General features: G+C 45.6%; 1 protein-coding gene across 3 annotated transcripts; it reads left to right on the top strand.

The window, feature by feature from the left end:
- Nucleotides 1-19,372: 19,372 nt before the first annotated feature.
- LOC115457911 (asialoglycoprotein receptor 1-like) lies at nt 19,373-61,334 on the top strand. Of its 3 annotated transcripts, XM_030187607.1 has the most exons (10): nt 19,373-19,621; nt 30,671-30,751; nt 38,033-38,152; nt 38,242-38,337; nt 41,880-41,951; nt 42,727-42,798; nt 50,033-50,119; nt 54,140-54,285; nt 57,587-57,693; nt 60,946-61,334. In XM_030187607.1, exons 2-10 carry the CDS (start codon nt 30,685-30,687, stop codon nt 61,091-61,093), a joined length of 915 nt encoding a protein of 304 aa, XP_030043467.1. In that variant the 5' UTR covers nt 19,373-19,621; nt 30,671-30,684; the 3' UTR covers nt 61,094-61,334. The 3 variants fall into 3 exon arrangements, with proteins under 3 accessions (XP_030043467.1, XP_030043469.1, XP_030043468.1); XM_030187609.1 differs by lacking the exon at nt 30,671-30,751; XM_030187608.1 differs by lacking the exon at nt 42,727-42,798.
- The last annotated feature ends 5,731 nt before the right edge of the window (nt 61,335-67,065 follow it).

The raw sequence follows: 67,065 nt of genomic DNA, 5'->3' as shown, positions 1-67,065 counted from the left end.
AGATTAGCAAAACAAGTTGCTCCAGCCCTGGTTTTGCTCCGGTTTCATGCAAAGATTTGTTGTTCAGATCACAGCTTCATACTAACCTTTCTCTTGGAGTCAGAAGGATCTGTACAGCCCATCAATACCAGCTGGGAGGAGACAGCAATCGAGGAACACTGGAATCTACAGAATAGGATTTTTTTTTAATTATCCTAAAATAAAAATATCAGAACTACAACTCTGTGAATGCAGTGCAGAAAAACCGGGACTGGATCTGCCTGTTCAGTGCACCTGGAATGAGATATCATACCTACTCCAATCCCCCTCCCTCAAGATTCATCCATGAAAGCTGTGCTGTCTTACTTTTCCAACTGATTTAGGGTTTTGTTTCTCTCACAAGCGTTCCTCTGTGCCAGTGGACCCATGTGTGCATGCATCCTGTGACAGCAAAATAATAAAAAAATAAAAAAACAAAAAAACCCAGCAACACCAAGAGAAGAAATCCCGCCATAAAGCAAAAGATGGAGAGTTTTAAAAATATCCCATCAACAAGGGCAGCGGAACAGAGAAAAACTTTTTAAAGGCACAGCGGGAGGACAGCAGACATTGAGAAATAAAATCAGTTTAGATTTTGCAACGAAGAGCAAATGTTTCTACAGACTGGAGCTCTGTGTGTGTGTGTTGGATTTTTATTTTGGGGGGTTGTTTCCAGAAGAAATCATTGAATTTTGTTTTGGAGGGAGCAGTGGGAGGAGAAATGGTGTGAGGGCTGCTATGGGCTCTGGCCTGGTTTTCTCCCAAACAGGCCGCTAATAACGATGGACAAACAAAATTAAAACCAGAAGGACACAGAGAGAAAAACTAGGAGGAAGGAAGATGCTTGTTTTTTTGAACAAGACAATTTTTTGGTTCTTCTTTTGTTCTGCAACAAAATCTTAACAGTCATACCCAGACAAGGGGGCAAAGGAGGCCATATTTGTTAGAGACTGACCCAGAAATGTACGTGAGATGTAGTGATTTTCTTTTGAGGGTTTCTAAGGTGTTATTTTTAAGCTGTTTGGTTTTAGGGCTTTTTTGGTCTTCAAAAAAAAAGGAGCCAAGCGAACTCATGGAATAAAAATGGCATCAAACTGAATTCCGCCATTTTGGAAAACAGCATTTTCTCATTTGCTCTATCTTCCCCACCAGAGCATTTTAATATCTCCTTGTAAGTGGGAGGGACCGTGTGTTAGTTATGATTTTAAGGGGTTTTTTTTCCTGTTATTTTTCAGTTTTCTTTATAAATTTATTTATTTTCTGGTTCTCTTGTGGCATGGACATCGAAGAGCGTGGCTTTCATGATGGCAAACAGACTAGCGGAAAAAAAAGTTTTATTGACTTCAGTCATTTTATATTTTTTGGCGGGAGGGTGATTAAAAAAAAACACAAAAATATATCTATATCTGTTTTGTGACTATTTTGAGTATACTAAAGTATCACAGTGCAGGTGTCTGTATTGTAAAAACAGAGAAGGACTTTGCAAGGTTCCCCCCCCCCCCCCCCCCTCTATTTCATTTTGTAAATTGAACAAAGGTGGAAGCATCCCTGTAAGGGAACCTGAACCGATTTTTTATAGGGGAGCTTCTGTCTAACTTTGGCAAATTATTCAGTGGTGGTATAAATTCTGGTTTCCTCTCATCCCTCCACCCGCCCCGTCTCTATTTTTTATTTCGTTTGAACCGGTATCGCCAAAATCCAGAAAGCGACATTTTCGCTTTAACCCCTCCGTACTGTGGTCTGCTTCACCGTTTCCCCCAAAGTGCCTAGCAAAAGGGGTGGAATCTCTGTGTCCTTCAGTGCTCATCCAATGCTCTTTTGGGGGAAACGATGACGCGGACTGCGTTGAGTGGGTGTATATATATATATGTATAGAGAGTCCGAAAAGGTAACGGATAGAACCACAGAAGCACATCCGTATATAAAATATGTAGAGTACACGGTTGCAAAGCAAAAGATTTAAAAAAATGGAGAGATTAAAAAAAAAAAATAAAGTCTATAAAGGGTTAATGATTTTACGTTGGAAAATAAAAATTTTAATTATTTACTGAACTGTCTCTTTTTATTTGTGTACTTCGGCCTGGAGCATGACTTTATTGAGGGGGAGAAGAACGGGGAAACAAGTTCGTCCTGCTCCTTTCAGCACAAGCTCAGTCAGATCCAGAGCTGAGATTCACTTGCAGCTACTTGAAATGGTTCTCTCCTGTTTTACATGCCTTCCCAAAATACCTAGCTCAACCATTAAAGCGACAGTCCTCAGGTGGGGGGGCCACACACAAAAGCTTCTTCTAGAACCATGCAATTATGAGCCCTTCATCTAGTAACATAGTAACATAGTAGATGACGGCAGAAAAAGACCTGCATGGTCCATCCAGTCTGCCCAAGACAAACTCATATGTGTATACCTTACCTTGAATTTGTACCTGTCCTTTTCAGGGCACAGACCATATAAGTCTGCCCAGCAGTATTTCCCACCTCCCAACCACCAGTCCCGCCTCCCATCACCGGCTCTGGTACAGACCATATAAGTCTGCCCTCCCCTATCCTAGCCTCCCAACCACCACCCCCTCTTCCCCCCAACTGCTCCGCCACCCAATTTCAGCTAAGCTTCTGAGGATCCATTCCTTCTGCACAGGATTCCTCTATGCATATCCCACGCATGTTTGAATTCCGTTACCGTTTTCATCGCCACCACCTCCCGCGGGAGGGCATTCCAAGCGTCCACCACCCTCTCCGTGAAGAAATACTTCCTGACATCTTTCCTGAGTCTGCCCCCCTTCAATCTCATTTCATGTCCTCTCGTTCTACTGCCTTCCCATCTCCAGAAAAGATTCGTTTGCAGATTAATACCTTTCAAATATTTGAACGTCTGTATCATATCACCCTTGTTCCTCCTTTCCTCCAGGGTGTACATGTTCAGGTCAGCAAGCCTCTCTTCATACGTCTTGGAACGTAAATCCCATACCATCCTCGTAGCTTTTCTTTGCACCGCTTCCATTTTTTTAACATCTGATCATTAGGTGTCACTGTTGGATCACTGAGACCCCCTTTCCCCCTGGTGTGCAGAAGACCTGGCCTGGGAATCAAACCCATGTCCTCTGCATAGGCCACATTTTTAAATGGAATTGGTAGTACCGTTAAGGGTCAATTTTCCAAAATTTCTCAGTGCTTCAATTAGGTACCTAGGGGGTCCCTTTATTACGGTGCACTGAAAAATGGCCTGCGGTAGTGTAGGCGTGGGTTTTGGGCACGCGCGCTGACCCATTTATCAGCGTGCCTGCAAACAAAATGCCTTTTTTAAAAGTTTTGCCGAAAATGGATGTGCGACAAAATACAAAATTGCTGCCATCCATTTTTGGGTCTGAGACCTTACCGCCAGCCACTGACTTAGCGGTAAGGTCTCTCGGTCGTTCACCGTGCGGTAATCGCCTATGGGCGTTAAGTCGGAGTTACCGCCCGATTTTCGCTGCGTGGCAGAAAAGAAGATATATCTTCTGGCGCGCATAAAAAAATGAAATTACCACACGGGCCAATGAGGTAGCCAGGTGGTATCTCTGAATCGGCGCATGTTGGGTACGCATAGGTGCGGGAACCTACCTATTGAACTAAAATTTTTCCTAAATCAAGGAACGTAGAGGCCTTTTTTTTACTAAACTGCGTTAAGCAGCCGTTGCAGTGTTATCAGTGTGATAGTACTTATTTTACTGTACTATTAATTGATTACTCGCCTCACCCCCAAAAAATCTTGAGGTGAGTTACTGCACTAAAACGAAGGCCTTTGCATTAAAAATGCTGCGTTAACTGCTTAACCTGGGTCAGGTCTGGCCATAAATAGGTGTGGGAGGAGATGTGGCTACTGTGGGCTAGATGTCCCAACTGCCAATAACATAGCCAAACTATTTTATTATTTATTTATTTGCATTTAGCTCACACCTTTTTCAGTAGTAGCTCAAGGTGAGTTTCATTCAGGTACTCTGGATATTTCTCTGTCCCAGGAGGGCTCACAATCTAAGTTTGTACCTGAGGCAATGGAGGGTTAAGTGACTTGCCCAAGATCACAAGGAGCAGCAGTGGGATTTGAACCAGCTACCTCTGCATGTCAAGACTGATGCTGTAACCACTAGGCCACTCCTCCACTCCAGAATCTTGCTATTCTTTGGGGTTCTACATGGAATGTCGCTACTCTTTGAGATTCTGCATGGAATCTTGTCACTCTTTAAGATTCCAGAATCGTATTTATTTAGATTTTGCTCACACCTTTTCCAGTAGTAGCTCAAGGTGAGTTATATTCAGGTAGGCTGGATAGTTCTCTGTCCCAGGAGGGCTCACAATCTAAGTTTGTACCTGAGGCAATGGAGGGTTAAGTGACTTGCCCAAGATCACAAGGAGCAGCGGTAGGATTTGAACTGTGCTCTAACCACTAGGCCACTCCTGCCACCTCAAGATGTAGCTGTAAATGCAGTTGCACTACTGGTGGTTCGGTAGTGCCTGTCAGAGGATCTATGGCAGTACCGGTTCCTGATCATCCCCCTGCATTTTCCAATCTCCCCAGCCTCTGATCCCCCTCCACAAAACCTTGTAGCTTCCAATCCCCCCCCCCCCCCAGCTAATGGAGTCACCCCTGGATCTGGACCCCGACCCCCCCACTAAATGAACAGCCGTGTCCCCATGAAAACACCCACCCTTCTGACATCAAACTCATCCTTACAAAAAACTGCAGGGGGAATGCTGACCCCTTCCCCCCCAACAGTTACTGCAGAGCCACTGCAGTTAAAGTAGGTTAATTATGGCTCTTAACCCATGTTAAGTGTAAAATGTTAATTCTCTTTGGTAAACATGTCCCTCACTTTGTTAAGATGAGAGAATCAGAAATGAAAATTAAAAGCTATTTTGGGCAAAATATTGATGTGTTATTGCATTTTGTCAATTGTTAAATTCTATCTAAACGAATATGAATTAAAAAGGTAAAAAAATATTTTACATTAAAATTTCTCTTTATACTTTCCCATTAACTTTAAGAAACTCAGCTGAATTCAGAAATATTTCTTACCAGGTTAAGTATTATTCTGTAGGTCTCTATAGTAAGGGTTTTAAAAGCAAGTATAGAGTATTATTTTTATGGAATCAGGGTTTCATTCATACATGCCATCCAGATAATTTTATAAAGAAATATTTTCTGTCTTTTAATTTTATTTGGTTGCGCTCCAAAGAGCTTCTCTTACCAGCTACAGAGGTAAAAGATTCTCTAAAAGAGCATTTAAAAGCATTTAAGAGCATTTAAAAATGTACCTTTTCTATTTCTGGAATGGCTATGCTATGCTTTTATTCATTTGTGCACATATGAGCTCACAGAAACTGTTTTGGTATCCACTTGGATACCATACATAATTTTATCTTGTATAATACTTTGTTTACTTGCAGATTAAGTCCACTCCTGAATCCAACAAGACAGATTCGACATACGGCCTCTTCAAACTTTGTCTTTTGTCTGTTTGTGTGTGTGTGTTTTTTTTGGGACCCATCAGATACATTCAGTATAAGTGACCATTTCTGATTTTTTTTAAATTTTGTGGATAGTACAATCAGTATGTAGAAGTAGTTTCTCTCCTGAAGTGAGCAGACTGGATGGACCGTGCAGGTCTTTTTCTGCCGTCATCTACTATGTTACTATGAATATCTTATCCCCCTGTTTACAAACCCATGCTAGTGGCTGCCAAATGGCAATGCAGACACAGCCCATTCAAAGCACATTGGCAACCACTACTGCGGCTTTGTAAACGGTGGGGGGGGGGGGGGGGGTACTGTTTTCTCATTTCAGTCTTTCACTTTATCTGAAACTCATCTCCTTTCTTTCATTTCTTTTCTTCTTTCTTGAGATGTGATGAAGCTTTAGCTGGAATCCAACATTACAGCTCTGCTTGCAGATCCTCTGTACCTACTATCCTGACTATAAAAATTTAGGGACTCTTTTACTAAACCGACACTAGTGATTTCCACGTGGGAAATGCGATGCGGCCCATTGAATGGGCTGCGGTGCATTCGCTATGCTGGGAATCGCTAGCATGGTTTAGTAAAAGAGGCCCTTAAAAGAGAATCTGGAGAACGTTGCCGGAGAACGTGGTGAAGGCGGTTAGCTTGGCAGAGTTTAAAAAGGGGTTGGACGGTTTCCTAAAGGGCAAGTCCATAAACCGCTACTAAATGGACTTGGGAAAAAATCCACAATTCCGGGAATAACATGTATAGAATGTTTGTACGTTTGGGAAGCTTGCCAGGTGCCCTTGGCCTGGATTGGCCGCTGTCGTGGACAGGATGCTGGGCTCGATGGACCCTTGGTCTTTTCCCAGTGTGACATTACTTATGTCCTCTACTTGGCTCACTTTTATTACATAAGAGCCAACCTCATTAGTGATGTCACAATGGCTTGATTGTATAGAATGTTTGTACGTTTGGGAAGCTCACCAGGTGCCCTTGGCCTGGATTGGCCGCTGTCGTGGACAGGATGCAGGGCTCGATGGACCCTTGGTCTTTTCCCGGTGTGGCATTACTTATGTACTTATATTACGTATGATTTCTGAAAATAAATATATCTTTATACTGTAATCTAGCTTGTCCCAAAATAAAACAATAATTAGATATCCCTATCTTTTTTTCTAGTTTTTGCCCCATTTTTTTATTTTCCCTTCCTAACATGGGCTGCAGTACAATCAGAATTTCTTAGCTGTGGTTATTGCAGCTGTACAAACTTACATAAACTATATCACCAGCAGCACACAGCAGCAAGGTTTCCAAAACATCAAGCAGATATTCCAACTTCTAGAGTAAGCACAAACTATAACAGAACTTCCTTATTTTTTTTTTTTTACTTCCACCAGAAACAGCTCAAATTAAAAATTTTTTTTTTTTTTTTGGGGGGGGGGGGGGGGTTAAATTTTTTTTATTTTTAAAGGAAATGGGTAATTTCACTTCTATTCCTATTAATGTCATTTCCCCTTTTAAGGTGTAAGGGAGTTCCGTTTCTAATCAGACTATTACAATCTCTAGTATAAGGGTAAATATAAAACTTACATTTAAATAAATAGATACTCACCAGCACTATCAGATCAATTACAATTTCTTCAAAATAGCTGTCTTTAAGCTGTTCAGCACGCAGAACTGAAATTAAAACGCAATTTTAGTGTATACAACATCTGAATAACACAGGAAGTTTTGCAGCTTTAAATTTTTCACTAAAAACTATTCAAACTTCTATCAAGCTGTCTCTTAGCTGACCTGCTGCCCTTTAGCCACCAGTTCCCTTCCCCAGAACAGGAAGTAATGTCAGAGGGAGCAGGGAGCCGGTGGAGCCGACAGCTGCGTGGCTGCTCCCTGCACCCCCTTGCAGCATGCATCCAGGGCGGACCGCCCCCATCGCCCCGCCCTTGGTACAACACCACTGGCATATGCCTTCCCCAACTGCATGCAATTTCTCTCACACGTATTCATAGTAAAAAAATCCTGAAAACCAGACTGGCTGGAGGTCCCCAAGGATAGGTTTGGAAATGATGGCCATAGGTGAACTTTCAGCCTTGCCCCTACACCCTCACAGCTCAAGCCACATCAACTTCTCCCATTTTACACTCAGGAAATCTTTGAATTCTGTATGTTATTTATGCTGTGCTACAGGATTTTGTTGGTTTGGCTTTGTTCTCCGTTATATGGCGGAGCTCTTGTTGGTAAAAAGCATTTAACCAAAACATTTTCTCCTGTTTTATTTATTTATTTCTAGTATTTATACCCCACATTATCCCAAACAAGTTTGGGTTCAATGTGGCTTACATCAAACTTTAAAGCAGAAGTACAATAAGGATTAGATACCGAATACAGTTCAAGCTTCTCCTACTCACCTACAAATGCACTCGATCTGCAGCCCCTCCTTACCTCTCTACCCTCATCTCCCCTTACGTCCCTACCCGTAACCTCCGCTCTCAAGACAAATCCCTCCTTTCAGTACCCTTCTCCACCACCGGCAACTCTAGGCTTCGCCCATTCTGCCTCGCCTCACCCCATGCTTGGAACAAACTCCCTGAGCCCATACGCCGGGCCCCCTTCCTACCCATCTTCAAATCATTGCTCAACGCCCACCTCTTCAATGTCGCCTTCGGCACCTAATCACTACATCTCTTCTCAGGAAATCTCATCTACCCCAACTTGACATTTCGTCCTTTAGATTGTAAGCTCTTCTGAGCAGGGACCGTCCTTATTCGTTAATTTGTACAGCGCTGCGTAACCCTAGTAGCGCTCTAGAAATGTTAAGTAGTAGTAGTAGATTAAATAAAAGTAAAAGACAGTATAGAATCTGTACAGCATCCTGGCGCCTAACTTTGGGTGATCTGTTGAAAATTGCTCCCATTAGGGTAAAGCATTTGATATACCAGGGGCGTATCTGGACTCTGGCAGTAGGGGGGGCCAGGGCCAGAGGGAGGGGGCACATTTTAGCCCCCCCCCCGGCACCACCGCCCCCCCCCCCCGTGCCATTGCCAGAGCCCCCCCTGCCACCAACGACTCTCTCCACCTCCTCTCCCGCCGCCAACCCTCCCCCGCTGACATCAGACTCCGAATCAACAGCGTACAGCATGGCCACGGACGGAGGAGGACGACGAACAAGAACTTTGAAGACCTCGGCGGCTGGCAGGGGTTGGGGTCCCCCGCCAGCTGAAGAATTATTTTTAAAAGCAGGCAGAAGCAGACCTCGGCTGCCGGGGGTTGGGGTCCTGTGATATACTACCTTTCTGTAGTACAACTAAAGCAGTTTGCATATTACATACAGGTTCTTTCTTTGTTCCCTCTCCTCACCGCCTCCTACCTACCTGTTTTGGCCTCTGTTTCCTTTCATCTCCCGGACCTGGGGCACTCAGTGTGCCTGTCCTACTGCCATGCCACAGTACCAAATCCCAGGGATCTGATTCTTTTATTTTTCAATCATACTGCCATGCACAGGACTTCCATGTTCCCTCTGTCACATGGCTGCTGCTGTGTGACCTCATTTCCTTCCCTGAAAATTCTGAAAACCTTATTATACAGGATGGGGCATAGGGGGCGCTGATGCAGACAGCAACAACCGCGGGCTATGCTGCGGGGCTCCTGTGGGCTGAACATGGGTTGTCTGCGCCGAGCAATGCTTAGAAGAATTGTGCACGGGTGTTAGCTTGCGTGGGAAGACACAACACAGATTGTATTAAAATATATGCCAGTGAGCTAATTAAGGTATTCTGTGCAATGCAGAGAGCATGCTGCCCACTTCTGACACATGCACAAAGTGAGAGGTTTTCTGCCAGAGTCCGGGGTACAGTTAGGGTGGCCAACTACATCCAGATTCACCAGGCAGGGATGATCCAGTCCTGGCCTTACCCCAATGCATGTAGGGACTTGTGGTTCTGATTTCCCCCACTGAAGAGTCCTTTAACAAAAGGCGCGCTAGCGTTTTTAGCGCACGCTAAAAATAAGCATGCGCTAAATGCTAGAGATGGCCAGATATTCTTATGAGTGTCTCCTGTCCACAGAAGCGGAGGAGTGGCCTAGTGGTTAGAGCACCGGTCTTGCAATCCAGAGGTGGCCGGTTCAAATCCTGCTGCTGCTCCTTGTGCTCTTGGGCAAGTCACTTAACCCTCCGTTGCCTCAAGTACAAACTCAGATTGTGAGTCCTCCAGGGACAGGGAAATACTCAGTGTACCTGGAAAAAGGTGTGAGCAAAATCTAAATAAGTGCTAGATTTAGTTGACTTACCACCTAGAAACAGATCCAGCTCCTCCCAATCTTATCTAAATCTATACTACCCAGATTGTATTGGCCTCAAATACACATCTACATATGCAGCCAACTTTCCTTTCTTGGGAACTCAACTGTGGAATGCTTTACCCAAATTAGTAAAATCAACTCAGAACTATCTAAAGTTTAGAAAATGATTAAAGTCCATCCTATTCAAAAAAGTTTATTCTCTAGATGCAACACAATCAGATCAATTTCTTTGGTTTCAAATAATTCAGAGACACTTAAACCTTAGATCATCCCCTATCCTGATGTTTAAAATGCCAATCTTTGTTTAATATTTTACTGTTTGTACTGTTTAAATATACTATTTCTTCTGTAGTCCTGCTACAGCTTATGTAAGCCACATTGACCCTACAACTAGTGGGAAAACGTGGGATATAAATGCATTAAATAAATAAATAAAATAAACAAACCTAGTGGAGGAGTGGTCTAGTAACATAGTAGATAACAGCAGAAAAAGACCTGCACGGTCCATCCAGTCTGCCCAACAAGATAAACTCATATGTGCTACTTTTTGTGTATACCCTACTTTGATTTGTACCTGTCCTCTTCAGGACACAGACCGTGTAAGTCTGCCCAGCACTATCCCCGCCTCCCAACCACCAGCCCCTCCTCCCACCACCAGCTCTGGCACAGACCGTATAAGTCTGCCCAGCACTATCCCTGCCTCCCAACCACCAGCCCCGCCTCCCAACCACTGGCTCTGGCATAGACCATGTAAGTCTGCCCAGCACTATCCCTGCCTCCCAGCCACCAGCCCCGCCTCCCACCACCGGCTCTGGCACTGACCGTATAACTCTGCCCAGCACTGTCCCCGCCTCCCGCCACCGGCTGTGCCACCCAATCTCGGCTAAGCTCCTTAGGATCTATTCCTTCTGAACAGGATTCCTTTATGTTTATCCCACACGTGCTTGAATTCTTGCTATCCAGAGGTGGAGGATTCAAATCCCACTACTGCTCCTTGTGATCTTGGACAAGTCAATTAACCCTCCATTGCCTCAGGTACAAACGTTGTAGGGGGTCTTTTATTAAAGATTAGCTCAAATAAAATGGGACCTGCTATAGATAACTCAAGCTAACCTTTAGTAAAAGACCCCTTTAGGGCCCTGTTTACAAAGGTGGGTTAGCATTTTATAGGCACCTATAAGGGCCTGGGTCCCCGTAGATTTGGTCCTGGACCCCCCCTGCCGACGACCCTCTCGACACCCCTCCTGCCTCCAACCCTCCCCCACCGCTGCCGTCGGCTACCTTTGCTGGCGGGGGACCCCATCCCCCGCCAGCCGAGGTCCTCTTCTTCCGGAGCAAGGCTTCATTCTGTTTCTGTGAGTCTGACGTCGCAAGGCTTCGTTCTGTTTCTGCGAGTCTGACATCCTGCACGTACAACATGCAGGATGTCAGACTCACAGAAACAGAACGAAGTCTTGCGCCAGAAGAAGAGGACCTCGGCTGGCGGGGGTTGGGGTCCCCCACCAGCAAAGGTACCCAAAGGCAGCGGCGGGGGAGGGTTGGTGGCGGCGGGAAGGGGGGGTTGAAAGGGTTGGTACGGGGGGGGGGGGGTCAAAGTTGTTGTTGTTGGTGGCGGGGTCCAAAATGGCGGGGGGATCGGCGGCGCCGGGAGGGGGGGCTAAAATGTGCCCCTCACCTCGGGCTCTGGACCGCCCTCCCGCCGAAGTCTGGCTACGCCCCTGGCTTGTACATGGTTAACGTGTGTTAAAGGTGCTAACACGGCTCAGTAAACAGGGCCCTTAGATTGTGACCCCTCCAGGGACAGGGAAATACCCAGTGTACCTGAACGTAACTCACCTTGAGCTACTACTGAAAAAGGTGTGAGCAAAATCTAAATCCATAAATAAATAAAGATTCTGGAATCTTAAAGAGTGACAAGATTCCATGCAGAATCTCAAAGAGTAGTGACATTCCATGTAGAACCCAAAGAATAGCAAGACTCTGGAGTGGAGGAGTGGCCTAGTGGTTAGAGCACCGATCTTGACATCCAGAGGTGGCCGATACAAATCCCACTGCTGCTCCTTGTGATCTTGGGCAAGTCACTTAACCCTCCATTGCCTCAGGTAGTTAGATTGTGAGCCCTCCAGGAACAGGGAAATACCCAGTGTACCTGAACGTAACTCACCTTGAAAAAGGTGTAAAATCCAAAATAAATATAGTGAAAGCACACATTGGCTTCTGTTCTTCCATGCCTATAAAAGAGTCTCTCGAAAAATTTGAGCAAGGTTAATATTTAGGCACACAAAAGCAAGAGCCAGTGTGTACTGATGCTTTTATTGTTGTTTGGACATGCACACCAAATCACGTTATTTATGGTAAAACCCCAAATGTAATGTGGCATTTGTAGTCCCTGATTCTACCCATTGCAATCAGTACTGCCTGCCCCATAATGCAATCAGGATCAGATGGCCTGAAATCCTGGACTGGCCTAAAATCTCCCTCTTGGAACTGGGTAGCTTGGCAGTTCTCTGTGCTCCCCGTCTCCAGGAGAGCAGCCAGAGGTAAGAGATCTGTTTTCTATCTGTCCTCCTTCCAGCATAAGTTACTCAGTTATAGGGAAAAATTACTAATTAACAGCTCCTCTTGTTCCCAGACCCAACCATCCCTGCCAGTCAATGATTCATCAGTGAGTAGCAACAGAGACAGAGAATTTGAAGATGGGGCCATGGCTGGTAGCCTTGCTTGTGGCCATCTCCCCGGTCCTTGGAGCAGTGCAAAGGGGTTGCTTCTCCTTCCCTGAATCCCAAGGACAGGGAGTTAACGACAGAATGGAAAAACCATGCGCTATATTTTACCCCTTACCCAACGTCCTCTGTCCCCCAGCTAACCTCACCGCAGGAAGGACAGCGTTGGTGCTTCGCAACTCCCAGGATCGCACTTTCCAATCAGTGGAGGTAAGCAACTGCCAGCTTCAGACATAGCGTGGGGCTTGAGCAGGGAGGGAGTGCGTTTGACCCCATCATCAAGGCCTCTTTGCTGGATCACAGTTCTACTTCTAACGCCTGTCTATTGAGTTAGCAAGCACCCATGGGTGGGAAACAGAGAAAGTTATTTTGGGCTGCTGCTAGTGGATCCGTCATGGAAGAGGGGAAAGGGAAGAGGCAGATTATATCTCTGTGTGTGTACGTTTGCATGTTTGTGTATGGCGTATCTCTTCATATCTATGGAATCTGTCACCATCTTGAAGTTGCGGGAAATTGAATATGTGAGCAAAGGATTCACTGCCACAAGCTGTGTTGCAGAGTTTTACCTTTTTGAAACGTTGATGTTTGATTGTTACAGACAGGCCAGTATTAAAAGGAGGCCAAATGCCTGATCTAGATGCCTGTGGTTTAGGCTAAAGATAGGTGCGTAGGATATAGGATTGCGGGTCTCATAATAGCAGGAGGCTGGAGCTCAGTACTGGATTTCAGTGCTGAACTCCTGTCTCTGAGCGACCAAAATGATAAAGAGGAAAGAAACTCTTCTCGTATGACGAAAGGCTAAAGAGGTCAGGGCTCTTCAGCTTGGAAAAGAGACGGATGAGGGGAGATATGATTGAGGTCTACAAAATCCTGAGTGGTGTAGAACGAGTAGAAGTAAATCGAATTTTTACTCATTCCAAAAGTACAAAGACTAAGAGACACTCGAGGAAGTTACATGGAAATACTTTTAAAACAAATAGGAGGAAATATTTTTTAATTCAACGAATAGTTAAGCTCTGGAACTCTTTGCCAGAGGATGTGGTAGCAGCGGTTAGGGTATCTGGGTTTAAAAAAGGTTTGGACAAGTTCCTGGAGGAAAAGTTCATAGTCTTCTATTGAGACAGACATGGGAAGCAACTGCTTGCCCTGGGATTTGTAGTATGGAATGTTGCTACTGTGAGATTCTGAATGGAATCTTGTCACTCTTTAGGATTTCAGAATCTTGATATTTTTTAGGGTTCTACATGGAATGTTGCTAGTCTTTGAGATTCTGCATGGAATCTTGTCACTTTAGGATTCCAGAATTTGCTATTCTTTGGGTTCTACATGGACTGGTGCTACTGTGAGATTCTGAATGGAATCTTGTCACTCTTTAGGATTTCAGAATCTTGCTATTTGTTGGGTTTCTACATGGAATGTTGCTGCTCTTTGAGATTCTGCATGGAATCTTGTCACTCTTTAGGATTCCAGAATCTTGCTATTCTTTGGGGTTCTACATGGAATGCTGCCATGATTTGGGTTTCTGCCAGGTACTTGTGACCTGGCTTGGCCACTGTTTGGAAAACAGGATACTGGGCTAGATGGACCATTGGACTGACCCAGTATGGCTACTCTTATATTCTTATGTATGCCCCTGGGTCACCCTTATTTTGGCTCCTAAGCTTAGATGCTCAGCCCATTACATTTCCAAAGGGGAAAACTGGAGCCTAAGCATTTTCAAAACTGACTTCTTAGAGGACATTAGAAAGAGACCAAATTGACCCGTCCAGTCTGCCATTCTTCAGGGTCTTAGAAAATGTAATTTATTTATTTAAAAGATTTATATTCCACACAATCTCACAGTTCTGGGCAGGTTACAAACATAACATACATAATTAAAACATGATTAAAGCAAACAATTAAACAGACATCATAATGTTACTCTTTCCTGACCTCCATCCTTCACCCTTTCTCTCTCTCTTTTCCATAGGTGGCACCAGGCTGTAACCTTGTCCTCTTCCACCCAAGCGCTGAAATGCAGCACCTACCAGCTGGGATGCATCCACTGGGCGAAGGCCCTCCCACCACATCCCGTGCTGGCTTTTATCTTAGTGGATTCCGCTGCGTGTGTGACAGAGTGACAGTGTGACAGTGTTTGGCAAGATGAAGACTCCTCTGCGCCTGTGCCATCCACAAGCCTTTCCGTTTTCACCAGGAAAGAAAAATGGACATCGGCCGTCAACGTCTTCCAAAGGCAGGGTCATCACCGTGTCCAAGAGAGGAAGTGGGCTTCGGATGGAAAAATGGCTGGAGGGGGGGGGGGGGGGGGGGGAGGAAGGGTGACGAATTTGCCAGGGTTTTGAAATTCTTGATTTAAAAAAATGTTATTGAATTTCTGGGAAACCTCCTATTTAGATATGAGATGAATCACTCATTGGCCTTTCTGTGATGCTGGAACCACAGTCATCAAACCCACGTTTTAGAAATATATTTGCAATCTTGTCCTTATAATAATGTATATTTGGTCTTCTTTGCTGTCTTAAATGTATCATCTTTGATCCCTGTTAAACATGCCTTCACTTTCCCTGTATTATCTTTAATAGGTCGGCATTTCACTTGGATGCCTCCTCGGCACTGTAGCTCACGTTCCTTCATCTTCACTTAAATTTGAACCACTGAGCAGCTCTGAAACTACTTAAGACAAGAACGTGCTGGGTGGAAGTCACTACCAGTGAGAGGAGATGATGGTATTGGGACCGATGATTACGTTCCTCCATATTTCACCCTGTACAACCACAGGACTCACACGGTCCTTGAGATGGCGCTGTCCCGCCAATCAGGTTTTCGGAATATCTGCTGTGAATCTTCATGGAATAGGTTTGCATGTGCTGCCTCCGCTGCATGCAGACTTCTTTCACGCATGCTCATAGTGAAAATCCTGAAACCCCCACTGGCACCTCACCCTGTACTATCCATTGAGGGCCGAAGCAGTCCGTGGGTGGAGCTTGGGCAGAGCTGGCACTTAACCAGTTAACGGTGACATTCAGACTGTTAACTGGTTAAGTAAGTGGATAAACCTCCTTACCATTAATGAATAAGCATAACCGCTTCAATCTCTATGTTGAATATGGTCTCTCCATAGTCGATGACCTAAAGTATGATACAACCCAATTTCTTACTCAGGAACTTTCATGTATTACCATAATTTATTCTTCCTTAACATGTATATGCACATGATATATATCTATACCATGATCTGTTCACGTATGTTATGTTACATGTATGTTACCTTGTATGTATGCAACTTAACACATTACCATTTGTAATTCTGTTACCCGGAAATGGCAACCGCCATTACGGCAAATGTAAGCCACTATGGCAAATGTAAACCACATTGAGCCTGCAAATTGGTGGGAAAATGTGGGATAGAAATGCTCCAAATAAATAAAATAAATAAATAAATAAATAAATAAATAAGATAACGCTATTTCATCTAGCATACTAAGGGCAGAGTAGTGAGGACAGTCCGCCCCTGGTGCAGGCGGCAAGGGGGTGCGCGGAGCAGACGTTTGGCTGTAAGCTCTGCCGGTTCCCCCTGCCCTGAAACAGGAAGTTGATGTCAAAGGGGGCAGGGGACCGGCAGAGCCGACAGCCGCATGCCTGCTCCCCACGCTCCCTTGCTTCCTGTGCATTTGTATCACATAAGTACGTAGGTAGGCATCTCTATCATATCATGTAGAAACTCACATGAACATATAAACATACCACATACATGGACACATACAGAGAATCTTTATTAAAATTCTTATATACCACTTATACCAGGGTTCTTAACTTTTTGGGGGTGTCACACCTCCTTCCTAAACCACACGTCCACTCGTGACTACTGACAACTACATATGTCACTGTTGCCCATTAACAGGGCTGCCTGCTAACATGCCACTAAAATTCCAGTCATACATAGTTAAGCTACCAATAACCAGGGCTTTTTTTGCGGGGGTACTTGGGGGTACTGAGTACCGGCACCTTTTCCATTGTCTGCTAAAATTGATCCAAGGACCCCAAGTTTTAATGAAAGAGCTCAGGCTCTACACACCAATTCTGCCTTGTCATAGGTTCTGTGACTGGTTGCAGGGGGCCTGGCTTTGTCTTATTTATCTACTAGTAAAAGAAGCCCATTTCAGAGCAAATGAAATGGGCGCTAGCAAGGTTTTCGTCGCCAACACCCCCCTCCCTCCCTGGCCAACCCCTTCGTTGTTCTGGCATTGCTCCACCCCCAATGTCATGACGTTAGACGTGAGGGCGGGGCCTGGAGCGATTTTCCACCCCCACCCCCCCGCCTCCCTGCCTCCCTCCCTCCCTGCCAACCCCTTTGTTGTTCTGCCATTGCTCCGCCCTCGAGGGCGGGGCCCGGAGCGATTTCCCACCCCCCCTGCCTCCCTGCCTCCCTCCCTGCCAACCCCTTCGTTGTTCTGCCATTGCTCCGCCCTCGAGGGCGGGCCCCGGAGCGATTTTGGTGGCTTCACCACCACGAACCTTCGAACCTTTTTGAAGGAAGTCAGGGCTTGGCTTCACTGACGTCAGTGTCCTCGGAACGTTGAGGGTGAGTTTTATTATAGTAGATGCTTATATACATGCTCTGTAATTGTGTTCTTTATAATAGTCTCTACCATTTTTCCTGGCACCGATGTCAGGCTCACCGGTCTATAATTTCCAGGATCACCTCTGGAATTCTTTTAAAAAATTGGATGTTACATTGGCCACCCTCCAATCTTCCGGTACCATGCTTGATTTTAAAGATAAATTACATATTACTAACATTAGCTCTGGAAGTTCATTTTTTAATTCTATCAGTACCCCGGGGTGAATACCATCCGGTCCAGGCAATTTGCTACTCCTCAATTTATTTTTACTTTTACTTAAGTACTTTCACCTAGTACTTTGAACAACATTGGTAGGACCCTCCAACACAAGGATTTGGCATGATCTCAGGGCTCTTCCTGGATTGTAGCTATGTAGTCCATCATATAAATAGTTTTAGAAGTTAAAAGCAATATTTAAAACTTTACCCTTGATAGTGTTTGGAGCTAATGGAGTTTAGAGGCTGATCAAGTTTCGGTTTGTGTTTGGCACCGAAACCGGCCCGAAATCCAAATTCAGCCTTGGTTTCCGTTTCGGCCAAAAATCCTGATGTGCTTTCAACTGAAACTGAAACTTTGTGCTGTGTCCAGTTGCTTCCTCCTCCTCCCTCCCCTGAACATGAGGAGCTCCCCCCCCCTCCTGGAATCTTCATGTGCCTTCCCCCACCAATTCATAGGATCCCCAACCCCAGGCCTACCTTACTAATAGTTTAGCAGTGTAATTGGGGCAGGAGCAACCCCCAGTTGCTCCTGTCCACGCTGGCTGTGCTGTCAAAATGGCCACTGGGACCTCCAGCAGCAGTCTCGCCAGACAGCTGCTAAAAGTTGTGACACACATTTTGACAGGGGAGCCAGCGTGCCCCGAATACACTGCTAAACTACCAGTGAGAGTAATGTAGGCCTGGAGGAGCCTATGGGTGGGTGAAGGGGAGACACTTGGGAGGGGGTCTGGTTTTGCTTTTTGGTTTTAGCTGAAACCGAGCAACAAATTTCAGTTGCAAATTTAGTTTCAGCCAAAACTCCAAAAAGCTGTTTTTAGTCGCCCTCTAATGGAATTCCCTTAAGACTGGACTTCTGATCTCATATTTTGATGCTCCCAGTAAGACCAGTGCAGCTGCACTTTCTACAAGCTGTACCTTGAGGACTGAGCTCTCGAGGCCCGAGTTCAATTCGTCAGAAGCATGCGTTGAAGTTCAGGACATGAGTGCATACATAGGAAAATACATGGGGGAGGGAGAAGGATACATAAATAGTGTATGATCTATGTTGGTCAGCTCAAGCTTTTAATTCTCTATTTACTGGGGATGGGACGACTTCCCTATGAAGAAAGACTAAGGAGGCTGGAGCTTTTCAGCTTGGAGACGAGACGGCTGAGGGGAGACATGATAGAGGTATATAAAATATTGAGTGGAGTGGAACAGGTGGATGTGAAGCATCTGTTCATGCTTTCCAAAAATACTAGGACTAGGGGGCATGCGATGAAACTACAGTGTAGTAAATTTAAAACAAATTGGAGAAAATGTTTCTTCACCCAACGCATAATTAAACTCTGGAATTCGTTGCCGGAGAACATGGTGAAGGCGGTTAGCTTAGCAGAGTTTAAAAAGGGGTGATGGTTTCCTAAAGGACAAGTCCATAAACCGCTACTAAATGGACTTGGGGAAAATCCACAATTCCAGGAATAACATGTATAGAATGTCTGTACGTTTGGGAAGCTTGCCAGGTGCCCTTGGCCTGGATTGGCCGCTGTCGTGGACAGGATGCTGGGCTCGATGGACCCTTGGTCTTTTCCCAGTGTGGCATTACTTATGTACTTATATACTTACCTGTCGAACCAACATCTTAGGAAGTCCTAACAGAACAGCATTACAGTAATCTAATGATGATAGCTTAATAGAAATGTCCAGTTACAGCTTTGTTGACAAATAGGCTTTCAACCCTTTAACCATGGCGGCTTCCTATAAGCTGTTTTTGCTACTTACTGAACAGTCATAACAAAAATCAAGGCTGGGAAAGATCCAAATTTCTAAATCTCTCACACTCTCCTGCGAGAAGGCTATCATAACCCCACCCAAACGTTTTGAGCCAAATTCCCAAATCTATCGATCGTCTCTCTTATCCATGTTTACTACCAACCCACTTGCTTTAAACTACCACCTTCCTAGGGCTGTGGGGCTGGCTGGAAACTCCCCTTCAGGTTTTGTTATTTTTTAATTCACGTAATATCTTCTAGGAAGAGGAATGCCAGTGTAAGGAGAAGTGACAAAAATTGTGCTGAATTGTGCAGCTCATTTCCTCCCCACTTCTCTCCTAATCAGCTCTTATTTATCCTTGAGAAAAACTACTAGCCTGGTGTCTTTGCAGCTCCAGAAAGGAGAACGAGGCAAGGTGAGGAAAACTTCATCTGAAGAAGGTCCTGCGTCCAACCTGCACCCCAGAAAATTTGGCCAGTGAGGTCCACAGTGATCCGATAACCAGGGCACAAAGGTAAGCCCTGGAAAGCTGTTTGATCCGACATCTGTAGGATAGTGGGAACAGGACAAATATCTAGAAACTGGGGTTGATAATGAATTAGGAATGAATCGCTGAAGTATTAAGAAACAAGTTCCACAGGAAGGACATACAAATAATTTTTAAATAAATCCTTACGCAGTTACTGTCCCTACTGCTGAGACAAGGTCGGGGGGGGGGGGGGGGGGGGAACAGGGGCAATAACCAGAGACACAGGAACAGCTGAGGGGAGAGAGGGGCAAAAGGGTAAAACCAGAGATATTGGAACTGCTGAAGGGAACAGGGGCAGAAGGGGGAAACACAGGGGCAATAACTAGAGATACGGGAGCTGCTGAGGGGAGAGAGAGAGGGGGCAGGAGGGGAAACAGGGGCAATAACCAGAGACAGAGGAACTGGTGAGAGGAGAGAGACAGAGGGGCAGGAGGAGAAAAACAGATGTAATAACCAGAGATAGAGGAACTGCTGAGATGAGAGGGAGGGATAGGAGGGGGAAAGCAGAGGCAAAAACAGAGATACAGGAACTGTTGAGGGGAGAGAGAGAGGCAGGAAGAGAACATGTGGGGCAATAACCAGAGATAGAGGAACTGCTGAGGGGGGGGGGGGGGGGGAGAGAGAGAGAGAGAGGGGGGGAGGAGAAAACAGAGGCAAAAACTCACAGATAGAGGAACTGCTGAAAAGAGAGAGAGAGGAGCAGGAGGAGAAAAGCAGAGGCAGTAAACAGAAATACAGGAACTGCTGAGGGGAGAGAGAGAGGGGCAGAAGGGGAAAACAGGGGCAATAACCAGAGATACAGGAACAGCCAGAGAGGCAGAAAAGCAGAGCTAATGATTGAAAGAACAACTGTTACCGTTTTAAAAGACAATTTCACAGGACCCCACGGTCGTTCACAAAGGAAAAATATTCAACATTAAGGAATCTTTCAGGTGCTCATCTTCCAATGTGGTATATATCATTCAGTGTAAAAAATGCAACGAAGGCTGCTACATTGGAGAAACAAGTCAGATGCTAAAGAAGAGATTTAATTTACATAGACACCATATGAAAAATGCCAGTACCAATCAGGTTGTCACCTCTGTGGGCAGCACTTTACAAAACCAGAACACTGTACCAGTGATTTTCATGGTAAGAATCCTGAAAGGGAACTTTAAAACAATACAGGAACGTAAGACCTTTGAAGTCAGAATGATTCAATATTTTGACACCCACCAGACAGGACTTAACAAAGATCTGGGTTTTCTAGCCCATTATAAACCATAAAATTGTACTGCTTTGTCACCCTCCTGTCTCCATGCGTATCTCCCTGTCCCTCATCCACCCGACTCTTCCTGTCTCTCACCTATCCACCCCCATCCTCTTAGACTGTCACTGAAATGCTTTGATGTTTCACTTGTATATATACTCCACTAATGATGTCAAGTTATGCCCACTGGTGATATTTTATATATACAGCAAAATCACAATCAAATGATCAATATCCTATCTAAATACTGTATATCACTATTCACTCATAATTATTATATTTTCAGACCTCTGAGGTCTGAAAATATAATAATTATGAGTGAATAGTGATATACAGTATTTAGATAGGATATTGATCACTTATATATACTGTCATCTACCAACATTTGCTTATTTCCGATCTGACGGAGAAGGCCATCTTCGAAAGCTAATCGAGAAATGTATTAAGTTATGTCCAATAACTTTTCCATATTTTATTTTGTTTTAGTTCTATTGATTACCTTTAAAAGACAATTCGAAATCAGAAGATTTTCAGCTATTCCCTGTACTTGGAGTTAAAATATGGGACTCTCTACCTATTGCCATCAGAACAGAAAACAGCTACCTTAGCTTCAGGAAGAGGCTAAAAACCTCTCTCTTCCCAAAGACTGCCTCATCACAATCCATTGACTTCTAACTCCTAGTATCATCCATGATCCTTTCCTATAATGTTTTTGGTCTCGGACATTACACCAATGGTCTCTAATTGTTCTCATACCTCACGCTAACATTATCAGCTTTTGCTCACTTAGAATGTAAACCACACTGAACCCTAGAAAGGGGATATTAGCGGTATGTATACAAGAATTGATTTTTTTTTTTTATTTGTACCCTGCGCTTTCCCACTCATGGCAGGCTCAATGCGGCTTAGGTACTTTTTTGTACCTGGGGCAATGGAGGGTTAAGTGACTTGCCCAGAGTCACAGGGAGCTGCCTGTGCATGAAGTGGGAATCGAACTCAGTTCCTCAGGACCAAAGTCCACCACCAGGCCACTCCTCCTCCACTGTTGCTACTATTTGAGATTCTACATGGAATGTTGCTATTCCACTAACAACATTCCATGTAGAAGTCGGCCCTTGCAGATCACCAGTGTGGCCGCGCAGGCTTCTGCTTCTGTACATAAGTACATAAGTAGTGCCATACTGGGAAAGACCAAAGGTCCATCTAGCCCAGCATCCTGTCACCGACAGTGGCCAATCCAGGTCAAGGGCACCTGGCACGCTCCCCAAACGTAAAAACATTCCAGACAAGTTATACCTAAAAATGCGGAATTTTTCCAAGTCCATGCAGGACGTCAGACTCACAGAAACAGAAGCCTGCGCAGCCTTCTACATGGAACGTTGCTAGTGGACTAGCAACATTCCATGTAGAATCTCCAATAGTAGCAACATTCCATGTAGAATCTCCAATAGTATCTATTTTATTTTTGTTACATTTGTACCCTGCGCTTTCCCACTCATGGCAGGCTCAATGCGGCTTACATGGGGCAATGGAGGGTTAAGTGACTTGCCCAGAGTCACAAGGCGCTGCCTGCGCCTGCAGTGGGAATCAAACCCAGTTCCCCAGGACCAAAGTCCACCACTCTAACCACTAGGCCACTCCTCCACTTGACTTGAATTATAAGGTCTGTTGACTTGGCCATATATTATTTCAAGTTTTGAATTCAGATATTTGAAGAACTGTTTTCTCCGATATATGTTTTGGTGGAAAGCGTTTTCTGCAAGATTCAACAGATCAACCTATGATATATACAAGTTTTTTTTTTGGGGGGGGGGGGGGGGGGGGGGTTGATCTATCAATTTTTAAATATCACCTGTTTCTTATTTCCAATTATTTTGGACTCCTTTTGTTTTCTTGTTTTGACCTACATTTTCCTAACTTGAGCCTTTCACTTGTGAAATCCACATTTACATTTCCAGGACAAAAGGGATTTAAGAAGTGCAGAGCAAAACACACTGAAGCCAGACCCCTCCCTGAAGCCCAAATACTCCATCTTCCTGATATTGGTAATGGGAACAAGCATCCCACTGCCATGTTCCACCGACAGTTCAGAATGACCGGGAAGAAGGAGGAGGGGGCTTCTCTCCACCATCACCCGCCACCCCTGTATCATTTTTCCTTCCTGGCATCAGGGATCAAACAGGAAATAAATACATTTTTGCACTGTCAACATTACAAAGAAATGTGATTAACAGTCACAAGACAGGGCTGTGAGCCATATAACCTATGTGTCCTTCTGCCCTTGCATTAACGCAGGATAAATTCTAGGGATGTTTGTTCATATTAGAAAATTCCTTAACCTACACTTCTCCGGCTGTAAAGGACTAAAATACAAGCTCATACACGCGACCTCCTTCTCCTACATGAGTACGCAGTTGTGGAACGCACTACCAGCCGATCTGAAAACAATCGACGAAATATCCAACTTTCGTAAATCCCTGAAGACTACTACTACTATTTAGCATTTCTATAGCGCTACAAGGCGTACGCAGCGCTGCACAAACATAGAAGAAAGACAGTCCCTGCTCAAAGAGCTATGTAATAAAAGTGAGCCAAGTATAGGACAATCAAGCCATTGTGACATCACTGATGAGGTTGGCTCTTATTGGTGGCCTGAGGCATTATGACATCACAATATCAGCTCTGGTTACAAGAGACTACTACTACTATTTAGCATTTCTATAGCGCTACAAGGCGTACGCAGCGCTGCACAAACATAGAAGAAAGACAGTCCCTGCTCAAAGAGCTATGTAATAAAAGTGAGCCAAGTATAGGACAATCAAGCCATTGTGACATCACTGATGAGGTTGGCTCTTATTGGTGGCCTGAGGCATTATGACATCACAATATCAGCTCTGGTTACAAGAGACTACTACTACTATTTAGCATTTCTATAGCGCTACAAGGCGTACGCAGCGCTGCACAAACATAGAAGAAAGACAGTCCCTGCTCAAAGAGCTATGTAATAAAAGTGAGCCAAGTATAGGACAATCAAGCCATTGTGACATCACTGATGAGGTTGGCTCTTATTGGTGGCCAGAGGCATTATGACATCACAATATCACCTCTGATTACAAGAGACTACTACTACTACTATTTAGCATTTCTTTAGCGCTACAAGGCGTACGCAGCGCTGCACAAACATAGAAGAAAGACAGTCCCTGCTCAAAGAGCTTACAATCTAATAGACAAAAAATAAATAAAGTAAGCAAATCAAATCAATTAATGTGTACAGGAAGGAGGAGAGGAGGGTAGGTGGAGGCGAGTGGTTACAAGTGGTTACGAATCTTGCATGGAATCTTGTCACTCTTTAGGATTCCAGAATCTTGCTATTCTTTGGGGTTCTAGATGGAATGTTGATACTCCTTGAGATTACTATTACTACTACGCATTTTTATAGCGCTACAAGGCGTACGCAGCGCTGCACAAACATAGAAGAAAGACAGTCCCTGCTCAAAGAGCTTACAATCTAATAGACAAAAAATAAAGTAATCAAATCAATTAATGTGTACAGGAAGGAGGAGAGGAGGGTAGGTGGAGGCGAGTGGTTACAAGTGGTTACAAGTCAAAAGCAAAAGAGGTGGGCTTTCAGTCTAGATTTAAAGGTGGCCAAGGATGGGGCAAGACGTAGGGGCTCAGGAAGTTTATTCCAGGCGTAGGGTGCAGCGAGACAGAAGGTGCGAAGTCTGGAGTTGGCAGTAGTGGAGAAGGGAACAGATAAGAAGGATTTATCCATGGAGCGGAGTGCACGGGAAGGGGTGTAGGGAAGGACGAGTGTGGAGAGATACTGGGGAGCAGCAGAGTGAGTACATTTATAGGTTAGTAGAAGAAGTTTGAACAGGATGCGAAAACGGATAGGGAGCCAGTGAAGGGTCTTGAGGAATGGGGTATCTCTTCAATAAAGCCTACAAAGAGGACCCATAGCTTAACTATACCGCCTCACCAATCCACCCCAATCCGAAAGTCATCTTTCTATATCTACTTTCTTAGTACTTCTTTCCATCCTTAATCTCTTTGCAACACCAATTGTATCTGACACCCTGGGATGGCAATGCCATAACAGCAGTGGCGTTCCTAGGGTCGCTGACACCCGAGGCGGATCGCTGATGCGCCCCCCCCCCCCGGGTGCAGCGTGACCCCCCGGCGAAATGACGGACACCCCCCCCCCGGGTGCATCTTTACCAGCTGGAGGGGTGCCGCGTGTCTGTCGGCAACACTCGTTCCCTGCTCCCTCTGCCCTGGAATGGGTTACTTCCTGTTCTGGGACAGAGGGAGCAGGGAACGAGCGTTGCCGACAGACGCGCGGCACCCCTCCAGCAGCGAAACAACGGAACCTTTTCCTGGCAAAAAAACACACCCCCCCGGGTGCATCTTTACCTGCTGGGGGGGGGGGGGGGGTGCTGCGCGCCTGTCGACTTCACTCGTTCCCTGCTCCCTCTGCCCCGGAACAGGAAGTAACCCATTCCGGGGCAGAGGGAGCAGGGAACGAGTGAAGTCGACAGACGCGCGGCACCCCCACAGTGGCGTGCACCCGGGCGGACCGCTCCCCCCCTCGGTACGCCACTGCATAACAGACCTCTGTAAGCCACATTGAGCCTGCAAATAGGTGGGAAAATGTGGGATACAAATGCAATAAATAAAAATAACAGGGAAAATGAAACAAATTTACTTAGAATGTAGACATCAGAATTGAGACGTCAAGGTCAGAAGACCTCGGGTCCAATGGTATCTTAGAAAAGGATCTGCTAACACAGGAGTCCTTTTACTAAGGTGCGCTGAAAAATGGCCCACGGTGTTGTGGAAGCATGTTTTGGGCGTGCGCAGAATCATCATTTAGTGCACCTGTAAAAAAAAAGGCCTTTTTAAAAATTTTTTGCTGAAAATGGATGTGTAGCAAAATAGAAAATTGCCATGCGTCCATTTTGGGTCTGCGACCTTACCGCCAGCCATTGACCTGGTGGTAAAGTCTCACGCGGTAACTGGGCGGTAATGACCTACGTGCGTCAAATGCCACTCGGTGTGTGGATTTTGACGCGCGCCAGAAAATAAAAAATCTTTTTCCGATCCGCGTGCCCATCTTTCGACACAAATTGGGAGATGGGCATCCTTCTCTCAGGGTCGCCCAAATCGGCATAATTGAAAGCCGATTTTGGGCGTCCCCAACTGCTTCCCATCGCGGGGACGACCAAAGTTCCCGGGGGCGTGTCAGAGGCGTAACGAAGGCAGGACTGGGGCGGGACTAACAGATGAGCGTCCTCGAGCGATAATGGAAAAAAGAAGGGCGTCCCTGACGAGCACTTGGCCGACTTTACTTGGTCCATTTTTTCTTACGACCAAGCCTCAAAAAGGTGCCCGAACTGACCAGATGACCACTGGAGGGAATCGGGGATGACCTCCCCTGACTCCCCCAAGTGGTGACTAACCCCCTCCCACCCTGAAAAAAAACAACTTTAAAAACTTTTTTTGTGAGCTTCAAATGTCATACTCAGGTCCATCGCAGCAGTATGCAGGTCCCTGGGAAGGGAGGTATATGCGTGTCAATGGAGGCATAGCGAAGGCGTTGACGTCCTTCTTTCAAACATTTTGGACGTCCTGAACTTCCCCCCACCACCACCACAGGGACAGCCAAATTTCAAGGGAGTGGAGTAGAGTGGAGTGGCCTAGCCTAGTGGTTAGAGCACTGGTCTTGCAGAGGTGGCCAGTTTAAATCCCACTGCTGCTACTTACTGTATGATCCAAAATCCAAATGCCCTTCTCACAAAAACACCCACATTTTGGACATCTTCAACTGCCGTTGCAGAGACAAAGGAATAGCGAAGGACGTCCTTCACCCATACTCTAAAAAAACAAAAGACGTCCCAGACAAGCACTTGGACATTTTCACCTGGACTTGTACTTTTTTAAGGTTGTAGATGGCAATTTATCTAAGGTTGTAGACAGCTATTATACACGCCGCTTGCCTGCATGTATGAAGCCATCTTTGGCATGCGCAGAGCAGCCACGCATAATGCTTGGCAGCTCTGCGCTGGCTTCCCCTCCTTAGGAAGGAAATCGTGTGCAAATGAGCTAACAGTGAGCAGCTCATTTGCATGCGATTTCCTTCATGCATGCCTGTTCCTTTCTGAATCGTTAAGGGATCGGTAAGGGAAGGGCTTTTTCCATTCAGTTAGTGCATCAGTTAGTCAACTGCAGTGCCCCCTAGGGTGCCCTGGCATGTCAGGGGGACCAGTGCACTACGAATGCTGGCTCCTCCCACGACCAAATGCCTTGGATTTGGTTGTTTTTGAGATGGGCGTCCTCGGATTCCAATATGGCCGAAAACCAGGGACGACCATCTCTAAGGTCGACCATCTCAACATTTAGGTCTACCATCTCTAAGGTCAACCTAAATGTTGAGATTTGGGCATCCCTGACCGTATTATCGAAATGAAAGATGGACACCCATCTTGTTTCGATAATACGGGTTTCCCTGCCCATTTGCAGGGATGTCCTGCAAGGACGCCCTCAGGAAAACTTGGGTGCCCCGTTCGATTATGCCCCTCCACGCGTGTCTGAAAAATATTTTGTATTTTTCTGGTGAGAATAGCAGATGCGCGCCAAGTGGCATCTGACGCGTGTAGGTCATTACTACTAGGTCTATGGCTGGCGGTAAGGTCTCAGACCCAAAATGGATGCATGGCAATTTTGATTTTGCCACACGTCCATTTTTGGCAAAAATTAAAAAAAGGTCTTTTTTACCGGTGCACTGAAAAATGATTCTGTGTGCGCCCAAATCCCACGCCTACACTACTGCAGGCCATTTTTCAGCACGCCTTTGTAAAAGGACCTCATACATTTTGAAAAATAAATGAATGGTACAGATCCAGCAGTTTCCATGAAGAGGTGTCGGTACTTTACATGTGGAAGTGGTGATTTCACGACTTCCACGTGCAAAGTGTCGACACTTCCCTGTGTAGCTGTCCCATTTTATGAACATACATGTATAATTGCTGCTAGTGAAGAATGAGGCCAAGATTATTATGTGGTTTCATTTTGGAGGCAGAAATCAACTAGATACAATTACGGAAAATGAGTTATTTTATTCCTCATGAAAAGCTTTGGCCGAAACAAGCACGACACAGGTATAAAAGCCGACAGAAACGTTTCCTCATCCACCTGCATCCTCGTGTGAAATAGGGAATACACGTATAGGACCAAGTTCTATAAACAGAGCCAAAAACCTTGACACCGAAAAAAATGGCGTGCTAAACACTATTGTATGAATGGTGCTGAAAGTTAGACACCATTTATAGAATACATTTCAGGCTAGGTTCTATATACGATGCCTGAAAAGTCAGTGCGTATAAGAAATACGCCTACATTTTATAAAATCAGCTTAGAGTTCCATGCGGTGTATAGAATACGCCAAGCGGCTCTCCATGTGACCAAATTTAGTTATGTCCATTTAGGCCACTTTACTTGGCGTGAATCCCGACTCCTAAATTAGGCACAAAGCGGGTGTATGATGTAATAATGCGCATAGATTATAGAAATGCCCGCGCCTCACCCATGGTCATGCCCCCTTTTCAACTATGCGACTTAGTTATAAGTAACATGCATGCATACATTTATTTGCTGCATTTGTATCCCACATTTTCCCACCTCTTTGCAGGCTCAATGTGGCTTACATTATGCCGTAATGGCGAGCGCCATTTCCAGAACGAGAAGTACAGAATATTATTGCAATTAAAGTACAGAAAATAAAGTAAATTAGAAGTAAATATATATACAATTCAATCCAGGTATCTGAGATCAAGGGTAATGTGTAATGTTCAGAAATGACAATGTGATTAAAGTAACCAAATAAAAGAGTTCAATGTTAACATAAAATACAGTACATATAAAATAATATAAAACAATCATCAAACACAATCCTATACGAGTCTCAATAAAATTTCTCTGTTACCACATCCCAATACAAATTTTCTTCATCTATAACTATATCCCGGGATAAACTCACCCATTGATTGTATCCAGAATGCAATCTTGGAAAACGGTGGTGAGGGGTCAATCTGTTGATGGCGACGTGGAGGCAGAAGCAAGTGGGTATCACTCCTGCCTCCTAAGTCTAGAGGTGCATTTGGGAGTTTGGGGGGGGGGGGAGGGAGGAGAGTTAGGGGTTCTGGAGGCAATTGTGGGGGATCACTTGGGCCTCTAGGGTATTTTTCATGGGATTGAAGGGGGGGGGAGCGAGGATCCTTGGGTTGTCTACTTTCTTGATCCAGACTAAAGTGTTGCGGCCTAAGAAGCCTGGTTTTCTCGCAGGTCGCTGCATGAAATCCCTCCTCCTTTGTTTAACGGACGAATTAAAGTTCCACCTGGAGGTCAATCAATCAAGCAGCACTTTGACCTTGTTGATCCAACCCTTCTCCTGGCTCATATGGTTGACTTTGCTATTAGGGATATATTCGATTCTTGTTTTTCCATCTTGTTTTGTAACTGTAGCTACACTGTTAGAACTAATGAAGCAGCCTCTTAGGTCCACTCTCCCCTGTGGAGACTGTTGGGTAACACTGTTGATCTAGTTTCCTTCAACCATTTTCCATCTCATTTGGCTTCTCTCATTTAGAACCTTGGTCTCAGCAGTTCCCTTTTTGCATCCAACATCGAGAATGTCTACTATATAGAAACAGAAAATGATGGCAGATAAAGACCATATCCATTCTATCCATCCGTACCATCTATTATCCATTCCTCTTCCTTAGAGATCCTCTGTACTTATCCTAAGCGGTGGCATAGCTAGGTGGGGCCATGGGGGCCTGCCCCCCCAAAATTTTCTCTGGGCCCCTGGTTGGCTGGTGGGGGTCCCCAACCCCTGCCAGCTGAAGACTTTGTCCAGCACTGGTCTGCGACAGCGCTACCGCTTTGCCTGCCCTGCTCTCTCATCCCCTCACGTCGGGCACGCTCCTTCGGTTTCACTAAAAGGAGCGTGCTGGGCATGAGGAGAAGAGACAGCAGGGCAGGCAATGCGTTGATGCCAGAGACTAGCACTGGATGAAGTCTCCAGCTGGCGGGGGTCGGGGACCCTCGCCAGCCAAGTTCTTTGAGGTGGCGGTACTTCAGCTGGCGGGGGTTGGGGACCAAAATGTGCCCTCTCTTGGGCTCCGGCCCCCCTCCCACCTCGAGGTCTGGCTACGCCCCTGATCCCAAGCTTTCTTGAATGCAGATACAACCTTCATCTCCACCACTGATGCAAGACAAATGAAGATCACAAAGACAAGGTTTCTTTATATCACAGGGTTTTATTTAAAAAGCCCAACATGGCTTCCATGCTCTAGTTTTATTTTTGTTTATGGTGAAAAACAGGAAATAATATATCCTTAATAGCAAGGTCAATCATCTGATACAGGGACCAGAAACTGGTATATTAAATGGTTTAATAAAATAATAAAACAAGTTAAATACCAGAGACATGTTCAGTGTGGCCAAAAAGTGGTCAGAGGCCAGGAGCCAACATGGACATCTTTGGGTTAAGGGGTTGGTGACCTCTGGATCGTTACTGCTTCTTTAGATCAGCCTGAGCTGATTTTCCCCACACTAATCTTTCTTCCCGCATTGGGAGTAAGACTCGCATGAGAAAATCATGAGTAAATCACTGTGCCAAATGATAACGCAGCTCACTGCATCGATCCCTCTACATGCGGAAGGTTGCCCCATGCTCTGTTGTGTTTTGCTTATTGTAAATCCTTCCTGTATGTCTCCTGCAGGGCGGAGACAAAAGATGGTCAAAGACTACCAGGATTTGCAGTGTCTGGAAGTAGCTGATGAAAGCTACAAAAATGAGAAAGGTAGGAGGGGACAGTGAGAAGCCAGGAGATGAAAGGGGGGGGGGGGGGAGAGAGGGAGGAGGTAGGGAGGGGTGAACCATCCCAAACAGTGAGATTTGCTGTCCGGAAGACCAAAGAGTGAGATTTTTCAGACGGTGTATCTAGAGTATAAATCTAGAAATTCTGTAAAATGTACTTCACCTTGAACTTCTGAGAAAGCTATGAGCTAAAATACTATGGCAGTGATGGCGAACCTTTCAGAGAGCGAGTGCCCAAACAGCAACCCAAAATCTAATTATTTATCGCAAAGTGCCAACAGGGCAATTTAACCTCCCTCCCAGTTCCAGGGTCCCCCCCCCCCCCCCCCTTCGAGTTCCAGGCCCCCTCCCTCCAAATTTTAAAAGTCATCTATCTTACCTCGTCGGGGTTAGGGCGGCAGCAGCGGTAAAAAGCATGCAGGCTCAGCTCAGTGCTTAGTTCAGTTTTCCCTTCTCTCTTAGCTCTGGTCCCGCCCTCATTCCCTGTTTCCGCAAAGGCGGGACCAGACCTGAGAGAGAGAGAAGGGAAAACGGAACTAAGCACCGAGCCGAGCCTGCATGCTGCTGGCCCTAACCCCGACGAGGTAAAATAGATGACTTTTAAAATTCGGAGGGAGGGGACCTGGAACTCGAAGGGAGGAGGGAACGAACTTCCGGTGGGTGAACGAACTTCCGGTGGGTCTCTCCTCCGCTCCGACCCAACTTTGAACTGTTAGCGCAATCGCACCAGCAGTTGACAGTGGCAGTACGACTCTGGCTGAGGCGACGGCGCGCGTGCCCTCTCTGGCACGCGTGCCGTAGGTTCACCATCACTGTACTATGAGGTCCTTTACTAAGGTGCGCTGAAAAATGGCCTGTGTTAGTGTAAGCATATGTTTTGGATATGCGCCGATGCATTTTTCAGCACACCTGTAAAAAAAAAATGCCTTTTAAAAAAATTTTAGCCGAAAATGGACGTGGGGCAAAATGAAAATTGGCACACGTCCATTTTGGATCTGAGACCCGTTGACTTAGCGGTAAGGTCTCACGCATTAACCAGGCGGTAGTGGTCTACGCACGTAGAATGCCTGTTACCGCCCAGTTAGCACCATGCGCCGGAAAATAAAAACGATTCTCTGGTGTGCATAGTGGACGCGGGTAAAAAATGAAATTACTGCTTGGGCCACGTGGCAGCTGGGCGGTAATTCCAAATTGACGCAAGTTGGGCGCACGCAGGCACCTATGCGGCTTATATATTATACTAGCCATTAAGCCCGTTAAAACGGACGAGATTTCCGGCTACCCTCCTCGCCGCTGCTCCCTCGCCCCTCCGTGCCGGGCCCCCTGCACTGACCTGACAGGGCCTCTCCCCTTCGTGTGAAAGCGCTGCAAGCAGCAGCAGATCGCTCTGCTGCTGCCTGCAGCGCTTCCACTCGGAGATGAGAGGCCCTGTCAGGTCAGTGCAGGGGGCCCGGTGCGGAGGAGGGCAGGAACGGCGGCGGGGATGGGGGGGGGGAGGGTGCAGGTTGGTGCGCGCGATGTTCGTTTCCAGGCGGCAGCGTCCGACAGTGACTCCGACTCCGTTTCCCTCTCTGTTCCGCCCTCTGATGTCATCACGTCTTGACGCGAGGGCAGGGCAGAGAGGGAAGTCTTTACTGCACATTTGCAGGTGAGTCGGTCACTTGCCGTTTCTATGTTTGATATCTTCTAGCTCATGCCTTTCTTAGAACTTCAAAGTGAGTTGCGTTCAAATACAGCAGGCATTTTTTTTGTCTCCAGAGGACTTTGCTTTGAAAATGAAGAAAATAAAATCATCGTAAAGTGAGATTTGCCTTTCTTTGGTGCCACTAAAAGTAGAGGCGATATGAAGTCATCATTGAAGGATTTTTCCAGTCTGTGCAGTGTGCATAGATTTCATTCCACAGATACTTATAGGTGCAGGAAAAAGGGATGGAGCAGGAGAAGGTAGTGCAGAGTGCCAAAATTCTTCCTACTGGTGGGGCCCAGTGGCGTTCCTAGATCGGCTGCCACCCGGGGTGGATCGCCGCTGCGCACCCCTCCCCGGGTGCAGTGGCGTCCGTCCCCCCAGGGTGCAGCACGACACCCCTCCCCCCGGTGCAATGACACCCCTTCCCCGGTGCATCAAGCCCCCCACCCCCACGAGTGCATTCTTGGATGCTGGAGGGTGCAGAGAGCAGCCACGCGTCTGTCGGCACCACTGACTCCCTGCTCCCTCTGCCCTGGAACAGGAAGTAACCTGTTCCGGAGCAGAGGGAGCTGGGAAACAGCGGAGCCGACAGACGCGCGGCTCCTCTCTGCAACCTCTAGCAGCGTGCACCCGAGGCGGACCGCCCCCACTGCCCCGCCCTTGCTACGCCACTGGTGGGACCACACGGCTTTTCTTCTTGCCTCTCATGAAAGCAGTAATCAGGTTCTGTGCAGTGGCATTGAGGATGTCATGGATTAGAGAAGGGGGCTCACGCAGTGTGAGAGCGAGACAGCCTTTAAATGAGCGTGAGAAAAGAGAACAAGAGAGCCTTCAAATGGATGTGACATAGTCCGAATGAGGGAGAGAAGGGCCTTAGAGAATGTGAGAGGGAGAGATCCTTCAAAAAAGTATGACATACTCTTAATGGGTGAGAATCTCTGGGGTCCTTTTACGAAGGTGCGCTTAAAAAATGGCCTGCAGTAGTGTAGACGCGTGTTTCGGGCGCGGGCAGAATTATTTTTTAGCACACCTACAAAAAAATGCCTTTTAAAAAAATTTTTGACGAACGTGGACGTGCAACAAAATGAAAATTGCCGCGCGTCCATTTTGGGTCTGAGACCTTACCACAAGCCATTGACCTAGCGGTAAGGTCTCACGCAGTAACTGGGCGGTAATGGTCTACGCTCGTCAAATGCCACCTGCCGCGCGTAGCCACGCGTCAGAAAATAAAAAAAAATATTTTTCAGACGCACAAAGCAGACGTGCGCCAAAATTGAAATTACCGCAAGGGCCATGTGGTAACTGGGCGGTAACTCTAATTTGTGGCTTAGTAAAAGGGTCCCTCTGGAAACAGTGAGAGGTCTGGGAGGGAGGGAAACTGAAAAACCAGGAGAGGGACCGAAGGAAATAGCAGTGAAGGATTAGGATAGGGAGGTAGAGGGGGAGCAGTGAGGGGACAGGACAGGGAGAGAGGAACAGAGGTGAGTGAGATCACATTAGGGACTGGAGTAAGCCGTGAGAGTTCAGAAGAGAAAGGGGAGAAGTGAGAGGACTGGACAGAGTGAAAGGTCAGGGGAGCCTCTTTGAGGTTTGTAACCCACTTGGAACTGAAAGATGGTAGTGGGATATGTCTAGATGTAATTTAATGTAATGAGCTGGGAAGAATAAGCAATCACAAGGACGAGATTAAGGAAGAAGAGTTAGAGGGCAGGGGGAGGGATGTGAGGGACAAGGAAATGTGAAGTCAGAAGGACAGAAAGAAACAGTGAGCGGTCAGGAGAAAACAGGAGGTAGAGGGGGAATAGTTGTAGATTGAGGTTGAAAGTGGATGCAATATGGAGGGGGAGAGTCCGTGCAGTAGAACGCTGTTAATGAGCTCTTAAATATAAATGTTAAAAATCAGTGGCAGTAAAAGAGTGTATGAAAAAATCAGTATAAATATAAGTGGGAAAAAAAGAGCCCCATACAGACATTGGCAGCGGCACCCTGTCACAAGAAACCGGTCAAAAGAAACCAGACAAAAAAGTTCCAAACAAAAAAAGTTCCCGACGTAAAAGTCCCTGACAAAATAGACTCCTGACAAAAGGGCCTGGTGAAATAGATTTATTTTTGAATAGGACGAATTTGAAGGGTACAAAGAAGTGGAGGAGCCATAAATTACTGAGAAAGTCCAGGGCTTGTCACTTGAAAAGTCCTGGCACCTGCCTACGGCTTGACTTCACTATCCACACTTGGTATCTAGTGAGAATCATAAATCTGCTTCAGAACATAATCCAGCTTGATGAAGGAGGTTTCCCTGCCCTGTTTTGTGTAGAGTCTATTTTGTCTTGGGGTTTTTGGGGGGAGGGTTTTTTTTTTTGTCATGGTCTGTTTTGGTTTTAGTCTGTTTTGTTGGTTTTTTTTGTCATGGTCTATTATGTTGGGGTGCCCATTGCAGCATCCAAGCTGGGCCACTGATGCTCTGTCTCTCCTTCACCCCTTGTGAGCACCAGAAACAGTAATTCTGCTCGAGTACAGGTGTGTTCACTATTGCTGTGCTTGTGCCCCTTCCATTCTTTCTTCATCTTTTTCTGTGACTCAATAGTTTCTTCCAGTTCCTTTGGACCTTGTACCATATTCACACACTCAGGCCAGGTGAATAGTCTCAACTACTTGCTTTATTATAACTAGAGAGTTGCATGGGGCCAGAAATTTCATCCATCTCCAATGGAATCTAATCCATACCCACCCATATTCACTAAGATCCATTCCATCTCCACCTAACCCCACAATTAATCTTCATCCCCACCTGTACCCACAGGTAATTCCTTCAATACCCCACCCAAACTTTCCTACAGATTCTAGAGTATATAAACATTAGAAACCAATGGGAAATAACATTCATTTCTTAACTGAAAGTAGTTATTTCTTAAGTCCATGCAGAAACTAGTTTCCAAGCCTCAGTCTGGTGTTCTGGCTGCCTCTCTGGGTATTCAAAGCCTCATTCTGGTACTCCAACATCCCGTCTCAGTGCGTTCCAAACCTCACTCTGGAGTTGTCAGAGATTTTGACTACACTCCTGCGGGAAACCCACTGCTTACTTCTATTCTCGTAGGAATCCTACAAATCTGGAATTCATACCTACAGGATTCCTGCAAACCTGGAAGTCATATCTATAGGATTCCCCTAGGTTCCTTGGGATTCCCGTAATCCCCATTCCTGTGCAGCTCTATAATTATAAGTCGCAGCAACAGGAAGAGATGTGTTCTACCCAGGTTCGCCCTCCACTAGAAACTTAGACAACAGCCAGAATGACCTGTCACAGATCTCCTCAGTCAGAAGTTGGACTGAGTTCCATGCCTGAATTTGCCAGTAGTCACACTTATCCCTGTACCTATGGCAAAATACAAAAAAAAAAAAAAAATCTGAGGGAGCAAGAGGGTGCTCTTTATGCTGGACCAGAAGAATGCTGCAAAGAGGGACAGAGGCAAGGAAGAGAGAGGTGGAGAAAATTGAGATGAAAGGAAGGGAAAGGGGATGAATAAAGAAGGGGACACACAGAACTAAGTAAAGGTAAAAAATGGAAAAGATGACCAGAAAACGAGACAGATGAAGACAGACAATAGGAAAGCAGAAAAGAGGTTAAGAAGAGGGGAAAACATTAAAAAGGCAGGAAAAAAAGTAATTGAAATACTTATTAGAAGTAATAATTTGCTTCTTATTAAGAATCATATTACATGACTCTCAAATTAAAGTAAGTCATCCATTAATATTGCAATACCTCGAGGGGCCTTAATATCCTACTAACATAGAAAATTATGGCAGATACAGGCCATAATGGCCCATCCAATCTGTGCAGTAACAATTTGTTTTCTTTCAGAACCCAACACATGCTTTCCCTTCCCTTGTGTCCCTTCCCTAACCTCTGAAGAACCATATCACTGCCTTTAAGGGTTGTAGCTGCTGCACCATACAGGTTAATCCAGCATTTCATTACCAGTATCTCGCCAGTAGGAAATCTCAGAATCAGATTCTCTGGCTGGAGGACTTTGGCAGCCCAGTCATGCATTTTATTTATTGATTTATTGATTAGGATTTATTAACCGCCTTTATTTATTTATTTTTTATTTTATTGTATTTGTATCCCACATTTTCCCACCTATTTGCGGGCTCAGTGTGGCTTACTTATACATCGTAAATAATGGAAATATGATTGGTTACAAATCAGTTATGGATTACATTGTGAGAATTTAAGCGAAGGCAGAGTCAAGGTATCGTTAGGGAATTATGAACAGATTCACCCAAGGCGGTGTACAGTGGGTACATTTTAACATAAAAACTTATAATTTTGCTAACAGCATAACAATAGTAAAATAACCAAGAATAAACATAAATACGATAAATGAGGTGAACTTGAAAACAGTAAATTGAAACCTAACAGCTGAGGGGCCAAGAGCAGATATATGATGGGAACAAAATGCGTGGTACACAGTCAGTTGGGATAATTTGATGGTTAGTTAAACTCAAGGCAAGTTTGTTGTATAGTTAAGCAACAGATGAGGAACTGATGTGGAGCCCAGGAAGGTATAGGGGTGAAGTGAGCCCTCCTCCACCATTAAAAGAACAGGACCTCTTTGGTGTCATTGATGACTGTTTAGGTGGTTTGTGGGTTCTCTACTTCTCTACACCACCTGGCAGCAGCAGAGCAGTCACCAATGACAGACAGTGATATGGAGTCACCATTTAGAATTCTCGGTACGGGAGGTTTTCAAGGTGAGATCAGTCTATTATTATTTATTTGTTGCATTTGTACCCCACATTTTCCCACCTATTTGCAGGCTCAATGTGGCTTACATAGTACCGTCAAAGGCGTTTGCCCAGTCGGTGGTTAACACATACAAGGTTGTGTAGTGATCATATGAGGTATAAGTGGAGGATCAGGATGGATGAAGATTGCGTGTTGTCCTGTGCGGTCATAGTCTTGCTGTGTTGGTAGGTGAAGAGGGTTACGTGAGGTCATTGGGGTAGGCCTTTTTGAACAGCTTGGTTTTTAGTGATTTCCTGAAGTTCAAGTGGTTGTAGATTGGTTTCACAGCTTTTGGGAGCCCATTCTAGGAGAAGGGGGAGTGCAGGTTCCACAGATCAGATGCATGTAGGTCAAAGATTCCTGACAGGTTGCCATATGGTTGACTTGCTGAATTTTCTGTGACCTCTAATTTGTGTCTCCCAGCTGTATTCGGCCTGGAGAGTCTGTGAAATCCATTTTATTGGGCAAATGAAAGAACAGTCAAAAGATGTTGGGGTTCCTGAGTTTTCGGGAACACATGGGCCCATTCTCCAGGTGTGAACACAGAGGAGAGAGGTATTACATTGTCTCCAAAGCCCATATAGGCTCAGTTGGGCTAATAGGCCTCTGACTTCTGTAAGAGGTACAGTAACACCTAAGAGGTACAGTAACACTCCCTCACCTAGGTCACATCTTCCAAATACCTCTATCCTGCCTTCTCAACACATATAATGTTTGTTTTCCATCTCTGGAGAGATTGAGGATCATTGCAGTACTGCTCAGAACTTTTCACTGTTGGACTCTCTTCTCAGGTCTGCCAGCCGGCATCATGACCTTCCCCAGGCCCTCCAGCAACTCCCGGATCTTGTTAGGCCTCTTTGCCCTGTGTGCTCTGAGCATTCTCATCCTGATCATCATTGTTGCTGTGTACAGTAAGTCTTGTTCATGAGGTGGGAGGATGCATGTGTGATGAACTCCAGCTAATGGCTGTACTAAGAACTCTAACCTTCATTTACGATAGATTCCAACACAAAGCAGATGCAGAAAACGCAGCAGGAAGACCTCAGCAACTTCACTCAGTCTGTGAAATCTGAATTTGGAACTCTCGACAGAAAAAGTGAGTGTGGAAAGGTCTTAGAGATGTTCCATCTCATGAGGGTCTTTAAAGTACTATAGACATCAAGCTGGTGTTGGCTGCCTCTAGTGGCTGGATTCCAGAACTGCAAGCAAACAATGAAAGCCCTGTTCAACTGGATCAGGCAAGTGGGGAAGTCTCCCATGGCTCTGACTTCCTACCCAGTTATCTCCTGCTGAATATTGGCCCCTCGGGGCCCAATATTCAAAGCAGGTTATGCGTTTGCTGACAAGTGGTGAATGCATAATTCGCATGCCTATATATATTTTCAGCTCTTGGCTGTTTTTCTCTCAAAAAGGTCAATTATTATCTGAATAAAAAGGAGCTGGCATTGGGGAAGCTCACAAGCAGAACCGTCAATTATTCATTTGGAGGTGACATTCAGCCGCTAAGTAGTTACCTGTGTAATATTACCTGTGTTACCTGTGTACCTCTCCTCAAGACCCTTCACTGGCTCCCTATCCGTTTTCGCATCCTGTTCAAACTTCTTCTACTAACCTATAAATGTACTCACTCTGCTGCTCCCCAGTATCTCTCCACACTCGTCCTTCCCTACACCCCTTCCCGTGCACTCCGCTCCATGGATAAATCCTTCTTATCTGTTCCCTTCTCCACTACTGCCAACTCCAGACTTCGCGCCTTCTGTCTCGCTGCACCCTACGCCTGGAATAAACTTCCTGAGCCCCTACGTCTTGCCCCATCCTTGGCCACCTTTAAATCTAGACTGAAAGCCCACCTCTTTAACATTGCTTTTGACTCGTAACCACTTGTAACCACTCGCCTCCACCTACCCTCCTCTCCTCCTTCCTGTACACATTAATTGATTTGATTACTTTATTTTTTGTCTATTAGATTGTAAGCTCTTTGAGCAGGGACTGTCTTTCTTCTATGTTTGTGCAGCACTGCGTACGCCTTGTAGCGCTATAAAAATGCATAGTAGTAGTAGTAATCTCAAGGAGTATCAACATTCCATGTAGAACCCCAAAGAATAGCAAGATTCTGGAATCCTAAAGAGTGACAAGATTCCATGCAAGATTCGTAACCACTTGTAACCACTCGCCTCCACCTACCCTCCTCTCTTCCTTCCCGTTCACATTAATTGATTTGCTTGCTTTATTTTTGTCTATTAGATTGTAAGCTCTTTGAGCAGGGACTGTCTTTCTTCTATGTTTGTGCAGCGCTGCGTACGCCTTGTAGCGCTATAGAAATGCTAAATAGTAGTAGTAGTAGTAATATATATCTACTGGATAGCAGGATCATCATTTATATTCAGAAGTGCTACTTACACAGATGATGCCCCTGAATATACTTTGGGATAGATGTTCAGCCAGCAGCAGGGATTGATTTTTTAGCCTCTTCTGGCATTATCCTCAAACATTCAATGCCAGGCCATGTCCTGCCCTAGCTGACATCACTTCCTGTTTCCTCACTGGTGGGATGCGGCAAAGGGAAAGCCTGTGGGACTGTGCAGGCAGAAAGAATGAGTTGCTGTGTCGCTGGGGATGCTGCTGAGGTACAGCAGGGAGGGGCAGATGCTGGGCTGCCGGTGGAGTAGAGGGAGAGAGGTGAGTGACGTGCCACCACTGGGTGGTCCTGAGCCAAGAATGGTCGGGTCTGTGCCCTTCAAGGCTAGGGTTACCATATGTCCGGATTTACCCGGACATGTCCTCTTTATGAGGTCATGTCCGGGCAACCGGGCGGGTTTTGCCAATCTGCCAGTTTGTCCGGATTTCTGGACAAACGGGCAGGCTGGTGGGCGGGCAGATTGCTAACCTCCCCTCCCCCTTACTTACTACTACCCTGGTGGTCTAGTGACCTCTTCCGCCTTTGGGCCAGGAAAGAGCCCCCTCTTTCCTGCCCGGAGCGCTGCCCTGCATGCATCCTTCCTGTTCCTGATCTCAGCGCCAGTCTCGCGAGGTCACTTCAACTCTCGGCGGCCATTTTGAATCGGCGCCGAGATCAGCAACAGGAAGAATGCATGCAGGGCAGCGCTCCGGGCAGGAAAGAGGGGGCTCTTTCCTGCCCCGAAGAGGTCACTAGACCACCAGGCCAGTAGTAAGGTAAGGGGAGGGGGGGTGACGGGGTGTGTGACAGGGGGGAGGGGAAGATGTGGCAGGGGGCAGAGTGAGGGTGTGAAAGAGGCGGGGTGGGGTGTGAAAGGGGGCGGGGCACGTGCCCTCCTTTTGGGGGGACAAAATATGGTAACCCTAATCCAGGCCCACCCATAGCTATGCCTCTGAGTAAAATATTTAACACTTAACCATCTATTCAACACTACATAAAGGTAAGACGGACTTTTATGTAGTCCAATTTGGAAGCTTAACTTAGGCAGTTAAGTACTGAATATTGACACTTAACTGCATAAGTGCTGACTCCGCCCCCTGCACCGCTCACAAAATAGCCGGTTTTCAGTTTAGTAGTCAGTGGTGATATTCAGCAGCATCAAAAGGTTAAAAGCCACTGATAATAGCCCTGCACAGTAGCCTCCCCTGGCTGCTTAAATCTTTTTGAATATCAATCGGTGTATGTATTATGTTAGGTGCTCTTAAAGTAGTGTTGACGCTTATCAGCAGGTCCTAAAGGCTCCTGGTTGTAGCTCTGGAGGTGGCTGCTCTCAGTGGCAGCTGAGCCTGGTGGTTAGGGTTACCATATGTCCGGATTTACCCGGACATGTCCTCTTTTTGAGGACATGTCCGGGCAACTGGGCGGGTTTTGCCAATCTGCCCGTTTGTCCGGATTTCCCGTTTGTCCAGAAATCCGGACAAACGGGCAGATTGCTAGCCTCTCCTCCCCTTACTTACTACTGCCCTGGTGGTCTAGTGACCTCTTCCGCCTTCGGGGCAGGAAAGAGCCCCCTCTTTCCTGCCCGGAGCACTGCCCTGCATGCATCCTTCCTGTTCCTGAGCTCAGTGCCGATTCAAAATGGCCGCCGAGAGTTGAAGTGACCTCGTGAGACTGCAACTCTCGGCGGCCATTTTGGATCGGCGCCGAGATCAGGAACAGGAAGGATGCATGCAGAGCAGCGCTCCGGGCAGGAAAGAGGGAGCTCTTTCCTGCCCCGAAGAGGTCACTAGACCACCAGGGCAGTAGTAAGGTAAGGGGAGGGGGGTGATGAGGAGGGGGAGTGATGTGGTGTTTGACAGGGGGGAGTTGAAAATGTGACAGGAGCGGAGCGAGGGCGTGAAAGGGGACGGGGTGTAAAAGGAGGCGGGGTGGGTGTGAAAGGGGGCGTTGTGGGGTGTGTGGTGGGGGCAGGGCATGTGTCCTCCTTTTGGGGGGCAAAATATGGTAACCCTACTGGTGGTGGAAGTAGTGGAAGCAGCTGGTGGCCACCTCCTTCAGATTTTACTGTCTTAGGTTACGGCCTAATGGGCTTATGTGGAGATCCAGGCCTAGTTCTTCAGCCGCTATGAATTCTAGGAAGGGGAGTTTGTTTTTCCTGTCACTGAGGGATCTTGATTCATGTTTAAAGGTGTCACGTGCTGAGCCCATTCTACACCTAACAACCACTTTGTGCTTTTCAGGTGAGGCGGTCAATGAGAAAATAAAAGAGGTAGACACAGCGCTGGAGAAATTAAGGACTGACAATTCCAGAGGTAATCACTGAGTGATTCCCTAATGTTTATTTATTTGTTGCATTTGTACCCCACATTTCACCCACCTATTTGCAGGCTCAATGTGGCTTACATAGTACCGTCAAACGCGTTTGCCCAGTCGGTGGATAACAAATACAAAGTTGTATAGTGATCGTATGAGGTATAAGTGGAGGGTCGGAATGGATGAAGATTGCGTGATGTCCTGTTCGATCGTAGTCATGCTGTGTTGGTAGGTGAAGAGGGTTACGTGGGGTCGTTGGGGTAGGCCTTTTTGAAGAGGTTGGTTTTTAGTGATTTCCTAAAGTTCAAGTGGTCGTGGGTTGTTTTCACAGCTTTTGGGAGCCCATTCCATAGTTGTGCGCTTATGTAGGAGAAAACGGCTGCGTAAGTTGTTTTGTATTTCAGTCCTTTGCAATTTGAGTAGCGAGGGCGTGAAAGGGGACGGGGTGTAAAAGAAGGCGGGGTGGGTGTGAAAGGGGGCGTTGTGGGGTGTGTGGTGGGGGCAGGGCATGTGTCCTCCTTTTGGGGGGCAAAATATGGTAACCCTACTGGTGGTGGAAGTAGTGGAAGCAGCTGGTGGCTACCTCCTTCAGATTTTACTGTCTTAGGTTACGGCCTAATGGGCTTATGTGGAGATCCAGGCCTAGTTCTTCAGCCGCTATGAATTCTAGGAAGGGGAGTTTGTTTTTCCTGTCACTGAGGGATCTTGATTCATGTTTAAAGGTGTCACGTGCTGAGCCCATTCTACACCTAACAACCACTTTGTGCTTTTCAGGTGAGGCGGTCAATGAGAAAATAAAAGAGGTAGACACAGCGCTGGAGAAATTAAGGACTGACAATTCCAGAGGTAATCACTGAGTGATTCCCTAATGTTTATTTATTTGTTGCATTTGTATCCCACATTTCACCCACCTATTTGCAGGCTCAATGTGGCTTACATAGTACCGTCAAACGCGTTTGCCCAGTCGGTGGATAACAAATACAAAGTTGTATAGTGATCGTATGAGGTATAAGTGGAGGGTCGGAATGGATGAAGATTGCGTGATGTCCTGTTCGATCGTAGTCATGCTGTGTTGGTAGGTGAAGAGGGTTACGTGGGGTCGTTGGGGTAGGCCTTTTTGAAGAGGTTGGTTTTTAGTGATTTCCTAAAGTTCAAGTGGTCGTGGGTTGTTTTCACAGCTTTTGGGAGCCCATTCCATAGTTGTGTGCTTATGTAAGAGAAAACGGCTGCGTAAGTTGTTTTGTATTTCAGTCCTTTGCAATTTGAGTAGTGTAGGTTTAGGTAGAATCTTGACGATCTGACTTTGTTTCTTATTGGTAAGTCTATGAGGTCTGTCATGTATCCCGGGACTACGCCGTACATGATTTTGTGGACTAAGGTGCAGATTTTGAACATGATCCGTTCTTTGATTGGGAGCCAATGCAACTTTTCTCGGAGGGGTTTGGCACTTTCAAAGCGTGTTTTGCTGAATATCATGTTACTGAAAAGAGAAAAATATGAAAGGAACGAACCCCTTCATTCTATAAAAGACGTCACAAATTGTGCATGCAAATTTGGGTGCGGTTCCAATTTGCGTGCGGAATTTAATTGAATATCGAGCCAATTGGTGCCAATGATTGGCTTTATTGGCACTAATTAGATGTTGTTGTTGTTATGTATGTGCATAAGTTTAGGCGTGGGATCCACGCCTAGATTTTACAAGTGACCGAATAAAGGAGGCGTGGAAATGGAAGGGTCATGGGCGTTTTGTGGTGGAGCGTAGGCGTGAGTTACATGAGTAATTGGGGCACCGCGTGTGAACTTAGGCATGTCATTTGCACCACGTTTTTGTTGGTGCAAATGGTGGCGCCTATAATTTACGCGCAACCCAATGCCTAAGTGTTACTCTATAAGCCTCGCCTAACTTTAAGCTTAGCTTATAAAACCGTGCTTTTTTTCGGCGCAGATTTTTCAGGCGCCATATATGGAATTCCTCCCAAAGTGGGCTTAGAGCCTCAAAAGGATCCTATCTTATTAGCACATAAGCACCGCCACGCTGGGAAAAGACCAAAGGTCCATCACGCCCAGCACTCTGTCTCCGACAGCGGCCAATCCAGGCCCCAAGAACCCGGCAAAACCCCAAAATGTAATAATGATCAATGGACCTATCCTTCAGGAATCTGTCCAGACCCCCTTTGAACTCAGCAAGGCCAGCTGCCGTCACTACCTTCTCCGGCAATGAGTTCCAGAGTCTAACTACGCGCTGAGTAAAGAAAAACTTTCTCCGATTTGTTTTAAACTTACCACATTCTAGTTTCATCTTGTGTCCCCTGGTTCTATTATTGTTAGAAAGTGTAAACAAACGCTTCACATCTGTCCGCTCTACCCCACTCATTATTTTGTAAACCTCTATCATATCACCCCTCAGCCGCCTTTTCTGCAGGCTAAAGAGTCCTAGCCATCTTAACCTCTCCTCATAGGGTAGTCATCCCATCCCTTTTATCATTTTTGTCGCCCTCCTCTGGACCTTCTCTATTTCTTTTATATCTTTTTTGAGGTGAGGCGACCAGAACTGAACACAATACTCCAGGTGCGTTCGCACCATGGAGCGATATAACGGCATTATAAACATCCTCATGTTTGTTTTCCATCCCTTTTCTAATAATACTCAACATTCTGTTCGCCTTCTTAGCCGCTGCAGCACACTGAGCTGAAGATTTCAACATTCTATCCACAATGACTCCCAGATCCCTTTCTTGGTCCGTAACTCCTAAAGCGGAACCTTGCATGACATAGCTGTAATTAGGGTTCCTCTTTCCCACATGCATCACTGGGACAAAGTGCCTGATGGAGGGTGAAGAAACGGAAGGAGACAGGGGGGGGGAAGAACCAAAACATGGAGTCACATGTAGCAGACCTCCCGGGGAACCCTTTGGTAGGAAGTGGCTCTGGGGCCCTTTAACAGAGCAGCGGTAAGCCCAACACGGGCTTACCGCTTGCTCTTCCGGGACTACCATCAGCCCAACGGGGCCACCGACAGTAGTCCTGCCTGCCCCAAGCGCACGCCATTTCCAGGGGAACAAGAAAACCCCCGGAAATGGCTTGCGTGGCGGTAACTGGGCATCACTGCGTGCTGTCCAGTTAAACCCAGGATAGCACGGGAGCCCTTATCGCCACCTCAATGGGTGACAGTAAGGGCTCCCCATCGCATGGCCATAAATAAAATAAAAAATATAAACTATACTTATTACTAGTGAGACCTATTCGTGAAACTAAAAAGGAATTGAATGGATAATGAACTATGAGCAAAGTAATAACTGCCACGTTTATTTCTGATAAATTGCGCATTTAGTGTTTGCGCAGTGTTTAAAACATGAATCACGTCTACGCCCCTTAAAAAATTCTCTTCAGTTAAAACTAGTGGGGGACCTTTATACTTAAATTTCCTTGCAAATGTTATATTTCTTTAGAATCCACTAATTATATTTTTTTTGACCCAGGAAAGCTTACAGAATTTATTGTTAGTAAGGAGTAACGTGATGTTAGCTGTGGATAATAACGCTAAATCGTCTGAGTCAACCTGAGTTTTTGCCCTCCCTTGTTTTGAGATTTAAATTCTTGGTCATTATGACTGGTCAATTTAAGTTCCTGGTTATTGGATCGATTAATGTGGACTAATATATAAATTTGTATTGTACTTGTTCAAATTTTCCAAAGATTTATGATTTCTTTACTTCTGAATTTATGTATATGACATAAATGTAATTATAAAAAGTGATAAAATAAAAAAGAAAAATAAAAAAAACTAGTGAGTCTTTCAATCTGTAGCTTTTCATAACCTCATGTAGAAATCAGGCGGCTGGTGTTTCTCATTACCATCTGTAATCAACATTTAAAATGGCAGCTGGTATTCAACTTTTTCATTCCGTCTAATATGCACTTTATAAAGACTCACAAAATGAAACCTTCCAGACAAAACATTTTCTTTGACTGTCGCATTTTTGTACGATAATAAGATTTTCTTTGCAATATCTTTAAAGTACAATCAATAAAAAAAAACTTACTTTGGATCCTATTTTGTATTTTTATTTTCACCTTTGACCTTTTTTAAATTGTATTTGTCCAATTGTTCTGTCGTTTGACTGACATTTTGAGATTAATCTCATATCCACTATATTAGAAACCCTAACATGTGATTCCAACTTTAAGTTTGCATTTTTTTTGCTAGTATCAGTTTGCACATAGGAACATTTTAATGTTCCTTCTTTTTCCACTTTCAATTGGTCCATTTTTATTATTAAAGTTTCTTAATAAAAAAATACCATATATAATAATCTCTTTACAATTTTAATTTGCACAATTTAGTTCCTCATAAAACATTTCATAGATCCATGACAGCAATTAAACTTTAAGGTTTTATTTATAACAATTTGTTTATAGTCCACTGTGAAAGCTTTTTTTTAGTAAATTTCTTAAAAATTAATGACCTATTTTAAATATATTTCTTATATATGTTTCATTCATTGATATGCATATATACTGTTTTAGAAATATGATTGTTGGTAGTTTTTTTCTATAATTTTTCTATATTTACAACAGTTTTGTTTTATGTCGATTAAATAATATCTTCTAGTACATTATAAATATTTATAATTTTTATATTTCTTCTTTAATACTATATTTCATATTCTAAATCTATTGCTTTGTATGTCTGTTCATTTTTTCCATTTATGTTTGCCTTATCAATATTGTCTTTTACCCGTAGAGTTTTACTGTTTGACCCCTGATGTAGACGCTTGCCTGCGTCGAAACACAGCCCGTGTCGGGTCTTTTCAACATAATAAAGACTGTTGGGATTCATATCTCCAGTGGTGATTCGTCTTTGATCAGCCTCTACTTTTGCCTGTTCTGTTTCGTCGTCATAGAGGATTGTTCCTGTTCTGTATTTTGGATCACAGTAATGTAGCAAATGACGGCAGATAAAGACCAGGATGGTCCATCTAGTGTCGTACATACCTCTCCATGCAGGTTACTCTCTTCCATGCTTTTTGGAAGCATGAAGGTCGTGTATATTTTATGCTTACAAAGCCTGCTGTAACGTCCACCAGACACAGCTTCTTTGTTCACTTCCTTGTTTTTCTTAGAAACACCAGTTTTGTTGGCAAAACTACAGTTCGCAGTGTTTCCAAATATAACTCATTAGTTTTTATAAGGCAACAGGAAGTGCCCTTACACCGCTTCCACAGGAGAACAAGGTCACAGTAATAACTTATAAAAGTTGATTTTGACTCTTCATATCTTTGCTTATTGTCATCTTGGTTTATCAGGGAACTAGTTGATCTTTTTTTTTTGTTACATTTGTACCCCGTGCTTTCCCACTCATGGCAGGCTCGATGCAGCTTACATGGGGCAATGGAGGGTTAAGTGACTTGCCCAGAGTCACAAGGAGCTGCCTGTGCCTGCAGTGGGAATCCAACTCAGTTCCTCAGTTCCCCAGGACCAAAGTCCACCACCCTAACCACTAGGCCACTCCTCCACTGTTGCTACTATTTGAGATTCTACATGGAATGTTGCTATTCCACTAGCAACATTCCATGTAGAAGTCGGCCCTTGCAGATCACCAATGTGGCCGCGCAGGCTTCTGCGAGTCTGACGTCCTGCACATACGTGCAGGACGTCAGACTCACAGAAACAGAAGCCTGCGCAGCCTTCTACATGGAATGTTGCTAGTGGAATAGCAACATTCCATGTAGAATCTCCAATAGTAGCAACATTCCATGTAGAATCTCCAATAGGGAAAGGGAACTGGGACTTGATATACCGCCTTTCTGAGGTTTTTGCAACTACATTCAAAGCGGTTTACATATATTCAGGTACTTATTTTGTACCAGGGGCAATGGAGGGTTAAGTGACTTGCCCAGAGTCACAAGGAGCTACCTGTGCCTGAAGTGGGAATCCAACTCAGATCCTCAGTTCCCCAGGACCAAAGTCCACCACCCTAACCACTAGGCCACTCCTCCACTGTTGCTACTATTTGAGATTCTACATGGAATGCTGCTATTCCATGTAGAAGTCAGCCCTTGCAGATCACCAATGTGGCCGCGCAGGCTTCTGCTTCTGTGAGTCTGACGTCCTGCACGTACAGACTCACAGAAACAGAAGCCTGCGCAGCCTTCTGCATGGAATGCTGCTAGTGGAATAGCAACAGTCCATGTAGAATCTCTAATAGTAGCAACAGTCCATGTAGAATCTCCAATATTCCATGTAGAATCTCCAATAGTATCTATTTTATTTTTGTTACATTTGTACCCCGCGCTTTCCCACTCATGGCAGGCTCAATGCGGCTTACATGGGGCAATGGAGGGTTAAGTGACTTGCCCAGAGTCACAAGGAGCTGCCTGTGCCGGGAATCGAACTCAGTTCCTCAGTTCCCCAGGACCAAAGTCCACCACCCTAACCACTAGGCCACTCCTCCACTCAGGGAACTAGTTGATCTTACTGATTTTTGTTCAAAAAAACTTAGTAACGTAGTAAGTGGCGGCAGATAAAGACCTGAACGGTTCATCCAGTCTGCGCAACAGTCTCATTCATTCTCAATTCTAGATCGAATCAGCAGTGAACGTGATATTATATACTTGATCGTGGTCTTTCTTTGTGGTTTCAGGGACATAGACCATAGGAGTCCGCCCGGTTCTATCCCTTATGTTTCAACTACAGGAGTTGACATCAAAGTCTATTCGAATCCATCTTGTCATTTGCGGGACACAGACTGTTAAAGTCCTCACATTCGAAATTACTGGAGTGTCTGTTGAAGCTTTCTACAGCCCATCCTAAACCGGATTGCTATATGTGAGATCAGACCCTACAAGCCAGCCCAGCACCAGCCTTAGTTGATACAGCCAGAGTTGCCATCTAAGCACCACTTGTCATGCAAACACATATGCAAACCTTTAAGCTTTGTTTTTAATACCATTCATTTTCTAATTAGAGGTCCCCTGTGTTCATCCCACACCACCTTCAATTCTGCCACAGTTCTCTTCTCCACCACCTCCCTCGGGAGGGCATTCCAGGCATCAACCACCCTCTCTGTGAAAAAGAATTTTCTGACATTACTCCTAAGTCTACCACCCCACAACCTCAAATCATGTCCTCTAGTTATACCATTTTTTCTTCTCTGGAAAATATTTGTTTCTATATTAATACCTTTCAAGTATTTAAATGTTTGTATCATATCTCCCCTGTCCCTCCTCTCCTTTAGGGTATACATATTCAGGTCTTCCAGTCTCTTCTCATATGTCGTTTGGCGCAATCCCCATGTCTTTGTCGCCTTCCTTTGGACTGTTTAAAGTCTTCTTACATCTTTAGCAAGATACGGCCTTCAAAACTGAACACAATACTCCAGGTGTGCCCTCACTAACGACTTGTACAGGGGCATCAACACCTCCTTTCTTCTGCTGGTTACATCTCTCTCTATACAGCCTAGCATCCTTCTGGCTACAGCCACCACCTTGTCACACTGTTTTGTCACCTTCAGATCCTCAGATACTATCACCCCAAGGTCCCTCTCCTTGTCAGTGCATATGAGCCTCTCACCACCTGACACATACGTCTCCCTTGGATTTCTACTCCTTAAGTGCATCACTTTGCATTTCTTTGCATTGAATTTTAATTGCCAAATATGGGGCCATTCTTCTAACTTTTGCAGATCCTTTTTCATGTTTTCCACTCCCTCCAGGGTATCTACTCTGTTACAAATCTTGGTATCATCTGCAAAAAGGCAAACCTTACCTTCTAACCCTTCGGCAGTGTCGCCCACAAATATATTGAACAGGATCAGCCCCAGCACCGATCCTCGAGGCACTCCACAACTCATCTTTCCTTCCTCTGAGTGAATTCCATTGACCACCACCCTCTGGACTTAGACATCATATCGAAAATGTCCTTCCACATGTTCTGCAGTTAATGGCACACCCATTTTGGGGGGTGGGGGTATCTGGGAAATTGTGGTTTTTGATGTATGATAGAAGACATTCTTATCGGAATGTTTAAATACAGATAGAAACATGTTCTTTTTTCATCACAAATGTCTTTTCTGCTGCAGAGGTGGTGCAAATGAAGGTACAGCTGCAAGAGCTGAAAGACACCATCAAAAATTTGAAGTGTGAAGTGCACAACTTAAAGACCAATGGTAAGAGAACAAAGCCCTACACAAAAACATTTCCAGCACCTCAATCAACTTCAGTCCATAGATTAATATCTTACGGTAAAAGAGAACATGGAGCACATCTCCCACTTCTCATAGGTTAATATCCCTATGGTCAAAGAGTATATGGAGGACATCTCCACCACCTCAAGTAACTTATGCCTTAGCTTAATGTCCCAATGATAAAAGAGCACATGGAGAACATCTCCACCACCTCAAGTAACTTATGCCTTAGCTTAATGTCCCAATGATAAAAAGAGCACATGGAGAACATCTCCACCACCTCAAGTAACTTATGCCTTAGCTTATTGTCCCAATGATAAAAGAGCACATGGAGAACATCTCCACCACCTCAAGTAACTTATGCCTTAGCTTAATGTCCCAATGATAAAAAGAGCACATGGAGAACATCTCCACCACCTCAAGTAACTTATGCCTTAGCTTATTGTCCCAATGATAAAAAGAGCACATGGAGAACATCTCCACCACCTCAAGTAACTTATGCCTTAGCTTAATGTCCCAATGATAAAAGAGCACATGGAGAACATCTCCACCACCTCAAGTAACTTATGCCTTAGCTTAATGTCCCAATGATAAAAAGAGCACATGGAGAACATCTCCACCACCTCAAGTAACTTATGCCTTAGCTTATTGTCCCAATGATAAAAAGAGCACATGGAGAACATCTCCACCACCTCAAGTAACTTATGCCTTAGCTTAATGTCCCAATGATAAAAGAGCACATGGAGAACATCTCCACCACCTCAAGTAACTTATGCCTTAGCTTAATGTCCCAATGATAAAAAGAGCACATGGAGAACATCTCCACCACCTCAAGTAACTTATGCCTTAGCTTATTGTCCCAATGATAAAAGAGCACATGGAGAACATCTCCACCACCTCAAGTAACTTATGCCTTAGCTTAATGTCCCAATGATAAAAAGAGCACATGGAGAACATCTCCACCACCTCAAGTAACTTATGCCTTAGCTTATTGTCCCAATGATAAAAGAGCACATGGAGAACATCTCCACCACCTCAAGTAACTTATGCCTTAGCTTAATGTCCCAATGATAAAAAGAGCACATGGAGAACATCTCCACCACCTCAAGTAACTTATGCCTTAGCTTATTGTCCCAATGATAAAAGAGCACATGGAGAACATCTCCACCACCTCAAGTAACTTATGCCTTAGCTTAATGTCCCAATGATAAAAAGAGCACATGGAGAACATCTCCACCACCTCAAGTAACTTATGCCTTAGCTTATTGTCCCAATGATAAAAGAGCACATGGAGAACATCTCCACCACCTCAAGTAACTTATGCCTTAGCTTAATGTCCCAATGATAAAAAGAGCACATGGAGAACATCTCCACCACCTCAAGTAACTTATGCCTTAGCTTATTGTCCCAATGATAAAAGAGCACATGGAGAACATCTCCACCACCTCAAGTAACTTATGCCTTAGCTTATTGTCCCAATGATAAAAAGAGCACATGGAGAACATCTCCACCACCTCAAGTAACTTATGCCTTAGCTTATTGTCCCAATGATAAAAGAGCACATGGAGAACATCTCCACCACCTCAAGTAACTTATGCCTTAGCTTAATGTCCCAATGATAAAAGAGCACATGGAGAACATCTCCACCACCTCAAGTAACTTATGCCTTAGCTTATTGTCCCAATGATAAAAGAGCACATGGAGAACATCTCCACCACCTCAAGTAACTTATGCCTTAGCTTAATGTCCCAATGATAAAAAGAGCACATGGAGAACATCTCCACCACCTCAAGTAACTTATGCCTTAGCTTAATGTCCCAATGATAAAAAGAGCACATGGAGAACATCTCCACCACCTCAAGTAACTTATGCCTTAGCTTAATGTCCCAATGATAAAAAGAGCACATGGAGAACATCTCCACCACCTCAAGTAACTTATGCCTTAGCTTATTGTCCCAATGATAAAAGAGCACATGGAGAACATCTCCACCATTTCAAGTAACTTATGCCTTAGCTTAATGTCCCAATGATAAAAAGAGCACATGGAGAACATCTCCACCACCTCAAGTAACTTATGCCTTAGCTTAATGTCCCAATGATAAAAAGAGCACATGGAGAACATCTCCACCACCTCAAGTAACTTATGCCTTAGCTTAATGTCCCAATGATAAAAAGAGCACATGGAGAACATCTCCACCACCTCAAGTAACTTATGCCTTAGCTTATTGTCCCAATGATAAAAGAGCACATGGAGAACATCTCCACCACCTCAAGTAACTTATGCCTTAGCTTAATGTCCCAATGATAAAAAGAGCACATGGAGAACATCTCCACCACCTCAAGTAACTTATGCCTTAGCTTAATGTCCCAATGATAAAAAGAGCACATGGAGAACATCTCCACCACCTCAAGTAACTTATGCCTTAGCTTAATGTCCCAATGATAAAAAGAGCACATGGAGAACATCTCCACCACCTCAAGTAACTTATGCCTTAGCTTATTGTCCCAATGATAAAGAGCACATGGAGAACATCTCCACCATTTCAAGTAACTTATGCCTTAGCTTAATGTCCCAATGATAAAAAGAGCACATGGAGAACATCTCCACCACCTCAAGTAACTTATGCCTTAGCTTAATGTCCCAATGATAAAAAGAGCACATGGAGAACATCTCCACCACCTCAAGTAACTTATGCCTTAGCTTAATGTCCCAATGATAAAAAGAGCACATGGAGAACATCTCCACCACCTCAAGTAACTTATGCCTTAGCTTATTGTCCCAATGATAAAAAGAGCACATGGAGAACATCTCCACCACCTCAAGTAACTTATGCCTTAGCTTAATGTCCCAATGATAAAAAGAGCACATGGAGAACATCTCCACCACCTCAAGTAACTTATGCCTTAGCTTAATGTCCCAATGATAAAAAGAGCACATGGAGAACATCTCCACCACCTCAAGTAACTTATGCCTTAGCTTAATGTCCCAATGATAAAAAGAGCACATGGAGAACATCTCCACCACCTCAAGTAACTTATGCCTTAGCTTATTGTCCCAATGATAAAGAGCACATGGAGAACATCTCCACCACCTCAAGTAACTTATGCCTTAGCTTAATGTCCCAATGATAAAAGAGCACATGGAGAACATCTCCACCACCTCAAGTAACTTATGCCTTAGCTTAATGTCCCAATGATAAAAAGAGCACATGGAGAACATCTCCACCACCTCAAGTAACTTATGCCTTAGCTTAATGTCCCAATGATAAAAGAGCACATGGAGAACATCTCCACCACCTCAAGTAACTTATGCCTTAGCTTATTGTCCCAATGATAAAAGAGCACATGGAGAACATCTCCACCACCTCAAGTAACTTATGCCTTAGCTTATTGTCCCAATGATAAAAAGAGCACATGGAGAACATCTCCACCACCTCAAGTAACTTATGCCTTAGCTTATTGTCCCAATGATAAAAGAGCACATGGAGAACATCTCCACCACCTCAAGTAACTTATGCCTTAGCTTAATGTCCCAATGGTAAAAGATCATAAAGCATAAAACTGTATACCCAAATGCTTGAGTTGAAGGCCAAAAGTTGCCATAATGATATTAAAAAGAAATCTGGGTGAGAGGGAATTCCTCTGGAACGCCACACTCCATTTTTCATTAAAGTCCCAAAGGTACGTATGGAGGACACCTCTAACATCTCAACCAGCTTCCCTTCATACATTAAAGTCTCAAGGGGAATGCATGGAGGACTTCTCCAGCATCTCAACCAGTCCCAAATGTAAAAAAGTGGATTGAGGACATCTCTAATATATCAGCTAGTTTCAACCTCTAGGTTAATGCCTCAACAGTAAAACAGTGGTCATGAGCAGTCTGAGCATTCATCCGTCTCTTAATGATACAGAAGCTGAGTTGTCACTTGCCGCTATGCCCTAGGACACTCCTGAGGCTGTGATTTCAATGCAGAGTTTTGACATATCTTTTTTAATCTCCAGGATCTGGATGCTGCCCATTCGGTTGGCCTGTCTTTTCAGGCAGCTGTTATTATATTTCTAAGGGGAGCAACACATGGGTGGACTCCAGGAAGCACTGCATAACCGAGGATGCCCATCTGGTGGTAATAAATACCAAGGCTGAGCAGGTGAGTTGTTAGCTATCAGGAAATAGATGTGTCTTCTTTATTTCACGTTCATCCGCCCAAGTCATATTTCTTTGCACTGGTGAACACATTTCAATGCTAGTGAGTTGACCATAGCAAAATCTTACACTGTGCAGGGACCAAGCAACGGCAAGACCAAAAATAATTGAACAAGCTACTTCTAATTAAACTTCCAGATATTTCGAGGATCCTCACTTTGTCCAGTTGGTTCCTGACCTGATGACTTAGATACAGAGGAAATTTTGGGGCTCCCAGGAGGCCTCATACCCAAGGTTGCCAGGTGGGCGGTTTTCCCGCCCAATTGGGCGGTTTTCTGCGACCCGCTGTGGGAAATTTTTGTCCGCTGCGGGTCGCGGTTTTTTTGGGCTATTTTGGGGGTTTTTGTGCGGTTTTTTGGGCCGCGGGGGCGGGGCTAATGACATTTTGGGCGGGGTTTGATGACGTTTTGGGCGGGGTTGATGACGGAGGAGGCGGGGTTGATGACGGCAGGGGTGGGGCTGATGACGGCGGGGGCGGGGGTGTGAACTTTTTGGGCGGGTTTGGGGACTGGGTAATTGGCACCACTGCTCCTACCCATGCTAATACCAGGTGCAAGATCTACAGGCTGTGTCTGCCAGTGCTCCTCACAGGTGTGGTGTGAATTACTTCTGTTGTCAGTTCTAGATGATTTTGGGACATGGTGTGACTGTACAGAAGGTATCTAGTTTCTTCTTTGGATGTCTGGTGGCACTGCTCTAGCAAGGATATTCAAGCTGTTGAGGTTATTTGGTTTAACGTGAGTAACATAGTAAATGACGGCAGATAAAGATCTGTATGGTCCATCCGGACTGCCCAGCTAAGCAGCCAGAGTTGTACCTGCTGATCAGTGCAGGTTACACCCCTCTGTGGCCTGTTTAAAAGTGCTACGGTTATTTAAGATTTGCATTAATTCCTTCCTTTTTCTATATAGGGATTCCTTGTGTTTATCCCATATGTCTGAATTCCGTCACTGTTTTAGTCCCTACCATTACCATCTCCACCGGGAGGGCATTCCAGGCATCCAACACCTCCTACATAAAAAAAATATTTCCTGATGTTACTCCTAAGTAGGGTTACCATACGGCTCCAGAAAAAGGAGGACACATTGGTCCAGTCCGGGTTTTGCTTCCATTCTCCCTAGCGCTGGGCCCCCCTTGGAGGCCCAGGCCTGGGGAATTTTATCCCCCCCCCTCTCTCGGCAGCCCTGCTATGCAGTCTCTGTCCATTTAGTTTAGGCCTCATTCCCAGAGTCCAATATTGAAGGAGGTTGGGCTCATGATTCCTGCCATGCCATGTTGACTTGCTTCCAGCAGGTCTCCATATTCACTGGTAGGGCCATATCTCCAATTGATGCTTTGGATGTTAAAGTCACCCACTGATGACATTCGTTTTACATATATTACTCAGTTTTTCCAAATCCAAACTCAAGGTGATTTACATTAAGGTATACAAGTTATATCCCTGCCCAAGAGGGCTTACAGTCTAAGAGTCCTGTTTACTATACTGGAGTAAACAATTTGCAGATGGTAAGAGTTACTGCTCGGTCATCAGGGCTGACCCTACCACTAGGAAAACTAGGCTTTGGCTTAGGGGGGCAGAATTTGGGGACAGTGGCGCAGTTTCAGAGTAGGAGAGAGCCTCCCCCTCTTCCCTTTCTCTGGTCGGGCCTGTTGCCATCACCTTATCACTTCCCGAGCTGGGCCGAGAGCTATGAAAATACTGAGTGAGCACTTCGTGGACCCTTCAAGTGCAGGCTCGTACTCGAACACTGCCACGTGTCCTCCCCTAACGCAGACTTCCTGAAGTGCTCAGTACTTTCATAGCTTTTGAGCCGAGATTGGGAGAACGTGGAGCGGCAGGAGTGGCAAGAGACCTAGAAGGGGCTAAAAGACAGAGGAGATGCTAATCATGTTGTGTAGGGTATGCAAGGTGAAACAAGATGCTGGCCATCCGGGGGGATAGAGAGGAGAAGGGGAGATGCTGACCACTTGGGAGGGATAGAGAGGAGACACAAAGATTTTGTCCATCTTTATGGGTTGGGAGGAGAAAGGGAGATTTTGCCTACTGAGGGGTGGAGGGTAGGTAGGAGAAGGGGAGACGCTGGCCATCTGAGGGTGGATAGAATGGAGATACTAGCTACCTGGGGACACAGAGATGCTGACTACTGGAGGGGGGGAAGAGAGATGTTGAACTATGTGGGGGGGGGGGGGGGGAGGGAGGAAGGCCTTGAGACACCCCGGGTGGGATGCACAACTGTAGGGTGTCAGACACCTTTAGGCCACAACACTTACTGCATGCTAATATGTACACTAACTGCTTTCCACAGCAGGAGGCAGGAAAGGGGTGGAGAATGGGTAGGTTCACAAAGTCAATAACACCTTGTAGTTAGCATAATGTAGGTTACCATGTGCTTTCTTCACTCATGCCCTTACTACATCCCAACATCCCCCAACATCCTTAGTAGAACCCTACATTCCTAGAACTCTTCCCTAGACATCCATAGTGGAACCCAACATTCTCCTTAGTAGAACCCCTCCTGGCTCTTATCAGAAGTTTCCCTTGTGCCTAGTAGGGAGCAGGATCAATTCCCAGTCATTCCTGCTCTGTCTCAGCTTCACTGTGCTACAATTGCTGAAGGGAATGATGCAGGAACGCTCCCTATGGGGAGGAAGGTCACGGCTCATGCAATCCTAATTTCTACCAGCAGGAGGTGCTGTAGGGAATGGTGCAGGTACACTGGCTATGGGGGTGGGAGTTGGGGAGAGTCACAACTTCTGCAGTTCTAGCTTCTACCGGCAGGTGGTAATATAGGGAATGTCTGTGGGGTACCTCATAGATCCTGTAGTCTGGAATGGATGTCACTCTTATTTACTTTTACTGCTCTGGTTTTTAAAGAAAAAACATCTTTATTAAAGCATAATGTAATCTGGCCTTGATTTTTTTTTTAATGTGTAATCTCTGTATTGAATGAATAGCATACAGAACAATAAAGTAATTACAAACCCACTTATTTCTTTGTTCTAATCTTATGCCATGCAATATCCATCCACACTCACCCCACAACGTCCCCCTCCCCAACATTAATACAAAATTATAAAACTAGTAAGAGACCTTTGTTCTTATAAATCTCCTAATTTATACCCTACCCCTTTGCCCCATCCCACCCCACCTACCCAGCCCCTCCAAACTTCCCACAGAGAGTAGGTTAAGTCTCACTTTAAAAACTGAGTTAATGCCTTGGTTTTAATACTGTCTTGTTTTCAAGGAATATATACAGACGAAGACCATTCCCGACTTTTACTGGCTTGGCCTCACTGACGTCGGTGGAACTTGGAAATGGGTTGATGGCACCAGTTATGCATCTACTCCAACGTGAGTTTGATACTACCAAACCCTTAGCCCCTCCCTTAGACTATCTCCCTCCTCCCTTTCTTCACAGACTGTGCTGAAAGAGTCTCCATCTCCCACTCCTGTTCTTGACCTCCATCTTGCTCTCCAGAAGCCCTCCCCACCCTCCATGACTCTTAAACTTGTCAGAGATCTGCTGTAGACTCACAAGGCAGTGCTTGGGTTTTCAGCATGATTCGATACTAGAAGTGTGAGAGGACTGAAGGAAGTTGGATGGGGGCGGGGCAGACTACCACACTAAGGGCAAAAAGATATTTCTTGGCATCTGGGAGCTTCAGCCTTGGCTAGTCATTAGAGCGGTTACCTATGTATCAATAGATCATTGATTCTAGTGCCCAAGTTGGGTCACATTTCCCCTTATCCTCCTTCCTTCAGATACAGCTCATTCCTGCCCTGACCACTGCAGATCTGCCAAGTCTCCTACACTGAGCTGGAGACTCTCACTTTCCCGGGTTATCTCACAGACTCCCACTGAGCAGCCTCCCCCTTCGTCATCATCAGGAGATGCCTTAATAAGACCTCAACTTCTGCTGCTGCTGCTGCTGCAGCAATAGAGTAGCCAAGGGTGGGCCCAGGCCCACCCACTTTGGGCTCAGGCCCACCCAGTAGCACCACACTAATGATGTGGCTGGCAGGGATCCCCAAGCCCCACCAGCTGAAAACTCCCAACAACTGTCCCTCCTGCATACCTTGTAAATAGCAGATTGTCTGTAGTGAGCAGCGACTGATACATACTGCTCGCACCGAACCCACAGCCTTCCCTCTGATGTATTCCTGCCTATGCGGAAACAGGAAGTTGCATCAGTGGGAAGGCTGTGGGGCCAACATGAGCAGTGTGTATTAGTTGCTGCTTGTTGACGGTGAAAATCTGCTATTTAAAAGGTATGTGTGCGGGAAAGGGGATATTTCAGAGACCATATGGCTTGCAGGCGAGAGAGGGAGAGACCAAATCACTTGTGGGAGAAGGTGGAGTTCTTCTGCCTACCCATCTTGGGCCCAGGCCCACCCAAAATTGGGTCCTGCGACAACAGGAAATGATGTTTTATTATGGCATCTCCTGCTGCGTGGGGTGGGGGGAGGCGACTTGTTAGTTCAGCATCTGAGTTCTGTCAGGGGGTGGAGCCAGGAGGTAGAGTGGGCAGATCTGGAGTGTGACTGGGCAGAGAGGGGTGGAGCTGGGGCATAGATGATCAGTGGGGCGGAGCTGGTGGAGGTGTGCCTTAAAATCTCCCTCTCAACTCTATTACTGTCAGATTTCGTTCTCTGCTATCTGCGGTTTATTGATTTTCTTCCTCCTCCTCCCTTTCAGACTTCCGATTTCTTTCCCCCAAACCAATTCAATGCCCACTTCCTCCCTTTGGCTGATCTTCTGATTGAATCTTTCCCTCCCACTGCTCCCTAGTTGACCTCTGACCTCCAGCTCTAGTCCAGTGGTGGTGCTGCTGCTGTTATCACATTACAACATGTGCGGGAACCGAGCCAGGACTGGTGCAAGATGCCCTAGGCGAACCTCCAGCTTGTCAGGACCCCTCCCCCACAGATTTTGATAAACTGTAGAGTCATGATCATCCCTAATAATCAAAACTACAACCACCAACTAATGAAGACCACATCTTAAACATACATGTGGTTGCCTAAACTGTGGTGATGGCTGATCTTTCTTTATACTTGCAGACTCTGTCATGCCTGGGGTCAAAATTTGGAAAGTTGCATGACTCCTAGAGCACATTCTTTATCGGCTAAAAAAACCCTCCATATGTATGGCTGTATACTATCTTTTGAATTTATTTTGATTTTTAATATCTCAGCATGTAGCACTTACCTTTGTAACCAGGGACCTCTAGGTGCAGCCAAGGATAGAACAATCTCCTCCAGCCACAGGCCCCCGGTACAGTCAAGAAATAAATGTCCACCAGCAACTTCAATCTTAAGGACTTTATTCCATGCAGGTTTCTAGTAGACCTGATACACAGTTCCAACAGCAGCATTCACCTTCAATCTTAAGCACATATAAGCCACCTGAAAGTGTGTGGCAAATAGTCCCTTTTAAGCAGTAGGCTATCAAGCACATACCAGGATTCAATACAGGCTCACAGTCAGCTCCAGTCTGGGCTCTTTATCCAGTGCACAATAAACAGTAGTTCAATTCCAAATAGAAGCAGTTCATTCAGTTCATCATCACAGTTAAACCACAAAGCAGCAGTTTCTACCTTCTATCATCTTTACCTTCAGGAGGGGTTCCATACTTTAGGGATTTCTCATACCCCAAGGGATTTCCCTTTACATCGGCTTCACTGGTAGATTCAATACTTTAGGGACCTCTCTTACCCAAGGGTTTTCAGTCTGCACAACTTTAGGGACTTCTCTTACCCAAGGATTTTCAGCCTGCATCTACTTCACTCTACCCTCTACCCTCTTTTCTCCTCTCTCCTGGGACTCCTTCCCACCTGCCTAATCAATCCCTGGCTTCTGCTACCATAACCAATCATTCTCCTTCCATTAGCTTCCCCCACACCCATACCAGATGAGTTAAGCATTAGACTAATGATGAGCTCTTGCACACAGGGTTTCCTATCTCTCTTTCCCCCTAGTAGCAGCCAATCTACACGTCCTGCCAACTTACACCCATGTCTTCCCCTATTGCAGCTAGGAGTCCAGTCCGGGTTCTTCATCACACCCCCTGGCTCCTTGCCTGCAATGCCTTCTGGGACTTGTATTTCAGACTAAAACTGCCTTAACCCAACTATCCTGGATGTGACTATCACACCTTCTATATCTTCTGTATCCTCTGACGGGGTCTCGTTTCGCCAGTCCAAAACTTCAGGCTTTGTCAAGGAAATGTGCTTATGCTACTATTTGCATGGTCACAGCATTCTTCACCCTTTTTAGTAAAGGGGCAGAATTTGACCCACAAAAAGTGCTGGTCAATTGCGGGGTCAATCTCTCCCCATACACTCTGTCTTGTGCTATCAGCAGCTCCAGCACCGGAACCACAGTCTTAGGTAGCAGGACGGCGCAAAAGAATTGGAGGACGAGCCAGAGATGGAGGCAGAAGTCAAATCAGATTGGAGACATTTAGGGCAGTAGGGGCAGGTAGAGAGGGCAGGAACTCTACCTGCCCCAGAATTTTGTTGCCCTATGCATAAATCCAGGCCTGCTCTTGATTTATGAAAGACAAAGGACATCAGGTGACCATATGCATGACCTTTCTCCTAGGAACTGGAGTCCAGGTCAACCAGATAAGTTCTATGGGCATGGACTTGAAGGGGCTGAAGCCTGTGCCCATCTCCAACACAATGGCCAGTGGAATGATGACTACTGTTCAAGTCTCTACAAATGGGTCTGTGAGAAGGAGATTAATTAACAGCAGCTGCCTAAGAAAAGAACCCCCACACCTCTCCAGAAAGCTGAATCCTCCCCCCCTCCATGCTCATACCTATCGGGAACCCATGTGAATAAAGTTGGCCAACTGACTCTGGGTCATCAAGGATCGACTGAGCCACTTCTGGTCTTATTCTATCCTTCCATACCCTCCGCCCTTTCTGCCTCGCCTCTCCCTATGCTTGGAATAAACTTCCTGAGCCCATACGCCAAGCCCCCTCCCTGCCCATCTTCAAATCCTTGCTCAAAGCCCACCTCTTCAATGTCGCCTTCGGCACCTAACCATTATACCTCTATTCAGGAAATCTAGACTGCCCCAATTTGATTGACTGCACATTTTGTCCTTTAGATTGTAAGCTCCTTTGAGCAGGGACTGTCCTTCTTTGTTAAACTGTACAGCGCTGCGTAACCCTAGTAGCGCTTTAGAAGTGTTAAGTAGTAGTACATTGCATTTCTAGGTGTTCCAATTTCTTTGAGAAAAGCAGAAACTGCACCTGAGGGGGGAGGGTGGGGGACCCAGAACAGACTACACTTGTCCTTACAGATCTGGAGCCATCTGGCAACCCTAGGTTGTGCATAAATCATGAAAGTATATGAGAACAGAAAAGGGGTCTCAATAATATTTCATACTAGTAAAAAAGGCCCGTTTAACGCAATGAAACGGGCGCTAGCAATGTAATGAGTTCCTGCCATTAATGTTTCCACGGTTGTATTCTGAATATAATTGTTGTTTACATGTGTAAGATTTCTTTATATACAATATTTTTTGTGTAAACTGTGTTACAATGTGGTAAAAGTTTTCCTTGTTCAGGCCCATCAGAAGAGCTCCTTACTCGTGAGAATGAAACATACAGTTGCCCATGTGAGAGACTGAGAGTGACAGTGTGTTTTACAGACAGTGTAAGAGAGAGATACACAGAGTGACTGAGTGTGTGTGTGATGTGTGTGTGTGAGTGACAAAGTGATTAAATGTTTGCCTTCCCTTCCGTTCTGTGCACTTGCCTCCACTGATGTTCGTACCTCCCTGTATATGATTGTTTGTTAGAGATTCAATCCACTCCACTTCCCTCCTCCAAGTTCCGTTCTGTCTGATTGGTTCTTCGTTCCTGTGATGTCGCGTTTGGTTGCTTAGCAACTAGGCAGCGTTCCGTTTCCTCAACGTGAGGGCGGGGACCAGTGTTGCCAGGTGGGCGGTTTTACCGCCCAATTGGGCGGTTTTCTGCGACCCGCCGCGGGAAATTTTTGCCTGCGGTGGGTTGTGGTTTTTTGGGCTTCTTTTTTGTCTTTTGGGCGGTTTTTTAGGCGGTTTTTTCGGCCGCGGGGGGCGGGGTTAGTGACGTTCTGGGCGGGGCCGATGATGAGGGAGGCGGGGCCGATGACTGCGGGGGCGGGGTTGATGACGGCGGGGGCGGGATTGATGACGGCGGGGCGGGGGTGATGACGCGGGGGTGGGGGTGTCAGGGGCGGGGTTTGAGTTTGGGCGGGTTTTGGGCTGGATTTAGGCTGGTTTGGGTGGGAAAAAAATTTTCCGCCTGGCAACCCTGGTGGGGACAGTGAGAGCCAATGAAATGCTGAACTACAGACTTACGAACCCTACACTGCCACAGAGTCAGCTTCAGAATGTTGGAGGTGCTTTTTATTATATAGGAGGATTGTGTATTAATCCACTGAGTAACAGCCTCTGGATTCTCTTTGGACTGTGTAAACTAGGGAATGGCACGGGGTCAAAGTTTGTCCCTCTCCCGTCCCTGCAGGCTCTGTCCCTGTCCTCGCCCTGTCCCCACCCCATCCCTGCAGGCTCTGTCCTCATCTGCACAAGCCTCGAACATGTAGGATTTTATATTTAAATCTCTTTATTTGAAATATAAAAAAGAACAATGTTCTGTACAACTGTTGTTTATAAATCACAAATAGAAAACAATGATAGCAATGAGCAACTGAAATCCACCCCCACCCCCCCTCTACCCTTCCAATCCCAACAATATCTAACTTCTGTTACCCCAAGGAACCTTAATCCACCCTGTTAAAATGTCCAGGAGGACAAATACAACCCGCTCTGTATGTCCTAGCGGGGGGAAAAGTATGCCATATAAGTACTGTCATGATTTTTAATCTATGGATGAATAATAAGTAATCAACAATCTCAGGATTCAGTCCTTCCTGCAATAGAAAAAGTCCTCTCAGAAGATATGCTGGTAGCACGTACGCACATACGTGCAGGACGTCAGACTCACAGAAACAGAAGCCTGCGCGGCCGCATTGCTAATCTGCAAGGGCAGGCTTCTACATGGCATGTTACTAGTGGAGGAGTAGCCTAGTGGTTACTGCAGTGGATTTTGATCCTGGGGAACTGGGTTCAATTCCCACTGCAGCTCCTTGTGACTCTGGGCAAGTTACTTAATCCTCCATTGCCCCTGGTACAAAATAAGTACCTGAATATATGTAAACCGCTTTGAATGTAGTTGCTAAAACTTCAGAAAAGCAGTATATCAAGTCCCATCCCCCCCCCCCCCCCCACCTTATTAAGTTCGCAAGTCTTCTCTAGAATACAAGTCAACAAACACTTATCCTTAAAGAGTCTGTCTCATATTGTGTCCAGAATCCAAAATCAGAGCCAAGCCGCTGCTGTCCTGCCAGTCCACACGCCCCTGGGCAAACGATGGCCAGTGTTTCGCTCAGCTTCTTCAGGGCCCACGATGGCGGGATGTCTTCTTAAGCCTCGCTGTTCTTTGCTGGGAGAAGGTATTTCCAGTCGTGGAAAGGAGGCCCTGAAGGATAGGGCAGGAAGGAATGCTGGATAAATGTTTGTTGACTTTTATATTCTAGAGAAGACAGTGACAAATTTGCTTGCAAACTTAATAAGCATTTATATAAGCAGCTTAACAAGCTAGGTTTTGAATATTTTTCTTGGGAAGGTTTTCGCCGAAGATGGAAGAGTAAGAGATCTTTAAACCGCATCTAACTTTAAGCTCAGCTTATAGAGTAGCACTTTTTTTTGGCACAATATATAGAATTCACCCCTTAATCTACTTCCTTGTATTGAGAATATAGATTTCTATGGGAAATATATAAGGCCAGTGTAAAAATATTATGTGCCCTAGATAGACCTTCAGCTTAGGCCCCCCTCAGTTAATTTTCAAGTCCCAGTCCATTGGCTTCTCTCTCCAAGAGTTTGATAATTAAACTCTACAGTCAAAATAATGAGTGGAGTTGAACGGGTAGATGTGAGGCGTCTGTTCACGCTTTCCAAAATACTAGGACTAGGGGACATGCGATGAAGCTATAATGTAGTAAATTTAAAACAAATCGGAGAAAATGTTTCTTCACTCAATGTGTGATTAAACTCTGGAATTCGTTGCCAGAGAATGTGGTAAAGGCGGTTAGCTTAGCGGAGTTTTAAAAAGGCTTGGACGGCTTCCTAAAGGAAAAGTCCATAGACCGTTATTAAATGGACTTGGGGAAAACCCACTATTTCTGGGATAAGCAGCATAAAATGTTTTGTACATTTTGGGGATCTTGCCGGGTATTTGTGACCTGAATTGGCCACTGTTGGAAACAGGATGCTGGGCTCGATGGACCTTTGGTCTTTCCCAGTATGGCAATACATATGTAAGATCATCTCACAACAAACTCATAACTAGGCATCGTATATTTTTACACATTAAACTTTGTTTTCCAGGTAAAAGTAGGCGCTGCTGATTCTTTTGAATTGTGAGGCTGTTGGGACCTATTTTCTTTGACAGCAGCTCTTTTCTGCTGCTCTCCCCCTAGAAGCCTGCCGCCCTAGGCCGCTGTGTAGTCATGCCTAATGGTTGTGCCAGCTCTGACAATACAGCGGGATCAGAAGAAGTGTGGAAGGATGATCTGGGGACTGGGAGATGGATAAACAGGAAACACATCCTATGTACTTAGTAAAGGTCAGGGGTCCCTAACAGTGGCAATCCTAGGTCGGCTGCCACCAGGGGCAGATCACCGCTTCGCACCCCACCCCGAGTGCAGTGGCGTCTGTCCCCCCCGGTGCAATGACACCCCCCTCCCCGGCACATCAAGCCCCCCCCCCCCCCTCCTGGTGCATTCTTGGCTGCTGGAGGGTGCAGAGAGCAGCCGCACGCCTGTCGGCTCCGCTGGCTCCCTGCTCCCTCTGCCCCGGAACAGGAAGTAACCTGTTCCGGGGCAGAAGGAGCAGGGAACCAGCTCTCTGCACTTTCCAGCAGCGTGCACCCGGGGCGGACCGCCCCCCCCCACCGCCCCGCCCTTGCTACGCCACTGGTCCCTAACCACCTATCAGAAGTAATTAAACTAGAAGGAAGCTAGGTAGGGTTGCCAGCTGTATCCACATTTGCCCAACAGGGTTGATCGAGTCCAGGGCTTACCCCAATGCATGCAGGGACTTGTAGCCTTGCTTTTTTTAGGGGAATCCAATGGGCAAATCAGAACCACAACTCCCTGCATGCAACGGGGTAAGCCCAGGACTGAAGCAATCCTGTCGGGTGAATCTGAATCCAGTTGGGTGGGCCCCAGCTGTCCTATCGTCCCAGTGCTCAGTCCGCCCCTGGTTTATATTTAGTAACTGGCAGATTCACCACTCCTTCCCCAGTTTCAGAAGGGAGATTTTCAGCTGCTTCTGCATTTCTGACAGCCTGATGCGTTCTGATATCTAAAGCACAAAACAGGGGAATCCTCTACGGTGACGAATCACAGAAGAAAAAAGTAGAGGCTGACCAAAGACAATTCACAACTGGAGACTTGAATCCAACAGTCTTTATTGATATAGGCAAAAGAGCCTAAACCTTCAACTGTCCCCTATCCCTGATATGTCCTGTCTGTCTGTCATAATTAGATTGAAAGCTCTATTGAGCAGGGACTGTCTCTCCATGTTCAAGTGTGAAGCGCTAGGGCCATGCCAACACAGTAAGCATGGTAAGCACCGCAGGGGGCGCCTGCCTTCAAGTTCGCCGCCTCCGGCTCCGACGTCTGCGCAGCGTCGGTGAAAGCGCTGCCTGTCTGACGTCTCTCCACCAGCCTTCCCTTCATTCGTTCCCTCCCTCTGTGTCCCGCCCTCAAGGAAATGACGTCAGAAGAAGGCGGGACATAGAGGGAACGAACGAGCGAAGGGAAAGCTGGTGGAGAGACGTCAGACAGGCAGCGCTTTCACTGACGCTGCGCAGACGTCGGAGCCGGAGGCGGAGAGAGGTAAATTTAAAGCGTGGGGGGCGCCAACTGATGGTCTGCAGGGGGCGCCAGAGACCCTAGGCACGGCCCTGAGCGCTGCATACGTCCGGTAGCGCGATAGAAATGATAAGTAGTAGTAAGTAGTAAGGACCCGACATGGGCCATGTTTCAGCGCTTACAAGCGCCTACATCAGGGGGGTCAAATGATATACTCCGAATGAAAGCACGGAGCCACAGCTCTGCAGGAATGCGAAGCTGTCACCTTTCGAAAGGTGTCAACACTACAAACTCCGAGAAGAGCCCGTTCTTACAGCTCGAGGTAAATGGCCGCTAGTAACCCCTTCTTTTACCTATATCAATAAAGAATGTTGGATTCAAGTCTCCGGTGGCGAATCGTCTTTGGTCAGCCTCTACTTTTTTTCTTCTGGCATTCTAATATCTGCAATGCTGATTTACAATGGTAAAAAGCAGAAACTACAAGTACCACAATGCTTTTGAATGGCATTTCAAGAACAAGGACTGGCTCAGTCTCCCTCTGGGAACTGGGTCATATGGCAGCTCTGGAGGGTTTTAGAAACATAAGTAATGCCACACTAGGAAAAGACCAAGGGTCCATCGAGCCCAGCACCCTGTCCACGACAGCGGCCAATCCAGGCCAAGGGCACCTGGCAAGCTTCCCAAACGTACAAACATTCTATACATGTTATTCCTGGAATTGTGGATTTTTCCCAAGTCCATTTAGTAGTGGTTTATGGACTTGTCCTTTAGGAAACCGTCTAACCC

The sequence above is a fragment of the Microcaecilia unicolor genome, chromosome 14 (genome assembly GCF_901765095.1).
Source record: "Microcaecilia unicolor chromosome 14, aMicUni1.1, whole genome shotgun sequence".
NCBI classification, from domain to species: Eukaryota; Metazoa; Chordata; class Amphibia; order Gymnophiona; family Siphonopidae; genus Microcaecilia; species Microcaecilia unicolor.
The sequence above is the reverse complement of the archived record's forward strand: the minus strand, read 5'-3'. Positions and strand labels throughout refer to the sequence as shown.

Bases quoted from the DNA above. Each gene is read 5' to 3' on its own strand.
- LOC115457911 (XM_030187607.1), top strand. From the start codon at position 30,685: ATGGTCAAAGACTACCAGGATTTGCAGTGTCTGGAAGTAGCTGATGAA. The intron at 30,752-38,032 runs GTAGGAGGGGAC...CTCTCTTCTCAG, and splicing joins AAGCTACAAAAATGAGAAAG to GTCTGCCAGCCGGCATCATG. The intron at 38,153-38,241 runs GTAAGTCTTGTT...CATTTACGATAG, and splicing joins CATCATTGTTGCTGTGTACA to ATTCCAACACAAAGCAGATG.